The sequence below is a fragment of the Vipera ursinii genome, assembly GCF_947247035.1.
Source record: "Vipera ursinii genome assembly, chromosome: 3".
NCBI lineage: Eukaryota > Metazoa > Chordata > Lepidosauria > Squamata > Viperidae > Vipera > Vipera ursinii.
In genome coordinates this window covers 147248594-147320682 of record NC_139516.1, presented here as the reverse complement: position 1 = coordinate 147320682, position 72089 = coordinate 147248594, and the positions used below count along the sequence as shown (strand labels likewise).

The window sequence follows — 72089 nt, the reverse complement described above, 5'->3', positions numbered from 1 at the left end:
GATGTGATACAGTATTATGGCATCTCTTTTTTTTCTAAAACTCAAATTTTGTTAATTTCCACTTGATATCATATGTCTCAGCATTATATTCCTTATTATGGAGAGGTCTTAGCTGTTTTACAGTTTCTTGCAATCTTGATGAAAAAAAGTTGAATAAAAACTTTGGAGGAAAAATATATAGATTATTGAAACTTCTAATTGCTGTGATACAAAGATGCAGAATTTAACTGAGATATATTTATCACAACAGCTATTATTTTTATTTTTTTATTTATGCTGCTCTGTTTTTCCCAGCAGGAGCTTTATTCAACATAAAACAATAAAAACTGATGACACTTATTGCCGTTTTTAGTAAATAATTTGACTCTTTTCTAAATTATGTCTATACTCCCAAATACAGTGTTTCCCAAGATTAAAAAATGGAAATCAAAAATGGTAACACAATTTATCAAATTGTCCTTGCTTCAAATTAACAAATAAATAGAGATAAAAGCTAATCATAAATTCTCAGTCATCCAGACAATGTTAGAAAAGAAGTACATTTTGAAAGGGGAAGTCATTACCATAACATAATCAATCTTTTTTAGAACCCACTAAACAGTTTGCAGACAAAATAAATCTAGCTCTCGTTAGAAAACTGCAAGAGGCCACATAAGACAAGATAAATAAGAAACTCCAACAATGGTATCCTATTTATCAAGCCAAGACCTAAATTGGTGCAAGATTGAAACTAGTCTTAACTCTACAATATAGAACTGCCTTGGCTTGCTGCCACCTAGGGACCAAAAAAAGTAATGTAGTGTCTCTTGAAACTTTTCTTATGTGTTCACACTGCTGTAAGTTCATGTATTAATATCTTCTAGAAACTTTCACAGGGACCTGGGGAGCTTTTAAAAGCAGAAATTAAAACATCAGAATAATAAACTACCATGGGGATGGGATTTGAGATATGAAATGAAAGTTTGGAAGAAATGTTTTGGAACTTGCATAAACCCAGAGTCATTTTGTTGTGCTGTTCATCACAGCAACTCCACCCTTCTTTTTTTCGATTTCAGCTGCCTTAAGAACTGTACTTACTAGCTCTAATGGGCTGGCCATGTGTTTATCTTTCCAATACTAAAGAATGAGCCCTTTAACTATAAGTAAGATACAGAGAATCTACTTTCTTTGTTCAGATGTCAGCTGCCAAGCAATAGGACTATAATTGAAAAGAATGTAAACATTTCAATTCTTGCCTCAAAATCAAGAGCTCGCATGTCAGAGCTTTCTTCCCAAATGGAACAGTTATAGGACTCTTACAAAAATAAATTCAAATGATTTATGTATTTAATTGATTTTAATAGTCACCTATCTCAACAAGTGATTCTGGATGGCAAGCCATATAAAAATAAAAATAAGAACACATACTGTACAGCAAGTACAAACATTAACATACATTGCAAATGAGGAAGTAACACAGTCCGCAATTACTAACTGAGCTATCTCATTGCATCTCTAACAACACCGCCCTAATAAGTAGTTCATTAATAATAGGAGATTAACCTGTTCTTGCACAATGTACATCATGCTATACTTTATTAAAAAGAAAAGAAGTGGAGATAATTGGATAATTTCAACACATTTGCTAAGTCAGCAGTTTTAAAACACATGAGCAATATTTGGTTTTGCACACACACTCTGGGTATTTTGAAATTTGTATGACCTGAGGACACCTAATCATTGTTTTTCTGCTTCAAACTGAAAATGAATTATGAACTTTATATGCTTTATGACAATAGAATAGAATAGAACAGAACAGAACAGAACAGAACAGAACAGAACAGAACAGAACAGAACAGAACAGAATAGAATAGAATAGAATAGAATAGAATAGAATAGAATAGAATAGAATAGAATAGAATAGAACCTTGGAGATCTTCTAGTCTAAAAACTTCCAGTGTTGGAGCATTCACAACTTCTGGAGGCAAGTTGTCCCACTGGTTAATTGTTCTATCAGGACATTTCTTCTCAGTTCTAGGTTGCTTCTCTCCTTGATTAGTTTCCATCCATTGCTTCTTGCACTGCCTTCAGGTGCTTTGGAGAATAGGTTGATTCGTTCTTCTTTATGGCAACCCCTGAGATATTGGAATACTGCTATCATGTCACCCTTTGTCCTTCTCTTCATTAAACTAGACATACCCAATTCCAGCAACTGTTCTTTATATGTTTTAGCCTCCAGTCCCCTAATCATCTTTATTGCTCTTCTCTGCACTCTTTCTAGTGTCTCAACATCTTTTTTACATCGTCGTGAGCAAAACTGGATGGAGTATTCCAAGTGTGGCCTTACCAAGGAGTTATAAAGTGGTATTAACACTTCACGTGATCTTGATTCTATCCCTCTGTTAATGCAGCCTAGCACTGTGTTGGCTTTTTTGGCAGTTGCAGCACACTGCTGGCTCATATTTAAGTGATTGTCCATGAGGACTCCAAGATCCCTCTCAGAGTTACTACTGAATGAGGTACCACCTATACTGTACCTGTCTATTTGGTTTTTCTTGCCTAAATATAGAACCTTACTTTTTCATCATTAAATTTCATTTTGTTAGATAGTGCCCAATGTTCAAGTCTGTCAAGATCCTTCTGCATCTTAAGCCTATCTTCTGGAGTTCTGTCTGTTCCTCCCAGCTTGGTGTCTTGAAGACCATGGTATAAATGTTTTAAATAAACATGCATACTTATGTAAATATATATTTATATTACTACAATAGCAATGGTAGGCAGTTGGACCAAGCAAGGTAAATTTCTTTTTAATACCTTGAATTATAATTGCATAGGTCACTGAGAGTGTACAGTAGCTTAGAACTTTTAAACATTCAAGCTTTCATCTTGTCATTATGATATGTGCAACACATAATTATGCTACTTGTAATTGTTCTATTCCTTTACTCAACACATTAATCCTCCCTTATGTCTATGCAACATTTCCTTTTACTACCTGGATTAAACATGCAACAATTCATATTAACATACCAGATCCACTTGCAGAAATGTATGCATATGTATATTTTGCTGCAAAAATTACAAACAATAATTATATCTTAATTGCTGTTATTTAAAATTGGATTTTTAGGATTTGATTTAATCTACAGTTTTCCCAAAATACCATGCTTAACCAATCTTCTTCCTTATATATCAATACCAATAGTAGACGATTCCTTGCAACTGAGCATCTTTTTTTAGATGGATGGCCAGATTGCTGGCTGTAAATCTTTTGGGGCTGGCACTGCTGAGAAAGACAAACCTGCGATTTCCTATGGTAGGCAGTGGGGCGAAGAGCAGGGCTGCATACACCGTACATGTCTCCTTCCTTTTCACTCGTAAGCTCATGTACAGTCCCTTTTCTTTCAATAGCACACACAGATACAGGTAGTCCTCAAATTGAGGACTACCACAATTGAGCCCAAAATGTATGTTGCTAAGTGCAACATTTGTTAAGTGAGTTTTGTCCCATTTTACGACTTTTCTTGCCACAGTTGTTAAGAGAATCAGTGCAGCTGTTAAATTGATAACCCAGTTGTTAAGTGAATCTGGCTTCCCCATTGACTTTGCTTGTCAGAAGGTCACAGAAGGTGATCACATCACCCTGGGGACACCTGCAACCATCATCAGTGTGAGTCAGTTGTCAAGCATCCCAATATAAATCACATGACCCTGGGGATGCTGCAAAGGTCATAAGTGTGCAAAATGGTCACTTTTTCAGTGCTGTTGTAACTTTGAATGGTCACTAAGTGAACTGTTGTAAGTTGAGGACTACCAGTATATCTTTTAGCCCTATCAACAGCCCACAATAGCAAATCATCAAAAGGCTAAAATTATTCTTATCGAGATTGATTATAAGAACAGAAACCTGCAAGACTGATTGTGTAGTTCCTCCACCTTCTCCTCCTCCTCCTCCCCCCTCTAATAGCTCAGTGAATTAGAGTAGAGGTCCCCAACCTTTTGGGCACCAGGGACCGGTTCCATGGAAAAAGATTTTTCCGTGGACTGGAGAGTGCGTGGTTTTGTGTGCTGCCTGCACCCCACGGAGGGGGCTTTGCTTGTTTGTGCAGACCGGTTGCTGGCATGCCATGGCCTGGTAACAGTCCACAGACCGGAGTTTGGGGATCCCTGAATTAGAGAGGTGTCTGCATGAGCTGTTTCTAGATGTTATCTGGCTGATCTAGGCTTTAGCCCCCTTGACCAAGGCAACAACTTCTGCTTATCTCCATCAAGCTCATCTTCCTTATTCTGTGCAGCAGTTTCCCTTTACAAGGACATAATTTTCCCCCTTGGTAGTTATTCACAACTCCCATTGAAACAGTCCCATGGTTTCTCCAGATTGACCTGCTAATCTCAAACTCTTTCACATCTAGTGGAGATGTGCGTATTTACCGGTGTGGAACTCACGAGGTGTCTTCAGCCAATCACTGTTGAAGCCAAGCTAGCGGTAGCTGATCATTGGGAAGGCTTTTTCTGTTTTATCCAAGTTCAGCAATCATTGGGTGCACTGCCTCCATAGCGTCAATACTCCTCGAATTAACATGCCTGCAGAAAAGAGAAGCAGATACATTTTAACATCACAGAGCAAGGAAGAGAACAAACCCATGGTGTTTCCACATGTCTTTTTGTGCACGTGTATCTGGTAGTTTGGATGCAATGAGTGCAGGGGAAAATCCATTTCAAAATGATTAACCCATGAACAAAGAAGCTTCAAAACTCTTCTGTTCACTATGGCACTAAGATCCAACTTGCAACATAGGAAGGAAGTGTCCTAATAAGAGCCTTGGTGGAGCAGTGGGCTAATGCCTCCTTAAGTAACACCAGCTGCCTGCAATTAGTGCAGGTTCGCATCCCACCAGGCTCAAGGTTGACTCAGCCTTCCATCCTTCCGAGGTAGGTAAAATGAGGACCCAGATTGTTGGGGGCAATTAAGCTGACTTTGTAATAATGCCGCTTGGGGTGTGTGTGAAAGCCCTAACAAGCAGGCATATACATAGAATGAAGGCTACTGCTAAGCTTGTAAGCCGCCCTGAGTCTTCGGAGAAGGGCGGGATATAAATGGAATTAAAATTAAAAATAAATAAAAATAAATAAAATAATAAGTCCCGTTGAACTGTTATTATTTTCAGCAATTCTTTCCCCCTCGTTGGATTGAATGAAATCATAACCCAGAGGTAGGCAGTAGAAGTATGGCAGTAGTCTCTCCAATGGGAAAGCAATGCACCCAATCACAGGATGACATTTGAAGAACATGTTTTGTCCATGTCTGAGAAATTCCAAGACTTTTTCCCTTTATACACATAGTCCTCAATTGGCAACATTTAGTAACCGTTCCAAGTTACAATGGCACTAAAACAAGCGGTGTATGACCATTTTTCACACTTACAACACCGCCGCCGTGGTCATGTGATCAAAATTTGGACGCTTGGCAACTGACTCATATTATGACGGTTGCAGTGTCTTTTGTGATCAGCTTTTGAGACCTTCTGACAAGCAAAATCAATTGGGAAGCCGGATTCGCTTAACAGGCCATGTTACAAAACCCAACAACAGCGGTGATTCACTTAACAACCGTGGCAAGAAAGGTTGCAAAATGGGGCAAAACTCACTTATAACAACAAAAAACCTGGGCTCAATTATGGTTGTAAGTACCTCAACCATAACTCACACGCATCGTTCCTCTTTTGTATAAAGACACATACACACATGTCCCAGGTAGTGGCACTGTTTTCTCTCACAGAGGTACTAGTTTCAAGGCAGGATGATATGGAGCTTTTGTTCTTGTCTTTACCGGGTTTGTTTTTTTAATTTGTTGTTTGCTGCCCAGACAACAGCCATACAAATCAAAACAAATCTATAATCCTTCTCCTGCTCATTCCCAAAGACACATTTTCCCCTCATGGAGACATACTCTCTCCTCTTTGTGCCCTTGAAAATCTACTGTCCACAATAGGCTCTTAGGAAATGTTCTCCAGGTTGCCACTGGTTTTCCTGCCTCTATAATTCCAGCTTGAAATGTGTGCAGAGAATATTACTCTCTAGGCACACTTTAAGAATGACCCTCTTAGCACAACGGATAATGCATCTTCTACTTCTCACTAAGTTAAAACCAGCATTTGCTGATCTTGAAAACTCAAGTAAGGTCTAACCTGTTTACTACTTGGAAGAGAGGGAAGTAGCAGATTCTAGGCTACAGTCAGAAGTAAAAGAAAATCCTGAAAAAGATGAAAGTAAAGCTCTCTCGTATTATGGTCAAGAAAAGTATACTGCATAAAAATGTCCATCAAGTTATCAGAGGAGTTGGGCCCAAAAGAGACTTTACTTTTGAAATTTAGGGACAAACCGCCATGTGGGATGCATTTTAGGCAAGTTTTTAAACAATTAGCATGTTGAGATGGGTTTTTTTAAAATCCAGTCTACCCAGTTTTCATTTTATGAGTAATCATGTTATTCCCCCCCACCACATCCCTCAAAATTACTTCATTTAATCTTTCCAAATAGGTTATGCGCCATATGCATGGAGTATAGATTATTCAAAGTATTCTTTCATTTTTTAGTCTCATATACAATATTCCTGTTGTACTTAACTTTAAATCCATTTTAATTTGAAATAAGTCTATTTTTTCAGTTTATATCATTTTCACATAGGGTTTCATCTGCTGTTTGGCTTTCTTTTTAATCCCACTTAGAATTCTTAATTTTGTTTGCTGATTTTTCTGAGGTTAAGCTCTAGTTTCTGTCACTCTTCTGTCACACAAATTAAAGAAGCTTCTTGCATTATATGACATATGGTATGTACTTCAGGAAAATGGTTTAGATATAATGTTTTGAACAGATTAGTCTTACAGTCTCTAAATGCTTTGATTAGTCTAAAAGTCTCTAACTCTGGACCATTATGGTTACCAACAATGTGCTGAGATTTAATGGTACAGGTAGTCCTTGACTTACGACCACAACAGAGCCCAAATTTTATGTTGCTAAACAAGAGATTTGTTAAGTGAGTTTGGCCCCATTTTACGAGTTTTCTTTACACAATTGTTTAAGTGAATCATTGTAGCTGTTAAATTAGTCACATGGTTGTTAAGTGAATCTGGTTTGCCCATTGACTTGGCTTGTTAGAAAGTTGCAGAAGATGATCACATGATCACAGGGCACTGCAATCGTCGTCATTGTGAGTCAGTTGCCAACTGTCTGAATTTTGATTGTGTGACTTTGCGGGTCAGAAGGTCACAAAATGTGATCATGTGACCCAGGGACACCGTGACTGTCACAAATATGAACCAGTCCGAATTTTAATCATGTGACCATCGGAATGCTGCGACGGTCGTTAAGTGTGCGAAATGGCCGCAGGCCACTTTTTTCAGTGATGTTGTAACTTTGAATGGTCGCTAAATGAACTGTTGTAAGTCAAGGACTACCTGTGTATGAGAATGACCTTGGGAGACAGGAGGAAGAACCGAAAACCTGATGGTAGTCATCCAATTGGCAGGTGAGTCCACAGAGGGAAGGGTGGGGTTTAGCAAACACTTCAGAAGGGACCCTCTCTAATTTCTTGGACCATCCAGGTGAGGCGAAGAGATGTACTTTCAGACTTCCAAAATTTTATTCATGTAACGTTAACGAAAAGATTAGAGCTAGTAGTTCTTCCGCGTGTGCTTCTTGTCTGGACTACCTTGTCAGGCTGACGTGAGCTTTAAAAACGATTATATTTTCCCCACCGCAGAGATAGAATTGGGCTTTCTGTAAACCTCCTGAGAAAACGCTGCCCTTTTCACCCTCCCTGTTAGACTTTCCCCTCCCTCTAGCCTTGTTTGTACAATGTTCTGCCAGTGCTGGATACTGGAGCATAGTATTGACCTATATAGTCAGCCAGTCTAATTAGTAACAGGATTATATCAGGCAGTTGTTTTATTTGGCTGAAATCTTTATGCGTTGCCCAGCCTGTCTCCATAGCTGCTACAGCTGCTTCTCACACTGTTTTGGCCTATTCCGTGCCTGATGCATTGGTGGTGAAACTGAGTTGTTTTTTTCATGAAGTTTCTTTCCATTTTCATGAAACACAACTTCCTTAAAAAAAAAACCAGAAGAACTTCTGCACCATTATTACAGAGTATTTTCCATGCACTGTCCCCATCTTTATGCTTCCATCCCTACTCTTCTGTTAAAATTGAGGAAAATAAATACACTGGAGAGAAGGCACCTGAGATACAGTTTGATCAAAGGAACGCATAGGCAGGGAAATTTGGCTGCCTCCTTAACCCCCCAAAACCTTTCATCTTGAGGCAGAGGCTGGTCTCATCCCAGTACAGGCATCTGGATTCCTCTTTCATTGTGGAACTTGAGGTTCCTGGGGAAGGCAGACTGGGACAGTCTTTTCAGAATACATCAAAAGGCGAAGCGTACAGGGAGGAGTCAGTGTTGGGGATTCTCCCAGTTTTTCTGTAAATTCTGTCAGTTTGCTGTTCCTGTATCTCCAGGCTGTGCAGATTTGGATGGGAAGCAACCGTCTCCAACTCAATCCTATCAAAACTGGTGGCTGTGGATGTCAGGGGCTCCTAGATCTGGGGATAGTCCATTTTTACCCTTGGATGGGATGGAGCTTCTCCCCTCAAGAATGGTGCAATCTGGGGGTCTTCCGGGACTCCCTCCTCAATACGCAGGAGGTGGCCATGGGCCGGAAGGTCTTTGCACAGCTTCATCCAGTACACCAATTGTGCCTTTTCTTAGATCCTACTAAGACAGAGGGACTATCTCCCATAATGTCATCCTGGCCCATTTGATCCAACAGGGTTTGCACACTTCAGGTTCTTTCAATCAATGTCAGCTCTGCAAGGTAAACCAAGAGTAAGAAGGCAAAATGCCAGATAGGTTAGGGCTATTTTTTTATTATTACAGCTATAAAACCGTGCAAATCTAAATGTGCTTTTCCCCTCCCTCATTTACATCTTCATGTGAACTAAGGAAAGCTTGTCCGAGATGTTTGGTGAAATTTGTTTTTTGGAACAGGTTCAAGCTGATACTGTCTGATTATTGCCTGGGTTGCCGCTGTTCCCTTGAGGCTATTCCCTATGCCCTCTACGTTCAAGTAGTGTCTTCTCTCAAGACCCCGCAAGTGTGCTTTCTCTGTTGCAGTCTGGCTGTGAAATGAGATGCCCCCCAAAGTCCTGGTGGCTGAGATCCAATTGAGATCTGGGATGCCCCTAATGGCCTGACTCTTCTCCCAGGCATTGTTCTAGGATGATTGGAATAGCATAACATAGCATAGCATAGCATAGCATAATATGAATTAGCCTATTTCCTAGAGTGTATACTCTCAAAGCAAAACATTTTTTATTTAGTTTTCCGGCTTTCGTGAACTTTCACATTATCTGGATATTGCTGTCCCAAGGCAAAGGTTATACCACCCAGGGATTCTCAAAGGTGACACTATAAACCATGCTGACCTGGCCAATCTAATTATTTGCTTTCCAGTACCACAGATGTAATCTAAATATTTCAGTAGTATGCATTCCTATGTGCCAAAGTCTCTGCTGAGATCATCTGGTCAAAGGCACCCACAGTTTTGACCACCTGCGCTTTAATGAAATAAAATCTTTATTACGATCATAGACTCAGTTTAGACGCACAAATAGCCAGTTCCTTTCAAAACTAGTAGGAATAGTGACACACAAATGAAAGGAGACGGGAGGCAGAGGCATTGGATGGCCACCATGACACACTTAAGAAAGGTCTACCACTACTACAGATGACTCTGAGTCAGGGAGCTCCTCAGACTTCAAAATGGCTGGTGACTAGGTATCAAAGCCCCACCCGTTTTACATGTGTGTAGCATGTACAAGACATGTTAAAAGGGGAGGAGCTTTAATTTCCCTTTTGAAGCCAGTGACGGTCAGTGAAGATATCCTTGCTCTGAAAGGAGGTGCCAATTTGTTCACTCAACTTCATTCCTAGAACTTTTTATTTGCTTATAAAACTGACTTTCTGCCCTAAGAATAATACATGACAATGATTTCCAGCCTCTTCATAGGAGAACACCATAAAGGCTTTACAAGTCATGCTTTTTAAGGCTCTTTGTTATACTAGCCTAGAAATATATCAGTGTTTCTATTGAGCTTGAGTCTAATACATTTGTGGATTATCACGCCAAAGCAGATGTTCCCATATAGCAAAAGCTAGATACAACCCTTTTGACAAGAAAATTGGTTTCCTAACAAGAGTCATGTCTTAAACTGAAACCAAACCTTTCACTCTGAAGGCAGCTTCTCACTTAGAGGAAGGGAATGGTATTGTTGCTGTAGCAAAATATGCCACATGTTTCCCAGGAAAGATTAAAACGCGTTTTATGCAGCCCATAGGCTAAAATAGCCACCCAGCTGTCTACTGTTATTAGAATCTTACGATCCTCAATATAAATCTAGAGATAGCAATGGAGAATGTATTTCTAACATCTATGATTATCAATGGTAGGTCATAAGCAAAGATTCTGTATCCCCACTGTGTTGCGTGACTGCTATGGCAAAATCCAAGCCAACATAATATAGTTGCAGTTCTTTGCTAAAAAAAAACCCAGCAAAGACAACAATAAAATACCTAGGAAAACAAACAAACACCTATGTTGTAATTCTGCCACGTATTTCACATTCTTAATAACTCGAATCTTAGGTTGTACTGTTATTTATTTATGATTATTTATTCATTGCATTTGTAGACCTCCTTTTTTTCGGACTGCTCAATCCTGCTTACAAGGAGATCAATTTTATCAACACCATAATAACCATGTGAGATGAGTTGGTGAGACAAAATCAATGATCTAAAGGCAGCCAATGAATTTCTTGGTCAAGTAGTAAAGTAAATCTGGAACTTTTCACTTCCAGACCTTATTTTCCAAGCATGAGCTTGCTTGTTTTGGCCATTCTTCATTCCTTTCCTGTCTTCATTACCTATTCAGAGAAGATACCAACAAATGCACAATAGTGCCTGAGCCATTATGTGGTGCTTTCCAAATCAGCACAAATATTGCTTTAGATACAACAGGAAAGTTAGACAGACAACAGTGTTCTTCCAAGTACTGATTGTCATGGTTTGGAAAAGTATTAATGATTCTATCTAGAAAAATTCACTTAATTTTTACAAGTCTGCCAGAGGGAAGTTGAAAAACTAAATAATGGTGTAGAAAGGTGCAAAGGAGAAGCCTAAAATGAATAAAAAATCTATCATAAATCCCATGAATTTATTATATAGTCTCTATTTTTTTTAAAAAACACACAACAACAACAAGGTTCTATAATGGAAACTGTATCTTTTAATTCCAGACAGGGAAAGGAATGAATTATTTAGAATCCATTTCAGTCTATGTTTCCACAGGACTTGGGACAAAAGAGGTTTGGTAAATCTAATTACACTTTCTAGAACACAGATTGTGAGGGTTGTATCCAATGAATCCACTATTTTATGACAGATTGTGTTCTAACAGTGGAATAGATTCTCTTAACCTGTCATTGCTCCCAGTTATCACTAAACTAGGTTACTGCAATGCATTTTACATTGGTTTACCTTTGAAAAAAGGTGAAAAGAGCAGCCAACAGAATGCTGATCTTGGCCAATAAATTTAAATGTACGTGCCAGTAACACAACTTTCCTTTTTTAAAAAATAAGTTTTTGGGAAGAAAGGAGCTTAAGATGAATCATGACCATCTCCATTCCATCTAAGCTGGTGCATAGACATAGCTATGGTCCACTTCTATCTTATCTTTCTCAGATCTCCCTTTAAAAGGTGCTGCTATCCATTTTCTGTCACAGCAAAGTCAATGGTACATTGATTACACTGTTGATACTGTAAAACCTTGACCAGTATCAGATATTAATTTTTCATCACAGTGTACTGGTGGCAAGGCTGGTGATTTCAAGAGCAGTAATTTTCACAGAAATTTTTTTTCCTCCCCTTGCAACCGCTAAATGTGGGGAATAAAAAGCATTTCAGTCTCTGCCTCTTTTGGATAATTAAAACAAAGAACAAAACTGTTTCCATTATGATATATGTGCCATCTGAAATGTTGGAATGACTCTGCCAAGTAGCTACCACAGTAACAGTTCAACTAGAACAGACATGTCAAACACAAGGCCCAGGGGCCAGATCCGGCCCGTGAAGTGGTTTCATGCGGCCCGCAAAGCCATCCTGGAAACAGTGAGGGAACGGCCCCCACTGCCTTGGCCCTGGCCCAGAGACCCTCCTCCTGCCAGAGACCCTCACATCTGTCCCACTCCTGCCCAGGTCCCCATAGGCACCCTTGATGCGAATGATGTAGAGCTGGCCATGCCCACCCAGTAGGCCATATGCACTCTAGCCACGCCCACCCAGTAGGCCACGCCCACCTAGGCCATACCCACCCGGCCCCCTGAGGGCAACCGCAATGCTGATGCCGCCCTCAATGAAATTGAGTTTGACACCCCTGAACTAGAAGATTTTGAGCAGGATATCTCCAACCATTTGAGTAGGAGGATGGTGACAGAAAAGCCCTCTTGATTCAGGGCCCATCTTTTAATGAGCAGGTCAAAAGCCTGAGTACTGTTCCATAACCCTCCTCCTCATTCTTCATGAACTCAGGAGACTTCTAGCTATTCAGTCCTATGTCTGACATAGCAGCCTCACTATAGACTGTAAAAGATAATCCTCCCATAGCTGAACTATTGAGTTCTTTGTTCTCATCAATGCCAATTTTAAAGCAGAACCATTATAAATGTACCGGGAAACACTATAAACTTGATTTATAGTGATCATTGTTGGGTTTGTTGTTGGCTTTCAATAGATAGGCCACAGCTGTTTGATGTAAACCATGGGCTGTTTGAAGCAGGGGTGAAGCTCTTCTATCTCAAGTCCTTGGAAACTGTCAAAATTTCCAGTTTGGAAAGAATAAGAAATTTTGTAATGATATTCTGAGTTTTGGACCAGCAACTTTTAGGTTATGAGACAGCATTTATGTGACTGTGGTACTGTAACAGTCAGGATAAAGGTGGGTCAAAATGCCCTAAGAAAAAAGGATAGTAATAAAAGGATTGTTTTAATAAAACGCCTTTTGTTGTTCTTGCGTGTTTCTGATGCCTTAAATGTACTGTACACATAATAATTTAATGTCACTTTGTAGGCATGTATTTCATTTTAATTTCTTGAATTTATATGCACAACAACTCCAAAAAGACTCTGTGTGTGTGTGTGTGTGTGTGTGTGTGTGTGTGTGTGTGTGTGTGTGAAAAAGAGAGAGAGATTTATTGTTGTCTGCATATATGGAAAAGCAGGATAGAAACAATATTGATGTTTTTTAAATTTAGCATTGGAGAGAACTCCTGAGAATTGACAACCAAGGAAAGAAACAAATGGATTATGGAACAAATTAGTCCTAGCAAACTGCTCAAAATATAGCTTAGGTAATTAGCATTGGCTAGAACCAGGATTGGCTACATGATGTTCAAATATCCACAATATCGAAGGTTATTCCTTGTCTGACATTCCAACTACTAAGCTCCAGTAGTGGCTTCAGAAATATTTTTCAGGCCAATCTCCTTCCCTCCCTCCCTGTGACAGACAACTATGTAAACAACAGGCAGTCCTCCAGATTACAAAATCTATTTCTAATTCTGTCAGTCAAATATTTGTCTTAGTATATAGCATATATTTTACCTTTCAGTGCATAAAAAACACTTAAGAAACTTCCAAATACACAAAAACATGTTAAACATAATAATACAGTATAAAATAATAATAAAAATAATTACATACAGTAGTGTACTGAAGAGGGAAACTATGTGTGTGTACAAGTAGTCCTTGATATACAATCATAATGAAGCCTGCCCTGAAAATTAAAATTAAATTATAACTAAATTTTATGACCTTTTTTACATAACATGAATGCCATGTCTTAAACAAATGCCATGATGGACATCGTAGCAAGTCAGGCGCAGGAAGACAGGGTTCTGTCTTTCGTGTTCAATTTTGCCCCATTAGGGACCCAGGAAAGGGTTGAAGGTCACCCTGTAGAGGCAACGAGCAAAGAGGGGATCCTCGTTGATCGCGGGAGGGCGGCAAGCGCTAACAGGTCTACCCAGTCCGTCTGCCGAAATGAAACATAGCTCCGTAGAAAACCTTACATCTGGCACGTCGTCAATTCTGGTGGCCCCGCATGAAGAGTGACATCGAGGAGTATGTACGGCGGTGCCATGTTTGTGCTACTACAAAACCCCAAGTTGGGAAGCCTTTGGGGTTGTTGCAGCAGGTAGCCGACCCGACTCGGCCATGGCAAGACATCGCCATGGACTTCGTTGTGGACCTCCCAGAGAGCAAGGGTCACACTGTTATTTGGACAGTGGTCGACCTATTTTCCAAGCAGGCACACTTTGTTCCGTGTAAGGGGTTGCCATCAGCTCGTCGGCTAGCTTGGCTGTTTCTCACGCAAGTATACCGACTGCATGGAGTGCCGCGGCGTGTGATTTCAGACAGAGGGGTGCAGTTCACCGCTCGGTTTTGGAGAGAGTTCCTGCGTCATATCGGCTCATCGCAGGGGCTGAGTACGGCCTATCACCCCAGCACCAACGGGGCCGCAGAACGAGCCAACGCTGCCGTTGAACGCTATCTACGGAGCTATGTTTCATTTCGGCAGACGGACTGGGTAGACCTGTTAGCGCTTGCTGAAGTGGCATACAATAATGCGGTTCATAGTAGTACTGGCTTCTCTCCATATCGGGTGGTTACCGGTCACGAATTTGTCCCCTTCGCTGAGTGCCTCCAGGAGGAGGGGTCTTCATGCTCACCGCAGGACTGGATGCGTCAAATCACGGCCGCCTGGGGGGCGGCAAAGGAAGCACTGGATCGGTCCGCCGTGGCGACCAAAGCACAGGCGGACAAGAAACGAAAACCCTTTGTTATACCGCGGGTGGGGGACCTGGTTTACTTGTCCACCAAGTACTTACGGTTACAGGTCCCGTGCCGTAAGCTAGGACCCAAATACCTTGGCCCGTTCCGGGTGGTGCAGGTGGTAAATCCAGTGACGGTGCGACTGCGGTTGCCAAAGTTCTTGGGTAAGGTCCACCCGGTGTTCCATAGTAGCCTGCTGAAACCTGCTCCGGCGGCTACTGCAGCGGCAGGGGAGGGGGGTCCCAGACTGGTTCACGCTGATCAGTATGAGGTGCAGGAGGTGTTGGACTCCAGGGTGCGGAGGGGCGCCATACAGTATCTCCTTCGGTGGAAGGGGTACCTGGTGGAGGAGGCAACGTGGGTGTCGCGAGAAGATGTCCATGCTCCGCGTTTGGTCCGGGCATTCCACCGTGCCCACCCTGACAGACCGGGAGGTAGGGGACAAGGGGGGGTATGCGGAGTGAATGATTCTTTAACCTTGTTCTCTACATCTGCAGGAGGACCCTTGTTAGGGGGGCGGCATGTCGGGCTTGGCATGCCCGACATTCGGAGGGGCCGCGGAGCAACCCACCCGGCCCCGAAAACCACCGCCGGCGCCCGCGGAGTGCCCCGCCAGGCCCCGAAATAACCGCTGGCGCCCACGTCTTCCTAGAAGGCCGGGACAGTGCTCGGCCGTCGCCTCCCCTCAGCAACCGCCCGCCCAACGTCCGGAGAAGCCGAAAAGCACCCTACCGGCCTCCAGGGACTCCCGGCAGCCTCTTCCTGACTCTTCCTCCCTCGGTGGTGCCCAGAACGGAGAGCAGCGACGTCGAGGCACTGACTGCAGCCTCTCAGCCTGGGCCCCGCTTGCCAGCATGTTCCACAGCGCCGCGCCGCTCTCGCCGGCTCCCGGAAGCAACCAGCGAGTCGGGAGGGAGCACGGCTGGCGTGCGAGGCCATGGAGCGGCCAGCTGGCTTTCGGGGGCTGGAGGGGAGGGCGAGAATGCCATTGCGGCTTGACAGCCTCCGAGGCCGACCAGAGGGCCAGGGAGCGACTCTGCGGTGGGGGCGGCCGGTGGACACCCAGCGCTCAAGCGGCAGGACAAGGACGGGTGCCAGGAGGGCTCAGGGGGTGGTGGAGACTGCCGGCGAGTTAGGGAGGGGCTCGGGACGCAGCTCACGGCGGACTGGAGAGATGAGGGGGGAAATGAAATTATGCGGAGCTCTGGGGGAAAGGAGGGTGGTTTGAGCTGGGGGGTGGCTTGCCGGCTGCAATGGTGGTGGGGCGGGTGCCAAAGGGTGGACACTGTAGGGGGTGGTAGTTAAGTAAGGTGTGGGCGTGGTGGAATAATTAAGGGTGTGGTGGAGGGTGTTGGCTTTGCCGGCTATTTAGCAGCGTTGATTGTGCTGTAGAATCAACGCTGACTTCGTCTGTCTTCGAGCAACTGTTTATGAGGCTAATAAACGTGGCTTAGGAGAACCAGCTCCCGTTCCGGATTCATTTTTTTGGTGACTCGTCGGACGGGGTCTGAAAGTTTTGCTGAATACCAGAAGTAAATGAACTGCAGTCAAGAGACCACAGGATGCTGCAAAGGGCATACAAGCATCTGTGTTGCTGAGTGGCCAAGGTTCAGTCATGTGACCACAGAGGGGCCCAACCATCAGACCTTTGAATCCAGGTCCTAAGTAGTCCAAAGATAAATCTGTCATAACATCAATCTGTCTAAGACTACCTCTTTAAAAAAAAGAAATCATTCTTAAAGCAGTTTAGGTAGAAGAAAAAAGATCATGATTCAAGGTTAAAGCTTACTGTTGTTCCATCAGTGTCTTGTCTACTAGAAAGTATTCATGAAGTTAACATTATGATAACATTAATAACTAGATGATGCAGAAGAAGGCGATGGAGAGATGACTACTGTTGAAGATGATGGGCCTGGTGTTGGAATGGGAGAGTTTACTACTGCAGTCAATTTCCTGAAGTAGACATCAAGAAAGATTTGTTCAGAGCTTTTCTTTTGCTCATCATTAATGGTCCTGTCACTGAGGCCCTCGGTAACTGTATGATGACTAGGGTGAACCTCTCTCTGTATTAGGATCTTGCTCCTCTAACTTTGCTATCCCTGCTTCAAACAGACGAAGGGCTTCAACTAATTCTTTTATCAAAAACGTTTTCAGTTCTGGAGTTTTAGGTCCCCGTCTTTTTCCTCAAATGCTATCACATGGTGCACAATTTGCTCCACCCTTCTTTCCTATCTGACTGCTTTACTTCAACCGAAGAATCAGCAATATTTTTGAAGGCATCATAGATAGTATAGTTCCTCTAGAACTCCCTTAAGCTCATTGCATCATCCTGTGTAGTCATAACTGCTTACGAGAAGGTCCGCTGTAAATGATAAGTCTTAAAGTGGAAGGTATGATTTCCTGATCCATTGGTTGAAATGCAGTATTATGGGGTAAAAATATGACCTTTTCATTGGGCTGAAGGTCATCTAAAGTGCTTGGGTGTCTGGGTGTGTTGTCAAGGTGAATCGTGAAAGGAATTTTGTTGGCTAAGCAATAACATTCAATAGTAGGGACAAAATGGTTCAAAGATGGCAATTATAACCCAAACTTTTGCATTTGCCTTCCAAATAACATGAAGAGATGCCATAATGATAGGATAAAGTGCTCTTGGTTTTAGAGATTAATACACAAGCAAAGGCTTGACTTTGAAATTCCCAGATAGGTTACCTCCTAGTAATAACATTAGCATATCTTTAGTACCTTGTGCACTTTTTTCTTTTTTTTTCAAAATTTCAGACATTTTCCCGCCAAAACAAGCCAGTCTCATATACATTAAATATTTGATCTGGCTAATAATCTCTCTCAATGATTTTTTTCAACATTTCAGGAAAATCATGTACAGCACTTACATTGACATTCTCTGTTTCAGCTTGCATGTTAATATAATATAAATTTGTCCTCACTTTGAAGCAATTAAACCAACTCCTTCATTCTTTATCATAATCACCTTTGCTTGCTGCGTGTGCAGCTTTTAAATCATTGAAAAGGCTTTGAGCCTTTTCTTACAATACAGTAAAGCTAAAAGGCATATTAAACTGATTTTGACTGTCTAACCAAATTATCAATAGCCTTTCCATTTCAGTGATTAAACGACTGCATTGCTTTAAAAAAATTGTAGTTTTCATCAGGGTAGGGCCTTTCACACGCTCCATTATTCTCACTTTACCTTTAAACTATAGCTAACACTTTTCCAGTGATTGATGATATTGCTTTATTCTACTTTACTTTATTTTCAAACATAATCATTTCCCCTTTTTTGATCCATAACCAGGCCTTGCGTTGGATTTGCTCTCTGGAGTCACGGTTACAAGGATACATAAGAGAAAAAATTAAGCCATATACAAACTTACACATTCAATAGTGGGGCAATAAGCTGACTTTGTAATAATGCCGCTTGGGGGGCGCGCGAAAGCCCTAATAAGCAGGCATATACATAGAATGAAGGCTATTGCTAAGCACATTGATTTGTGCTTTCAATTGTAAGCCGCCCTGAGTCTTCGGAGAAGGGCGGGATATAAATGGGATAAAACAATATAAAAAAATAATTTGATTTAAAATGGTGGACTGCATTCTCCTTCTTCAAGCTGATGAACCCTGGAAGCTGCACAACCTTACAAAGTAGTGTGTGCATTCGTTATTATGAACCATTATACTTAACTCATTTTTTTAATATATAAGAGGCTTTATAGCAGTCTGTTTGTAAGTAGGAGTTGTCCTTAAGCCAGAAATTCTTAACCAGGGGACTGCCTGTATTTGAAATATAAACATAATGATATGTGTAGGATATGTATCAACCACTTTCATCTGCAGTGTAAATTTAATCCTCAGTTATACATAGGATTAATTCAAGGATTGTTGAAATAATGCATGCAAAGGGCTTTCAGCACTTCAAAAGTTATATAAAAACGAAGGGCTGTAATACTGGATGGATGATATACCACATATGCAACACTTATTTCTTTTTTTTTTCTAAAAGAAAAGTGCCAAAATGAAATGAACTATTTTCTTATCATAAGGGTGCAGGTTCAAATATGTTTGCATTGCTAATTTCTTGCGACCTTTTCACCTCAAAACAAGGAAGAAAACATGAGAAACAGTTTGCTAAACACATCCTTTCATTCTAGTGAGGGAGAACCACATTGCCCTTTACAAATGCAGCATCACCTTATAACTGATGCTAATTATCTGATCAGATGGCAAACACAAACGCTGCTCAGTTCCATATGAAATGTGTTAGTCTCAAAAGAGGAGGACGTGGGAGGAAAGCCCTCTTTTTTCAAGCTGATTTACAGCTCCTGGGAAACTCCACTTGCTTTTCAATTGAAGGCAAGCCTTCTGCAGCTAAGCAATAAATTCACCGAAGAAAAGAAGAAAATACAATCTTAATTGGCAGCATTTGGGAAAATTGCTTGTTTCACAGCCGAAATGATTTCTTCTGATAAGGAGAAAGAAGTCTAAGCGATATAAAACATTATACATAATTTAGCCATCCGATGAGCTGTGTATGTAACAATATCAATTTTAGTGAGGGCACAATGGATTCTTGATTAATCACAGCTCCTTCCATGGATAGGTAACTCAGCCTGAAATTCTATATTTGTTCCTCCCCCACACACACACCCGTTTGCTTTTATTGGAAGGGTGACAAAAAAAACACCAGAAGCTGTATTTCCTTTCACTGGCTAGCAGCTCCCTAATTCTGCAACCCTGTGCAATACATATGCTGTCATCATGAAGAATCGAAACATAAGCCGTCAAAGCAAAGCTTCATGGAAAGAATGCACAATTACATCTGGATGACCACAAAAGTATGTCTGTCTGTCTGTCTGTCTGTCTGTCTGTCTGTCTGTCTGTCTGTCTGTCTCTCTCTCTCTCTCTCTCTCTCTCTCTCTCTCTGTGTGTGTGTGTGTGTGTGTGTGTGTGTGTGCATTTGCATCTTTTTTTTATTATTTGATTCTGGCAAACGCCTCTAGAATGATTTTTCTTTGCACACTCATTTGATGGCACCCTTCCAAGCTAATTTGTGAACCTTGTTTCACACCATTTTCAAAGTAGGTCATATGTAGTAATCTCAGCTGCGGAGAGATACCCTATCAGCAGCAGTCACTAGAGGATACAGGGAGGACAGCAGGCCCAGCCAATCACAGGGAAGGTTGGTCTAAGGAGCACGAGAGCTGTGCAATGGCACAAGGCCATTCACCTCAGGGTGTGTGCCTTGTTCAAACAGCTGACAGACATGCTCCCACAGAGCTGGCTTCACTCTCTGCCATTAACCGCTCTCCAAGGGCCAACCAGTTCTTTGGAAGGGACCAGCGGCATGGCTTAAATATTAACCTTAATGAAAATACAGAATAAGGAGAAATCTAACCTTTACTCAGAGGAGCCAGACTCAGCTAATGCTGATGTGTAGGATTTCCACAAGAAGAGTTTACTACAGCCTCTAGCATATTGCCTCATTACAAAACTCACTCAAGTATTCCTCATTTCTTTAAAATGTTTGTACATATTGTGCCTTGAAACAAAGAACACTGAGTTACTCTTTCAAAATTGCAAAATTTGCTGCATTGTGGGGAGGATTTAATCTCAATTGAAAAATCAATTTTGGCAGGGATGTTTGATGTGTGTGTGTGTGTGTGTGTGTGTGTGTGTATTGTATATATATATTGTTAGCAATCCAAAAAAATTTACACAAATATGAGCTGTCACTACTGTGACCACTGCCTGTGGATGGCCTTCGGTTAGGCTGAACCAGGAAATAAAGATTTGTCCCATGTTTGGGGCCTAGCAAGGTCATCTAAATAGTTAACAAACATTTAACATATTATAAGCCTTCTTTTAGGCTAGTACATCTATGTTGTCATATGTTCGATATTATAGATTTCTCTATGTGGTTAAGTAGACGTGATTTCACTTGCTTCATGTTAATTATTAGTCTCTGCTGGGCAGCTAACTTTATTTATTGTGCTGCAATGTTTAATTGCTTCACTTTTCTTGATTGGATGACTTCCATGTATGCCATATTGAAATACTGGCCTTATAAACTGGGAATGAAGAGATTTATAATCTAACATAGATAAACAAAATCAGTACAGAAAATTGCTTAAGGGCTTAGTTCTCATAGATTTGGAGAGTATGCATACATCCATGGGCCAACTGAGAAGAGAGGGATAAAAAAAAAAGAAACCCCACCCCTTAATATTTGTTAACACACACAAACACACACAAACGTGTTTGCCTGCTTGTAGTGCTCTTCTTCTTAGGGTGAGCAACATTATGTAGAGCACAGAAAAAAAAGTGTTGATGGGAGAAGTGATCAAACTGTGTGTGGGGGTGTGTATTCAGTGTTAGTAATTTTTTAAAAAAATCATCATTATTAAATGGCAAAAAACGTAATTTTATCTATAAAAATGGCAACCCGTCAAATCTAGTATTAGGTAAATAGATCAATAAATAACTTCTTAGTGCCTGTTTTTGTCTAATATCTTTTACTCATGCTCCAGGAGCACAAAGGCTATTATAATTCCTGCCCCTGTAAAAAGAAAGTTGCTGGCTTGAAACCTGATAGAATTTTTAAAATTACATCTTACTTTAAAACAAAACAAAGAGCCCTCCTTTAATACTGCTTGTATTGTTTCATTGTTTTCCCAGTCACCTGAGGTGTTTTATTCCAACTCCCAAGGAGACTTTATATAATGATCCTACTGGGTTCAAATTACAACTTTGTATTTGCAAGGCAAGAATGAACCACTGTGCTATTATAGCACTCATTGCTACATTGACTACATTATAGGGATGTTTTGTTTTTTTCCTATAAGGTAGTCAAACAGTTGTTGGCATTAGCCTGCTATAAACCAAAAGTCATGATCCAAAACAGACAAGAGTGTTTAAGGCAACATATCATAGAAACGGATATTTCAGAAGTAGAACAGAAAAATGTGCCCTGGTGAGTGGGGGATTAATAAAGGGCAATGTTGCCCATTTCTGCTCTCCAAAAATGCTTATTCTGGTGACAAAATACTTGGATAAATCCAGAGTCTACATTCCCCATTCAATCTTCGACAATACATGAATATTATGTATGCTGTAACATGCTAAATATATAAACAGATGCTGAGGCAGTATTTTAAAAAATAAAATTCCATTTAAAACCCTCTTACAATCTTGAAACATTGTATTCCTATGCCAGACAAATATTTCTGCCAGTCCCATAAGGAGAAAAGTTTATTTTAGTAGATGGTACAAGGAACAGTTCTAATCTTAATGGACTGGAACTGGTGACAGTAATTAATATTAGACTGGAGGAACTTTTAAAGCCAATGAGGTCTTTACTTTTTCTTTGGAAACACGCAATCTATATAATGTAGAAGCAGAATGTTTTCCAACTCAATAGAGCAGGGGTGTGAAACTGCCGGCCCATGGGCCGGACATGTCACAACAAAACCCCACCCTCCCCATTGCTGGCTATGGGGGAAAAGTTCCAATACGTCACATGACATCACGTGACATCTCAAGTTTGACATGTCTGCAATAGAGCATTGGAAAGAAATTATTTTAAGAGAATGATAACTGTCCATCCAGCTGTTTGTCTCACAGCACAATTCTTTGAAAATGACAAAACAGGACTAGCTTGGATGTGGAAAGAAAAACTGGCACAAAAAAACCCGAGTTTAAAAATGGGACAGATCAGGCTGGGGCCTATGGAGAAAAAAAGAGAATTCTGAAAAATTCTGCCAGTGGATCTGTGTGGGAGATTCAATTTGGAAGTGGCTAGAATGTTGCTGACTCCTCCATTCTAAGCCTCCCTTCATTCTGGCTGTGTAGCCCAGTGGAGTATAAACAGGCTGAGTAGTGTTTTCCCTCTACACACAAACACACAGAGAAACAACATAAAAGAAACACCTTTCAACATCAATCAGAACAGAGCTGAAGGGACCTTGAAAGTCTTCTAGTCCAACCCCATGCTCAACCAGGAGACCCTATACCATCTCAGACGAGCTGACTGTCCAGTCTTTTCTTAACAACTTCCACTGATGAAGCACCTACAGCTTCTGCAGGCAAACTGTTCCATTGGTTAGGAAGTTTTCTTCTTAATTCCAGGTTGCTTTTCTCCTTGATTAGTTGACCACCTCCTCTTTGTGACAACCTCTCAAATATTGGAATACTGCTATTGTGTCCTCTCTAGTCCTTCTTTTCTCTAGAGTAGCCAAACCCAAATCCTGCAACCATTCTTCACGTATTTTAGTTTCCAGGCCTTTAATCGTCTTACAGTAGTTGCTCTTCTTTGCACTTTTTCCAAAGTCTTAGCATCTTTTTTTTAATGTGGTGACCAAAACTGGATGCAGTATTCTAGGTGTGGCCTTACTAAGGCTTTATAAAGTGGTACTAATACTTCATGTGATTTTGATTCTATGCCTCGGCTTAGAATATCCCAGATAATTCTGTTGGTAAAGGCTTGGCAAGAATTCCAGAAGTCAATGGAATGTTGGGGGGAAAATGTACAACGGAGTTGAAGTTTTGCCCATATGTAGGTCCATGAGCATGGTTGCTCTCCAAAAACCAGACAAAATTTGATCAATTCTACTTCATCAGAATTTGTCATTTCTGAGCCACTTCTGAGTGTGATATTGCATAAGAAATGCAGCTATACAAATCTTGTACGTAAATAGAAGTGAAGTGGGTGGAGAAGCCTGCCAAAGAAAGTTTGAATTTAAAAATAACTGGATCAGACTACGCTTGGGGGAGGGGGGGATCCCCCTGTCCAATTCTCAGTGCTTCCCTATGAGAGTGGAGAGCTGGAGAGCTGCATGGAATGTTGGTAACTGCACCATTCCAAGCGCCCTTCTGCCCTTCCTGTCATGTGATCCAGAGCAGAGAATATGCAGCTGGCCTCATGCTTCCTATTGTTCATATACACTCAACTTACTTTAGGCATTGTCCCACCTAAGATCAGGAAAGAGGTAGAAGCAGATGGCGAGAGAACAAAGGAAGAGAATGACCCCAGACATCCTCTGCCTGACAAACCTACCAACTCAGATCTAGGAAAAGCTTTATGGCAAGAACACACATTCTTGAGGGTATGCAAGAACAAAATTGAATGAAAAGATGGAAGAAGTGACCACTGAGCAAGAAATAACATTAAAGCAGGATATGGTTGAAGGGAAGGATACCTCCCTTATACTACTTGGAGGATCCTGAATAGGTTGAGGATTGGAATGCCTAAATGTAAAGAACAACTCAACTTATATGGTTGTAAGGACTACCTGCATTCCAGAGAAGAAATCACAAACTGCAAATATGAGAAGTAGAATACTATTTTGGCCCAGCCAAGGGACAAAGGAAGGCCTGCTTTGCTTCAGTAAGGTTTTCATCTTTTTATGCTACGTAACTGTGAAATTATTTCACGAAACGAGTGAGAAACAAGTGTAAAAGCAAATAAAAGGATAAAGGGATAAGGAAGTCATTATGCAAACAACTTTTAGTATTACAGAAATGTTAATTATTCACCTTCCATAGAGCAAATGAATGCGTAAAATATTTCCAGAGAATGAGTAAGCACATGATTAAGAAAGTGAATTTGGTAAATTATGTAATTAGTCATTTTGGCAAGAATGACCAAAAATAGGATTATACCAGTCTGCACAGTCAGATCATGGATAGTAATTGATGAATGATATTATGACTATATTGAACCTCAAAAATCATGAAAGAACAAAGCCAATTAGATATATATTTGGAATCTAACATAATTAAGTTACTAACTACATGGAGCTTGTTGATTGATTGAGAATATAAACCAATCAATTTTATAAAATGGTTGCCAAATTTTTTTAAAAAAATCTATTAAATACATTAATTAGTTTAGTTACAACCCTGATGTTTTCCCCAAAGATTTAGGTGTAGAAATTCTATCTTGCTAGTATATGTGTGTGTGTTGTATTAAAATATAGTAAAATATATACAGTAGCCCTGTGATGCATAAGCTTCAATGATGTGGTCCAGTTTGAGAAAATTTGTACCATTTCAGTTTTATTGACTGGACTAACAGGATTGATTTTCCTTTTATCTGGCAGATTAAACACCTGAATAAAAATGGGCTTTAGCATGGTTTACATATATAATGGCCAGATGGATAATGGTGACAAATAACAACAGATTAAAAACACCTTATCTTTTTTTGTTAATGTAGGACTGGAAACCTATGATCAGCAAGCCATGAATTTAACTGCAAATTAAATTAAAACAAACTTTCCTTGTAGATCTAACTCATCATTTTGTTCACTATAAAGAGAAGCTGAAACAGCCAATATTACTTTGTTCTCATTATGCACAAAGATGTGGAACAGAAAGTGAAGACATCCAGTGTAACCACTTTTACTGTGTACAATATAATAATACCATGCCCAAATTTAAAGAATGGGTTTTGGATAATTTTTTTAGAAATACTCATACTGAAGCTATGGAAGGAAATCACACTTCCCAATATACTGTAGCTCCAATTCCATATAAAGGATCTGGAACACAATGGGCTCCATTGTTGTTGTTAGCTGCGAAGTTGTGACCGACCCATCGCGACCCCATGGACAATGTTCCTCCAGTCCTCTACTATCTTCTGGAGTCCATTTAGGCTCACGCTTACTGCTTCAGTGACTCCATCCAGCCACCTCATTCTCTGTCATCCCTTTCTTCTCTTGCCCTCAACCTTTCCCAGCATTAGGCTCTTCTCCAGTGAGTCCTTCCTTCTCATTAGGTGGTCAAAGTATTTGAGTTTCAACTTCAGGATCTGGCCTTCTAAAGAGCAGTCAGGGTTGATCTCCTCCAAGGGACTCGCAGGAGTCTTCTCCAGCACCATAGTTCAAAGGCTTCAATTCTTTGGCACTCAGCCTTTCTTATGGTCCAACTTTCACAGCCATATATTGCAACTGGGAAGACTATAGCCTTGACTACACGCACTTTTGTTGGCAGGGGGGTGTCTCTGCTTTTTAGTGTGCTTTCTAGATTTGCCATGGCTTTCCTCCCCAGGAGTAAGCGTCTTTTAATTTCTTGGCTGCAGTCCCCATCTGCGGTGATCTTGGAGCCCAGGAAAATAAAATCTGTCACTACCTCCATTTCTTCCCCATCTATTTGCCTGGAATTGAGAGGGCCAGATGCCATGATCTTAGTTTTCTTAATGTTTAGTTTCAACTCAACTTTTGCACTTTCCTTCTTCACCTGCAACAAGAGGCTCTTTAGTTCCTCTTCACTTTCTGCTATTAGAATGGTATCATCTGCATATCTTAGGTTGTTGATATTTCTTCCGGCAATCTTAATTCCAACTTTTGATTCATCTAGCCCTGCCTTTCTCATGATGTGCTCTGCATATAAGTTAAACAGGCAGGGTGACAGTATACAGCCTTGCTGGACTCCTTTCCCAATTTTGGAACCAATCAGTGGTTCCGTGTCCAGTTCTCACTGTTGCTTCTTGACCCGCATATAGGTTTCTCAAGAGACAAATGAGATGGTCTGGTACTCCCATCTCTTTAAGAACTTGCCACAGTTTTTGTGATCCACACAATCAAAGGCTTTAGCATAGTCAATGAAGCAGAAGTAGATGTTTTTCTGGAACTCCCTAGCTTTCTCCATGATCCAGCATATGTTGGCAATTTGATCTCTAGTTCCTCTGCCTCTTCAAAATCCTGCCTGTACTTCTGGTAGTTCTCGATCCACATACTGCTGGAGTCTAGCTTGTAGGATTTTAAACATAACTTTACTAGCATGTGAAATGAGTGCAATGGTGTGATAGTTTGAACATTCTTTGGCACTGCCTTTCTTTGGAATTGGAATGTAAACTGATCTTTTCCAATCCTGTGGCCACTCTTGAGTTTTCCTAATTTGCTGGCAAATTGAGTGTAGCACTTTTACTGCATCATCTTTTACGATTTTGAATAGCTCAGCTGGGATACTGTCACCTCCACTAGCTTTGTTGTTGCTCAGCTTTTCTAAGGCCCACTTCACTTCACATTCTAGGATGTCTGGCTCGAGGTCAGTGACCACCTCATTGTGATTATCAGGGACGTTAAGCTCATTCTTGTATAGTTCTTCTGTGTAATTTTGCCACCTCTTCTTAATCTCTTCTGCCTCTGATAGGTCCCTGCCATTTTGGTCCTTTATCATGCCCATTTTTGCATTAAACGTTCCCTTCATCTCTCCAATTTTCTTGAAGAGATCTCTAGTCCTCCCTATTCTATTGTTTTCTTCTATTTCTTTGCACTGTTCATTTAAGAAGGCATCTCTTTGAGCTATTCTCTGGAATTCTGCATTCAATTGGGTGTATCTTTCTTTTTCTCCCTTGCCTTTTGCTTTCCTCCTTTCCTCAGCTATTTGCAAAGCTTCCTCAGACAGCCATTTTGCTTTCTTCCATTTCTTTTTCTCTGGGATGGTTTTAGTTGCTACTACTTGTACAATGTTGCGAACCTCCGTCCAAAATTCTTCAGGCACTCTGTCTATCAGATCTAATTCCTTAAATATATTTGTCACCTCTACTGTATATTCATCAGGGATATGATTTAGTTCATACCTGAGTGTCCTAGTGCTTTTCCCTACTTTCTTCAGTTTAAGCCTAAATATTGCAACGAGAAGCTCATGGTCTGAGCCACAGTCAGCTCCTGGTCTTGTTTTTACTGACTGTATAGAGCTTCTCCATCTTTGGCTGCAGAGCATATAGTCAATCTGATTTCTGTGTTGACCGTCTGGTGATGTCCATGTGTAGAGCCGTCTCTTGAGTTGTTGGAAAAGAGTGTTTGCTATCACCATCGTATTCTCTTGGCAAAATTCTATCAGCCTGTACCCTGCTTCATTTTGTACTCCAAGGCCAAACTTGCCTGTTATTCCGGTTATCTTTTGGCTTCCTACTTTAGCATTCCAATCCCCCATGATGATAAGGACATCATTTTTTGGTGTTAGTTCTATAAGGTGCTGCAGGGCTTCATAGAACTGGTCAACTGGTCTCTACGCATCTGTATAAATTTGTAAATACACTTAGTATTGCCTTTTTAAAGAAATTAAAGTTAAATTTGCCAGCAGTTATTAATATTACATAATATTATAAACAGAGACAAGCCTGGGTACTCTGGATGTGATAACCTGTTCCATTTTATTTTTGTAGCTATTTCTGCCCACCCACATATTTGTACCACAGTTTTAGGACGCTGATCTGCAAAAAATAGATATGCAATTCTTGTGAAGCAGATGGAAGCCTCTACTCCTCATTACATGCATATTATTATCCACTATTGTATACGGTGCCATTTATTCAAAAGCACAAGCTGTAGTTTGCATTTATTTGATTGAAGAACATGTTTCCCATGCAAAGTCACAGAGAGAAAAGCATACTAACAATCATCATTAAACTGATAGATTATATGAACACGTAAGATGCAGTGCTAAATGGCAGAAACAGAAGTATTTTCAGAGCATGTGACACGAATAAAAAAATGGGTGAAGTTTCAATTGCAGATCTTGGCTATCATCTCGACTTTTTCATCCATCTCTGTAGACATCACTGGGCAGAACAAAGAGCATAATAAAGAGCAAACTACAGATCAGAGTCTTTGTCTTTGGGAAGACATAACAAAAGTTTTTTGAGACTAAGTCTAGTAATTTCGGGTCTGGATGGGGTCTGGATGGGGAGAAACAGGCTTCGTCTCAATCCCGCCAAGACCGAGTGGCTGTGCGTATCGGCGTCCCGGGTTAACCATGTTATTCCACCTCTAATGATGGGGGGTGAGGTGTTACCCCCCGTTGATAGGGCTCGCAACTTGGGCGTCCTCCTGGATTCACGGCTCAATTTTGAAGATCACATAGGAGCCGTGACCAGGGGGGCTTTTGCACAGGTTCGCCTGGTGCGCCAGTTGCGTCCCTATCTGGACCGGGACGCCCTACGCACAGTCACTCATGCGCTTGTGACCTCCCGTTTGGACTACTGTAACGCTCTCTACATGGGGCTGCCCTTGAAGACCACTCGGAGGCTTCAACTGGTGCAGAATGCGGCCGCGCGAGTTGTAATGGGGGTTTCCCGATACTCCCATGTAACACCTCTACTCCGCGAGCTGCATTGGCTTCCGGTTGCCCTCCGGGTGAAATTCAAGGTGCTGGTTATCACCTATAAAGCCCTACATGGCCTGGGTCCGGGATATTTGAGGGAACACTTGCTGCCGGCATCAAACGCCCTTCGCCCAGTGCGCTCCCACAGGGAGGGTCTGCTCAGGGTTCCGCCGGTGAGAGATTGCCGGCGGGTGACACCCAGGGATAGGGCCTTCTCAGTGGGAGCGCCTGCCCTCTGGAACCAGCTGCCGGTGGAGCTGAGGACTGCCCCCGACCTCCGATCATTCCGCCGGGGCCTGAAGACCTGGCTTTTTCAGCTCTCGGGCCCAGACTGAGGAAGAATTTTTAATTTGGGGTTTTTTAACTGACTACAGGGTTAATTTAATACTTTTTAATTTGTTCTTAATTTTTGTATTTTGGATTTTTAATTCCCTGTAAACCGCCCTGAGTCCTCAGGGAATAGGGCGGTATATAAATATAACTAAATAAATAAAAATAAATAAATTTGAGAAATTGAAAGATGTAAATGTACTTACAGGTAGTCCTCGACTTACGACCACAATTGAGCCAAAGTTTTTTTTGTTGCTAAGTAAAACATTAAAGTGAATTTTGCCCCATTTTATGACCTTTCATGCCACAGCTGCGAAGTGAATCACTGCAGACGTTAAATTAGTAAGGCGGTTGTTAAGTGAATCTGGCTTCCCTATTGTCTTTGCTTGTCAGCTCACAAAAGGTGATCACATGACGCTGGGACACTGCAACCATCATAAATATGAATCAGTTGTCAAGCATCCAAATTTTGATCAAGTGACTATGGGGATATGGCAATGGTCGTAACTGTGAAAAATGGTCATAAGTCATTTTTTTCAGTGCTTTGTAACTCTGAATGGTCACTAAATGAACTGTGGTAAGACGAGGACTACCTGTACTGGAAATACACAATTTTGTCAAGCATTCCTTCTCTGCAGCCAGAAGAACTCAGCAGTATATGCATCCAGAAGGCAGCAAGAGAGGCAACTAAATGGTATCAGAGGTATTTACATCTTTGAGACACTTCTGTTGATAAGAAATGCAGGCTTCTACTCACTTTGTGAGTAAAGGGGATAGACCTTAGGTCTCATCTAGTGCTTAGATGAAATAACACCAGGCCTAGGAATAGCTTTATAATGCTATTTGTCACTCGTGTAAAATGACACACTGGCAGATCTGTCTATAAATAGAAAGCAGATAATCAAACACAGTACGGAGCTTAAACAAAGGGATCTGAAACACCTAAAGGTCCATCAACCCATACACATTTTTTTTTTACTGTAAATGCAGTTTTCAAAAGCTTCAAAAGCAGCTTTGGGGAAGGATTATCCATTTCATAGTTTTAACCGATGCACTGATTTTGGAAACAGGAACAAGTTGGATCTTTCCTATGGTCCATATTGTGTAGTGGGTCCGACGCAAGAGAGACGCCAGCCGGTGTGTGAGTTCAGCTCTTTATTGGAAGGGGAAGTGAACTGAGGAATGAGGGCTACCTGGCCTCCTTATATACCTGGCCAGGTAAGCTAACAGCCAATGGGGTTGGCCCTAGGTTTCCCGCCGAAACTGTCCAGGCCAACGCCCCCTGAGGGCTGTTGCTATGCAGATGCCTGCATACATAACACCCCTCCCCCCTTAGAGAAGACCCACATAACAACAACAACATGCAACTACTATAACTATGAGTATATATATATAAAAAAACAGTGATGTCCTTGTGTGAGGGTCACTTGCACACATAGTCCGACAGGTAGGCTGGTGTCCTGTGTGGACGGGTGGATCGTCTGGGTGTGCTTGGCCCCTGGGCTTGGACCGTGGGTTCCTGAGGCCTTTGTGCAGGGCTGCAAGGAGCTGGCATCAGGAAGTCCTCCTCCTCTGGTCCCTGCCCTGTGACGTCCTCAGCTGTGTTGACCCCTCCTGGAGTGTGGTCCTCCTGTTGATTGTGTGCGTTGAGTTCAGGGACGTGTGTGATGCGCTCAGGGGCGTGTGTGACATGCTCAGGGACTCTTCCTCTGAGCTGATCGATGTGTTGCCTTATGCGTCTGTCCCCCTCCACCCCTACAATGTACGAAAGGGGTCCTGTTTTCCCGACCACTGTCCCCGGAACCCAAGGATGTCCAGCCCCATAGTTCCTTGCCCAGACCAGGTCCCCCAGGTTGAGGACCCTGTGTGTGGATGATGATGGCAATGGTGATGGTAGTGATGCTGGTGGTGATGGTGATGATGGTGATGTTGCCCTACCGGTTTCGGCTGCTACCCGGTCTGGGTGTAGGCGGTCCAGCTTGGTGATGAGGCGCCGTCCCCATCGCAGTTCTGCTGGGCTCTTGCCGGTAGCCACGCATGGTGTTGTGTGTTGGGCTAGTAAAAATTTGGCCAGTCTGTGGTGCCAGTCCCCGCTGATGATGCGCCGGAGTGCGTCTTTGGTCGTCCTTACCATCCGTTCGGCCTGCCCGTTGGTAGATGGATGGAAAGGCGCGGAGGTGGCGTGCCTAATCCAGTCGCCTTCAAGAACGCCTGGAAATCAGCAGCAGTAAACTGAGGCCCATTATCAGATACAATTACGTCGGGGAGGCCGTGTGTGGCAAAGAGAGCTCTGAGCACCTGGATTGTCCTCCCCGAGGTCATGTTGGGGACAGGGACTACCTCTAACCACTTGGAGTGACTGTCTACCACTACTAAAAATAGTTGACCCTGGAATGGCCCCACATAGTCAATGTGAATGCAGGACCATGGCGTGTGTGTGGCCTCCCACTGGTGTACTGGTGCATGTGGCACTTCTGGCCTGGATCTCTGGCACGTATAACAGGCCTTGACCCGATCCTCAACCTCCTTGTCCAACCCGGGCCACCAGAGGTAGCTCCTAGCCAGTGCCTTCATCCTGACCACCCCCGGGTGCCCTTCGTGTAAGGAGTCCAATACCCTGGTGCGTAGTGCGGGTGGAATGATGACCCTGCTACCCCAAAGGAGGCACCCTTTGTGTGTGGAGATTTCATCGCGTCTAATGAAATAGGCCTGAAACTCTGGTCCCGGGGATTTGTCCTGCCACCCTGTGCAAACCCATGAGTGCACCCTGCCCATGATGTTGTCTGTGGCTGTGTGGCTGGCAATGTCCTTGGCAAGAACTGGGCACTCGGGTAGTTCCTGCAGGGCTAGGATCTGTGTGGCTGGTGCTGGGTCTGGGTCGTGTGTGTCTAGGGGGAGCCTACTTAGACCGTCTGCGTGGCCCATCTCCTTCCCTGGCTTGTGTACCAGCTTGCAATTGTATGCTGCAAGGAAGATGGACCACCGGAGCATCCTGGGGGACAGAATCTGGGGGGTTTGCCTGTCTGTGGTGAACAGGCCCAGGAGTGGTTTGTGGTCCGTGAAGACAGTGAACTCCCTGCCATATAAGTAATCGTGGAATTTCTTGATTCCTGCCACGATTGCCAGGGCTTCTTTGTCTATTTGGGTGTAGTTTCTTTCTGCTCCAGACAGTGTCCTAGAATAGTATGCTATGGGGACTTGTGCCCCGTTGGGCTCAAGGTGGCTTAGGACAGCGCCCACACCATAAGGGGATGCATCGCAGGCGATACAAATGGGCTTGGACTCGATGAAATGGGTTACTGTGGACTTGTCCGACAGCAATGCCTTCAGGGCCTTGAAGCTCTGATCATGGGTGGCCGTCCAGGCCCATGCTGCCTGTTTGTCTAGCAGCCTGTGGAGCGGTTCAGCGATGGCTGCCTTGTGTGGGAGGAATGTATGGTAGAAATTCAGCAGACCCAGGAATGCCTGAAGCTCTGCTTTGTTCTTGGGTTTGGGTGCTAGTTTGATGGCCCTCACCTTGGATTCTGTGGGGTGGATTCCCCTGGCGTCTACTCTGAACCCCAAAAATTCTGTGGAAGGAACGCCTATGCTGCATTTTTCCTTTTTGAGTTTGAGCCCAGCTGTGCGCAGCCTTGCCAGCACTTCCCTAAGCCTCCCTGCCAGTTCCTCTGCTGATGCTCCTGCGATCAGGATGTCATCAAAATAGGGGCAGACTCCTGGAATGCCCTTGAGTGTCTTTTCCATAACCTCCTGGAAAATGCCGGGAGCAACGCTGACTCCAAACTGCAGCCTGTTCACCCGGAACGCCCCCCTATGGGTTACTATGGTTTGGATGTCAGCTGTTTCCCTAGTGACTGTGAGTTGCTGGTACGCCTGTGCAAGATCGAGCCTTGCAAAAATGGCGCCGCCTTGGAGGGAAGCGAGAACGTGGTTGACCGCGGGAACCGGGTAAGTGTGCGGGTTTAGGGCACGGTTCACTGAGCACTTATAGTCGGCGCAGATCCTTATTTCCCCGTTGGATTTGAGGGGGGTCACGATGGGGGTTTCCCACTCCCCTCCATCTACAGGCTCTAAGATTCCCTGGGCCACCAACTTGTCTAGTTCGCGCTCAATTTTGTGTTTGAGCGCAAACGGGACTCGCCGCGGCCGGACCCTAACGGGGGAGACGTTTGAGTTAAGCTTGAACGATATGGGGGCCCCGGTGTACTTGCCTAATGACCCGTCGAAGACGTCGGCGAACTCCCGGCAAACGGCCTCAACGGAGTCCCCCTGGATCCGATGGATCCCGGATACTGAGATTCCCAGGGCCTCAAACCAGTCCAGCCCAACCAGGCTGGCTCTGCGGCCCTCTACCACTACAACGTCCAGGTGCACTTCGCGACCCTTAAACCCCACTGAAATGGTGGCCTCCCCCTTCACCTTGACCGGCGAATTCTGAAAATCGGTCAGGGTTAATTTAGTAGGCCGTAATTTAATCCGTTGCTTGCTCCGGCTAATTATGTGGTTAAGGGTCTCGTCCGAAATAATCGAGACCGCTGATCCGGAGTCAAGCTCCATGCTGCAAGGGACACCTTGCAAACAGATTGTTAATCTAATTTTGGGTTTGAGCAGCCGGCGGCTACCCGTGTGGTTAATGGCCAGCCGGCTCTCGACATAGCCAATTTTTGTTTTGGTGGGGGCCCCAGTACCTTCGAACGGCGGTTCCTCTGGCTGCAGCTCGTGGATCTCCTCTCGGGGGCGGCGGCTACGGCAGATGGCGGCTATGTGGCCTGTTTTCTTGCAGGCCCGGCACGTGGCGGACCGGAACTTGCAGAGGCTGCGCATGTGGTTCCCACCACACCCTGCGCACCTCTGGGGAACGGCAGTGTTGCTGGGAGGCCTGGGCCTGTCTGGGCGTCTGGCTCGCTGGTCGGGGGTTGACTTCCGCAGGAGGAGGTCGATGCTCAGGTCGTCCTCCTCTGTGGCCCCTTGCCGGTGGACGCTGGTTGCCTGGTTGCCGGGCCGGGTTCCCTGGCAGGCTTGGACGGCCCCGCAGGCCGCTTCGTGGGCTAGGATGGCGTCCTTGGCTTCCTGGAGAGAGACCTCCTCTCTTTCGAACAGGCGCTCCTGCAACCGCCTGTCGCGTAGGCCGCAAATCAGCCGGTCCCGTAGTCGCTCCTCCAAATTTGTGAACCTGCAAGCGACGGCAGCTTCCCGTAGGGCGGCGAGGAAGTCGGCGCCGGTCTCGTCGGGGCGCTGGTCCCTTTTCTCAAATTGTGACCGTGCGGCCACCTTGGAGCGCCGGGGCCTGAAATGTGCGTTGAGCCTGGCCACAAGGTCTCGGTACGCGACGGTGTTGATGGCCTCCTGGGGGAACAGGTTCGCGGTGACTTCCAGCAGCGCTGGTCCCCCAAGGCAGAGCAGGGCGGCCGCCTTTGCACCGTCCTCCGATATCTGATTGAACCGCATGTACAGTTCAACGTGAGCCAGGTAACGGGTCCAGGTTTCGGGGCGGCGGGTCTCGAATTCACGGGGTTGTCCGGCTCTAGCCATGGCGGCAGTTGGTTGTGGATGTGGCGCTTGGCGTTGCCGGTTCGGCTGGCGGTCGTGGGGGGAAGAAGGAAAAATGCCTTTCCCTTCAGCTCGCGGAGCGTTTCCCCAGTGACTTCAGCTCTTGGTCGGCAGCAATCCCACCTTCGTTGCCACTATTGTGTAGTGGGTCCGATGCAAGAGAGATGCCAGCCAGTGTGTGAGTTCAGCTCTTTATTGGAAGGGGAAGTGAACTGAGGAATGAGGGCTACCTGGCCTCCTTATATACCTGGCCAGGTAAGCTAACAGCCAATGGGGTTGGCCCTAGGTTTCCCGCCGAAACTGTCCAGGCCAACGCCCCCTGAGGGCTGTTGCTATGCAGATGCCTGCATACATAACAGTCCATCTCAGTGTTTTTCTGCTAAAACCTTTTTAAGACTAGCATGCTGGTGATGGGCAACTCTGTCCCTGAAGCTGTGGCTGGGCTGCTTTTAGGCAAGGCTTTTCTTTAACAATAGCTCCACTTTGCAGAATTTTATAGTAGTGTGGTAAGTAGATGCTATTTTGCTCCACTTATAACCTCCCCCATTGCTTCTTTCATCTCCCCCTCCATCTCTCTCAACCCCTTCCTGTTGAAGAAAATTATTTGGAGGGGGAAATGGAAATGCCATGAAATGAGTTTGCATTTTCAGCCCTGCTCTGCTAATCACAAAGCCCACCGTTCCCAGCAGACTGGCACAGCTTTGAAGTTTAATCTGCAGCGACAATAGAGTTTCTCTGAGTTTCTTCCTACTGCTGAGTCAAAGTGATCCCCATCCACCCTTGAGTTGGCAAAAAAGGGATGATTTGTGCTGCTGCCTTATCCTGCTTTTGCTTCATCTGTGTTGTCTCCCTGCCACATGGTGCAGTTGTGATTATGTGTGGCTGATGATAAGCTGCCCTCTTCTCCAGAACATCACTAGCAGAAGGAGAAAACTGTCACCAATGAGATACATCTTTCTGCTGACGTCAGTTTGACAGGTCTAGGCTATCTTCCTATGCTCCTCCTCCAGTATCCTATTTCGTTGAAGCTCAAGTTAAATGGATTTTTTAAAAAAAACATCAGAGTCACAAGAGAGATGAATCACAAGCAATGCATAATGGCCACTTTTCTCCCTTTCCTTTCCTTCCTTTTGTCAATGCCGCTAACATCGGATGTTTTTGCTTTGACAATAGACGGAGATGCAACCATTTTCTTCTTATGTTTTAGAGTTGGAGTTAGAGGATGCTGGGGGGAGGAATGTGCATGAGAGTTTAGCTAGACATAACAATACTGAACTTAGTGTGAGAACCAAGGTTATTGAAATAAGAGATGATAAGAATTGGTGGGCTGGAGAACTGGAGGGGAAGCCTGCATTTCAAACTAATTGGAGAATGTGATTTATGGCTGTTAATTGAAGGAGGGAATTGTGCTTTGATACTATGTGCTCAGAGGAGGGGAACTCAGTTTTTGGCTTCAACACGGCTTCCGGTGTCATGACACCTTTATGACATCACCAAATGCCTTTTTCTAGAGTCTTTTATGTTCTGTTCAGAAGACAGCGGGGGGGGGGGAAGTTGATTGGTCCCATTTTTCAGTTTCTCTGTTGTACTAGTATAATGTTTTAAGCCCCAGAAAGTACTAGGGGCTTCGTGACTTTTCACACTTCCAGTTCCAACTCTTTAGGCAGATAACAGAATGTTGTAGACAAAGCAGAATGGGGACAGGAAGGGAGCATGCAGCGATTCTGCATGCAGGCAGAAATTGTATTTACAGTCCTACCCTCTACTGGTGACCTGACTTCATTTTCAATATAAGTGGTGAAGCATAATATACCTCATGTGGTTGACAATAAGGCTGTTGCCAAAGAGTAAAAACACAACATTATCATTGCAACAAATAAGGATGACCTAAGCCTGTCTTACTAACCCTGAGAACCACATGAAGACAACAACTTAGGGCAATGCTTTGGGGCACATTTGTACTCTCCTCTTTGTCCAAGGCAAATCTTGTTCTTTATAGCTACTTTGCTTCTTTGGTTAATCTGAGGAGCCCATCATAATACTTTAAACCTTGTTATCTAAAGAACCTAAAAAACTCTTCTTACTCTAAACACACTTCCTCCTTAAACATATTTATAACGTTTTTAGGGGGGAAAGCAGGTTTGGAATACGTGTAAAAGTTGTACTTTTGCTTCTGACTGAATCAGCAGGAAAATCTGTTTCTTTTTAAAGCTTCATAAATATAACAAAACCCACTGAGAATAGAGTCTCAGGGAAAAAAATTAATGTCTCTTTGAAAGAAAGTGTTCTCAATCACTGTAATTATGTCATGTAAGGTGTTTTCTTTTTAAGCCTAAATTTTAAATGTACAAGCACAGCTTCCAAGAATCCCGGGGGATGGCAAATTGGCATCCACTGGAGAGATAGATTTTAAAGAAACAGATGTAGTTCAGATTGGTATGTGTACTAGGTTGATAATAAGTTATTGCTACATATTGTTTAAAAGAGAACATAAATTATATTCAGTTTTAATGATGAAAATGCTTGACTGTCATGAATGGGTAGGGGAGCTTTACAACCTTAAAACAAAAATAAAAAAGCTGAATCTCTGGACCATTTCTTAACTGTATTTAAGAAACACAAAACATTGGTGAAATAGAAGTATACTGGTACAGAAAGAGTCCCATAGAGTTTACTCTTAATGGGCAGTTAAAATAAATTGCTTCCTTGTATTCAACAATTGAGAAGATGATTTCAAAATGGCAGGCATGATCTGAAGCCTTGTTGGTTTTTAACATGTGTTGTACACATCTCACACATGGTAAAATGAGCAGGGCTTCAATCATCCTGATATATCTGCCATGTTGAAGTCAATAACTGATACTGCAGAGCATGGGTGTCAAACCCGTGATGTCACATGATGTGTCGTGATGTTTCATGACTTTTTTCCCATTGCCAGCAATGGGGTGGGCATGGTTTTGGCATGATACATCCGGCCCGCAGGCTGGCAGTTTGACACCCCTGCTTAGAGGTTTCTGGAAGCAAAGAAGCAATCAATCAAAGAAGCAATCAATCTCTTCAGTTCACACAAGTTCCAGTTCCCCTTATTTATCTTGTCCAACCTAGTGGATGAAATTGCCTATGATCAAACATGAGTGGTTTATACCCAAACTCTACAAGTTTGCTTTAACATCTTAAATGGGACATTATTTCAGTGATGTGACCCATAAAATGAAGAAGACAGCTCCCCTTCAGTCATCATTAATAAAGAACTCCAAATAATGAAAAGGGAGGAAAATTAGATAAGCTTACATACTCTTGATGTCCTACAAAAAGAGGAACAATCCTTGCCTCTCCAGGACTCTTCTGGCATAGATAGAGCAATATTAACCCTAGATATCTAGCTATCTCAGTGAGAAAAAGAAAATTACAAGTGTTAAATTCATGGTAAAACTTCAGGCAATCCCTAAATAAGTGGAATCAGATTTACAGCTCAGGAAATTGGGATCCATAAAGAACCTATAATTATGAAAGGCTCAGCTATTAAGTTTGATGAAGATTCGGAAGCATTAAAGAGAAGTATTATTTCTTACGAAATCAGAACGCAGACTTTTGAAGAAAAGTCATGACAAACGTATTACAAATCTGCAAGCTGAATGACTAAAAGTTCAAGAGCAGTTCATCGGAAGCAACTTAAACATAAGTTTGATTCTGCCTTTGGATGTGGACTAACAGAACCCTTTGTTAATTAAATGGAAGACTGTATTAAAAAATATCTCATTGCCAGTTGCTTATAGATTAAGAGTAAGAGACAATCCTTCACTAAAATCTGCCCCTATAATCGTCACATTTCTGATGTCTAGCACCTTCTATAACTTTTAAGACAAATTTGAAAATGAAATTTATCCAGACTTTCCTTCACAATTTTTAAGTTTAAGAAGAGACTTTGGTTTTTGCCTGCACAACAGCAAGGAACAAAAATGTTAAATACTTTTCTGTATCCAGCAATTTTCTGCCTTTCCTTTGGAGAAGAGTTCAAAAGATGTACAGGTCCATCTGCTGCTATGGAATTTTTAGAGGCTTTTTGCTAATCTAATAAATAAAATGCTTTCTTCCTTTTTCACTTTCCTTGAACAGTTGTTGCTAGTATATGACTATATTCTAGAAGTGTTTTATTCCCAGAATTAGAGGGGAAACAATGGGTGAGGGGGGGGCAGTACCTTAGATTAAAATGGAGTTTTAAAATAGTTATTTTCTTTCTTCATCTTCTTTTTTATTGTTAGTAGATATTTACAGTAGATATTTTCCTTTGTATCACATTATTACATTTTTTAAAATTTTGATTCATATCCTTTACTTAAATGTTCTTTTCTCTGAGTAAACTTGCTATTTATTCAGTTTACTGGAGTACAAGATGGCTATTAACATTTTAAAATTGATTTTGAGAAGTATTTCATCTACACAGGGGTACTGACAGTAATTAATAAAATTTGAAGAGACTTTTTTTTAAAAAAATATAAATTTGTAACAAGTTGGGAAAAGTATAACCAATTATAATTATGATCCCACATCACTCCTTTATACTCATTCATCCTAAAAGAAGAGATAGCTGAGCCTCCAGGAACTTTTGTTCAAGCTCTCAGTGCCACCAAGGACTCAACAGCCCCCTCCTCGCATAACCTGCCTACAATGGCCTCCTCCATCAAACACTGTCAGTAGGCTGGCCAGGGGTCGTCCTATTTTATTCAACCCCAATCCCTCTCCTGGTTCTCATCCAAGGAAAACAACTCACCCTAAACATGGGACACTCCCACCATTTTGGCCTCAGCTTGGGACCCAGAAATGCAATGGCGTTTGGAAAGGAACCATGACACCTCCAAGGAATCTGCCCTAAACTATCATTGGCCCTCCCAATCCAGCCCATCCTAACCTTCAAACAGTCTTCTGAGTCCTTTGCAGAGTCCCAGCCAGCCTCTCAATCCACAAAGCCCATGAAAAGCAACGCACCACACCACCATCTGGAGGGGCAGGTTGATCTGTTGCACTGAGTCTCCCAAGAAACAAAGCATTGGCACTGAATGACATCACAAAGCCACAGCTAGGCAATGTCGCAAGTCACAATGGGGCAACTTTAATCTTGGCACCAGTAACAAGCTCACTGCCAAGGTCCAGGTTAGACTAACCAATAAGCAGGGTTGCCTCTTATAAAAGACAGAGTATATATCTGAAACATGTACTAATAAAACAGTAATGCCCATATACTTTAATAGGCTCTGTAGTAAATTGCTGTCCTTGAAAATACAGAAAGAGTCCTTACCTGGAGACAGAGAAACAATAAAGCATGAACTGCTCCAATGCCTGTTGTTATAGAGACATTCATACTAGCTTCATCTTACAACTAATGCATAAATATCCAGGTCGTACAGGACAATTTTACATCTCCCTGCTGCTCTCAGATATTAACCTTGCTACAACATATAATGTTGTCGGGATCTGCACAGCAAGTCTTAAATTTTAAATTTTTAAAATTTAAATTTTTTATCAGGTGCGCCATAAACTAGTCTTAATGAGTATCTAATTTGGTCATTTTAGAAAGTTTTGGGTTGTGTTGTGATACATTTAATCTGTATATTAACCTTCATGCTTTCCTACACCCATCTAATGCTCATACCCCTTCTTTAAGATTACTTTTAGACATTTTTTGTACATATAGCTTTGCTTATTTTTTAACTTTTTATTATTTTTAAACCTTGTGGTATTTTAAAGCTTTTTAATTGACTGTATTCCTCTCTCCTTATGCTGGGCTTTGACCATAATAAAGATTTGAGTGACTGACTGATCTGTGGCACCTTAAGATCTTTTAGAGATGCAGCCCTTTATATTCAATGAACAATTCAATTGTATATGGAAAAATATATAAATTAAAATATCAAATGACGATTGGCATTATTTGCATACCTGAACTATGGAACCAAGAATTATTCAGACTTCAAAAATCACCGGACCAAGGCTTTAAGAAATGAATAACTTACTTCTTATGGTTAAGAATGAAGTCAATTGATCAGAAATATTATGTTCTGTCTGTTGGGCTCCTGTTTAAAAAAGATGGGACATCAGGTTTTTTGCACAGGCCCTATCCAGTCATAGCTTTGTTTTGGTTTCAAATTGTAACATATATTAATACAATTTTGGGGAAAAAATAAGGAAATAATGCAGTAAAATAATAAAATAAATAATAATAATAAAATAAAAGTCCACCAGTCAGGACTGTACACCATCCAGAAAGAGGACAGGGGGATCTAATGAGTGTCAAAGCCACTGTCCTGGAAGAAATCCAAAGCACCCAGAGGTTCATCCATAAAATGGTACTCAAAGATAAGCTGCTGAGAGAATGCATGACATGGGATGAAGATCAAGCAAAGGAAGTGCCATCGCAAGACCCTGCATGGGATCTACATCAACAGATAGCTGAGGTGGCAGAGACTGGGAAATCCTGTCAATGACTGGAAAAGACTGGACTAAAACAGAGGTGCCCAAAAGGAACCCTGGTTCCATAGAGAGAGGTTTTTCTGTGGACTGGAGTTTGTGGTTTTGTGTACTGCCTGCATCCCACGGATGGGACTTCTTTGCTTGTTTGTGTGGACTGGTTGCTGGCATGCCGTGGCTCAGTACCAGTCCATGAACTGGGGTTGGGGACCTCTGGACTAAAAGACAGTTCTGGGGCACTGATCATAGCAGCAGCAGAATATGTAATAAGCATCAGATTTATAGAAACGGGGTCTACCACATACAATTATGTGTGTTTGTTTCTAACTTTCTAACTTATCAGAAAATAAGCTGTCATTTTTAATGGTGGTAATTGTAGTCAGAAGTGATACTGGGAGCTATAAGGAAGGAGTCTGGGGGCCAAATGAGATCCAGGGGCCACAGGTTGCTTATTGTGTTCTAAAGACTCAGAGCAGCATTTATATCTCACAATAATCTAATTTCTTAAAAGCTACTGGATGCATTTATTATCTCACAAATGTTTTTTTTTTGTTCTCTAATAGTTCAAATAATGGGAAACATAAGTTCCATTTGTTTACTTTTACTACAAAAGACTATGTCTTGAAGATATATTTAATTTAAAGCTACTTGATGCAAACTTATAGAGATTTATATTGTGTTAATTTATGAAACACAGTACAGAAGGCTGAGAATGATTTGCATCCCATTTCTTCCCACAATTTGCTGAAATATTCATTTCCAGGTTTTCCCACCCTTTATTCCCATATTTTCTTTAGCAATGCCACAGATGTTTGGGCAGCTTGTGCTAGAAGAGACTGTTTTACCAGAAGTATATTTGTACATTTTATGGAATGTATTGTAGGTAATCTGCATGCCAATTTACATGACTGGCTGTTCATTAATACAATTAATGGCCTCTATGAATATTTATTCCTATTCAAGTTGAAGAATTGCTATGCATTACATCACTACAGCTTTGATGCAGCTGTTCAGTCAGAAAAACCACACTTTGTCAACTGCATAAGCTTCACCAATAATACAGTTGTTGCCAATGATGGATGATGAAAGTAAATAAACCTCTAGATTTTATTTAATCATGACTTGATTTATGGCTACTATCTTCAGCTCCACAATATGCTTTAGAAGAGATAATCAATCATGTACAAAAGCTGTTAATATTGTTAAAAATGTATCAACAACAATTTTAATGCACTGTGTACCTGAATACTCAAATTGATAATTTCTTGTAGTTCTTCATATCTCTAGAATATTCACAGGAATGGAAAATTATTACATCATTTCTAGACCACCAGTATAATTTGACCGTAATGGTGGTCTTTGTGTGGTCATTTGTACAAATGCATATATGGGTCCTTTGATGCAGAAAGGAAGTTTAAGATTTGTAGTAGTGCTTAAAGGCTCCAGAAGTTGCTAAAGAGACATAGTTCCCACCTTCCTACTTGGTTCCTAAGTATGAATATATAAATCAATCAATAGCAGATTATAGTGATATAATAGAAGGTCAGATCTCGGCTCTAAGTTACCAACTGAAGAACAATAGTTACAGCTAAGCAACCTACTTTCTGTATGATCACAATTTACCAGAGGTAAATTATCTTTATTATCTATCTTTAAAATGAATTTCTTGCTTCTTCTTTCTTGCCTTGAATGTGTAGGGCCTGTTCTGTGTTTTCAAAACACTCCAATGTAGTCTCTGGTTCTTTATTTCTAGCATACTCAGCTTTTAGCACGTATGGAAATATGTTTTTATACTGGATAGTTTTTATTCTTTCAATCTGGTTTTAGCTGGGGCTCCCCTCCGGGCTTGGCTCCTGAGGGAGCAGCAGATGCTCTTCTGCCAAATAGTTTCTTAGTCTGAAGCAAGAAAAAGTCAAAGGGAGCACTCTGCCCACCTCCATGCTGGCTTGGAGAACAGTTGCAAGACATGGGGGGGCATGGTGGAAGACATGGGGGGGCACGGTGCTCCTGAAGTCTGATGGCTCCCTTCTCCCCATCTTCTTTAAGCACAGTCATGTCATCCCCTGCCGCCTAGAGGAGGCGAGGAAGACAAACTGTTTCTTCCATGGGAGAACAACATTTTCACCTCTTCCTATAAATAGAGCTCTTCTTGTTGCCCTTACAGACCCTTTTCCCACCACGGGAGAGTCCTTACTGGCAGATTTCTTCAGGAATTCCAGGACCTTGGAAGAATGGCAGGTCACAGATGTGGAGAAGGAGCACTGACTGAATGGTGGAGAATGGAAGGATCTATATTCTTTGCAGTCATCTGGTTGTTAGAACTCTCTCTGAGATGGCCATTGAGGCCATTTGGAGGTTTATCTGCGCCCTCAAGGTCACCTGAATTGTGTAAATGAGTATGGAGCTTTCTTGGAACTGCTGAAAGGACTGGGTTGTACACCGGAGGTAGGTGGTGTTGTATCCCACCTCCCTCTGTTGAAAGACATTTGTTCAATTTTAATGTAGATGGCCTCTTTGATCCCTCTTTCAAATCTATAGTCCTCTCTGTCCAGAATGTGGACTTTAATGTCTTCAAAAGAGTGGCCTTTGAAGCTTCTTGGATGTGATGACTCCCTCAGACGTTTCCCCAGATACCTCTTTAGATGCCAGCTCAGGGGAGGATGAACCAGTTCCTGGAATATTAGGAGCTGAGTTGATTGATGGCTCCAAGCAGCTGTCTGTGAGGGATTTGGCTGAAGCACAGCTGCAGCAGAACAGTCCTGAGGCTTCAGGTGAGGAAAGCATGCAGTTGTAGCTGGTCAGTGATGAGGAAGAGGATCTGCCTTCTACACCTGATCCAAGAATATGTAGGGCAGAGAAAAGGCAGGAGCAGAAAAGGTCAGCCAGATTACTCACAAGGAGAAAGCCTCGGCCTTCTTGAGGGGCTGCACTGGAAGCTGGCTATTTAGCATAGCAGAGTGATGGAGGTGATGCTGGGAACAATGTGTTTGTTTCCTAGCTGTGTCTTTTCTGGTTGTGTGATTCCTGCCTCACTTTGGATTGACACCATGCCTTGACTTGGATCGTGCCTTGGAAAATCTGGAGTCTTCTTGCCTTGTGAACTCTCTTGTGTTGTGGATTTAAGTTTGCCTGGTGGATTTATTTTGATTGAGAAACTTTCAAGTACCTTGTGGACTCTTTGGTCATTGCTCTGTGGACTAGCATTGGTCTGCTTGTGGCTGGACTTAATTGGGACAGTTCTGAGTCTTTGGTGAAGGGAATTGCTGGAGAATATTAATAAACTTACTAAGCCACAGTTATGTTTGTGTGTGAATAAGTGGGACAGCACACTGGATGAGAAGCAAAACATCTTCAGAGAAAAACAAAGAAAGTCCAGTTGTTGTTTTTTCATCCTATATTAAATTTCTAAGGATAGTCTAAATCACTGATCTGACTCTTAAGGCTTTGCCATTAGACTTCAAATGATGTAGTGGCATACATTTCTGCCAACTTAAAGGACTGGTAAATAGCACGCTAACTTGACCATGAGGAAAAGCCCAAATGTCATACTGAATTTCAGCATTAGCAAAAATTACTATGAGAGTATGGGATCTGCAATGGATTGATTTCACACAAATTAACAAAGGAAATCAGCAAAGAGAGGCATGCAAGATGAAGATAGAACATACTTTCTTGTTAACTAATTCTGAACACAATGTGTGAACCACACATAAAACAGAATGGAAATGGCATTTATAAAAATGTGAGATTAAGCTACAGCATTTTGAGACATGTGGCATGCCTTTCGTGTCACACATTTCCTTCCCCCCATTGAGGCATGTCACAACCCAGAGAACAAATCGCAGCCAAAACCCAAACTATTATTCTGTCCTTTGCTAAATTGAGACATATGTCAAAAAGCAAAGCTTCAATTCTAATATTATAAGACTATTTAAACTTTCTTGGCCAATATATGTAACCAAAAGAATCTAGAAACCACGAATGGCCCAATATGTGCCTTGAGATATAACTGGCAGCTAGAACTCCTAATTAACAGCTTCTATCTTCCAAAAGGTCAAATGGCAATAACCTTCTGATCTAGTAGCAAGATGCAACATTTTAGTTTTAAAATAGGATGTCTTTGGGGGATTTTTCCCCCCTGCGTATTAATAGAACGCCATCTGTGTGGGGTGGCAGTGACTGCATTTCACCCGTTACAACTCTAGCACCAGATGGAAACTGGGTCAGTGTGGTAGAGCTGCATTTTGTACCGATTAGAGGGTTTTACAAAAGATTAGGCAATGGCAAAAATGACACATGGCAAACAAAATAATTTGATATAGCTAGAAGCCTCATGGCAGCAACACTAGGCTCAAACCAGGCAAACAGATCCTGATCAGCAGTACAGCCAATCAGCTGAAATGTTCGGAAACCAACCCACAAGCTTGGAGAACGAATCTTCATCTTCATCTTACACCCGAGCTACAGATATTCGCCACTACTGCAAACAGCTGATTTGGTTTATCATGCTTTCACTTGACCACAACCTCACTTTTACTGTTCAGATGGTTGAAGGAAGTTTCTCCCCTCCATCTGGGGCAGGAATACACAACTACAGCCCCTTTATGACCTGTGGACTTCAACTCCCAGAATTCCTGAGCCAGCATAGCAGTCTGGGAGTTGAGGCCCACAAGTCATTAAGGGCCATTGTTGCCTACCCCTGCTCTGCAGAATAGCAAGGAAACAATAAGCTAGATTTCAAAATACCTATGGTGACATTCTATGAAAAATGACCTTCTGTCTGTTTCCTGTGAGAATATTCCATCATGTTCTTTCCCCTCTCTCTTCCCTTCCATCCTCTGCTATATCCTTCAGCTTCACTTGCCTCCTGGGTCCCAGCTGAAAATGCTGAGGATTTTGCACTTTTCCTTTTTAAGTTCAAAATTACACAGTTCCACCACCCTGAAAAATATGCTCAGTTAACCTCATGGAAAATAAGTAATTTCCAAATTTCCAAAATATGCAAGGGAGTCACAATTTGTTGTTAGTACAGGAAAGAAAGAAACAGCTGCTGGCACATTGAAACAGAGAAGCAAGCTCAGTGGTCTCTCTCATTTCCATCAATGCAGTTGCATCAAGGTATTGAAATTGCCCTAGTTGGTAAGGGCTTAGGCCTAGACCAGTGATGGCAAACCTTAGAGACTGAGTACCCAAAAATTGTCCCGCCCCCGCTCCGCCCACCACTCAGCCAGATTCACTCAAAAACTGTGTTACTAACTTAACAACTGCAGTGATTCACTTAACAACTGGGGCTAGAAAGGTCGTAAAATGGGGCAAAATTTACTTGACAACTATCATGTTTAGCAACAGAAATGTTGGGCTCAATTGTGGTCGTAAGTCGAGGACTACTTATAGACACTTCAACTTGTTTACAAGGGGATGGAAACAAAAGCCCTCTGCTTGGAGGTTGTTAGAGAAAAAAACTTTCCAGTGTGCTTATTTTAGCCCTGAGAGAGGCAATCTGGTCATCCAAGTAAGCCTCAAAGGCTCACCTCTAGCCCAGGGAAAGAAATAAGGTTAGCTTAAGCCAATGAATGAGGCAATCAGAAAATTTGAATACCTCTCAGGTTAACTTGGTGATCAGCATAAAAGTGCTGCCTATTGATTTATTGTAAGATAGCCAAATCTAGAAGTTTGGAGAAGAGAAGAGAAGAGAAGAGAAGAGAAGAGAAGAGAAGAGAAGAGAAGAGAAGAGAAGAGAAGAGAAGAGAAGAGAAGAGAAGAGAAGAGAAAGATTCTCCTAAACATTGTACCAATCTAGTTTTAAGTGCACCTTAAAACTTGCATTCTTTTCTCTTATCCACTTTTGCTGCCTGGATATACTTTCGGTTTCTCTCTCTCTCTCTCTCTCTCTCTCTCTCTCTCTCTCTCTCTCTCTCTCTCTCTCTCTCTCTCTCTCTCTCTCTCTCTCTCTCACACACACACACACACACACACACACACACACACAGACAGACACACACACACTATATGTACTCCCAGATTTTTTTCACAACCCCATCAAAATGGGCGGCTTCAGAAAGTTATCAGATTCCCAACTGGCCTTAAAAAGGTGATCTGCTTTGTCTGCTTTCTCCCGAAAATAAAGACCGTAGGTTTTTGTTGTTGCTCTAAGAAAAGTAACATTGGCATTTTGAATTTTTATTTTCCTGCTTCTGTCTCCTGTTAGCTGCTTTTTCTCTTTGAATCAACTAAATTTTTGCTTGTCACCTATGTAACTGAACTTCCTCCCTGAAGTTAGGCCTTTTCCCTCACGGGGCTTATCTCGCCAACATTTGTACAGTATTCTCAGTTCACATTGCACATTTGTTTTATTTATTTGTTCAATTGTCTACTTTCTTAAGACAAAAGTAATAGCATTAATAAAGTTAGATCTAAGATGTGATCTGGCTTTGGGCTCCATGGGGGATGGAGTTAAAAAGTCAAGTTGGAGCCATGACCACACAATCAAGGCCCCAATCAATATGGAGTTGTTTTGCCATTACCTTCTTTAAGATAATTGTGACTAAATTGGTTATTCTTAATATTTGTTTTATACTGTGTCAGGCTGCTAGAAGACAATATAGAAGGAGCCTTGGTGGAGCAGTGGGCTAATGCCTCCTTAAGTAACACCAGCTGCCTGCAATTAGTGCAGGTTCGAGTCCCACCAGGCTCAAGGTTGACTCAGCTTTCCATCCTTCCGAGGTAGGTAAAATGAGGACCCAGATTGTTGGGGGCAATTAAGCTGACTTTGTAATAATGCCGCTTGGGGGGGGTGAAAGCCCTAATAAGCAGGCATATACATAGAATGAAGGCTACTGCTAAGTTTGTAAGCCGCCCTGAGTCTTCGGAGAAGGGCGGGATATAAATGGAATTAAAATAAATAAAATAAATAAATAAATAAATAAATATATTTAGCCTTGTATTTCAATGCTCACTGAATAGCTGATACCTGTTTCTCATATTGCAAAAACCATTTACATCAAAATGGCCTACTTGACTTCACTGGCCCTCTTCTGGAAGAACTAACTGGTCGCAAGTATTGCTGTTTACATAAGAACAATACATATTCAAAATGCATTAGGCAGATAGAAAGACAGATTCAGATGATCGTTCTGTTTCTTTTCTTGTCCAAACTGTATTAAAAGGGGTTTAATCAACTCAGCTCAAAATACACGCTATTGATTCAGTTTGCCTACAAATCCAAAGCATAAATCCTCATGTTTGGATGTCACAAAGTAGGTTAGCCAAATGGATTAACATATAATCAAAATGCAAATGTAATATTTTTCCTCTCAAGCCACATACTGGTAAAGTAATTCCCTTTAACCCGTATACATTTTAATTGAGTTTTAAGTGAGGAGGAAAAAGTAAAATTTGTCCCCTATGTACTAAAACCATGGCCTCTTATGCTTAATATTAATTTGATCAATATTTTAAAATAATTTTCTGCTTGTTCAATAGAGTCAGAACTCTAGAAAGTCAGGCTATACGTACTTACAAAACCAGCCTTAGTAGAAGACACATCATCCTGATTCTAAGGGACAACATCATAGTTAGAATATTTTTTAAATTTGTTTGTGACACAACTTTCATCTCCAGACAATGAAACAAAGTTAGACCTACATCAGCAAATTTGCAGCTCCATTTTTTTTCCAAATTAATCTGTCCCAGTGTGCATTCTTCAGATGTACTAGGTGACCAGAATTCCCAGATTTATAATAGTTAAGACTGTTCATTAAGAATATGAAAAAAGTCTATTTTCCCTATTAAATGGTTTTTCTTGCACAATCACAAACTTTTATACCAAGGACAAGTGCCAGAATCTCCGACCTAGAACATATGAGATAAAGATACCACTGAGAGCATTTCCCTTACTAATTGCCTCATGACTGGGATTACTTTTCTGGGATTTTTTTTCTCTTCCCCTTCCTGTTCCCATCCTCCTATTCCTTTTCTATCTTGTTCTCTTTCTTCTTGTGTGTGTGGTAGTGATGACTTTGTACATCAGCATTTCATATTGGAATGACACTTCCCACTAAACAAGCCAATGAACTTCATACATCCTAGAAGAGGGGAGGAAAGGAGTTTTCTGAGGAAATTTTTGAGTATGCTTGATCTCTGTGGTTTCTTCTTTTTAGAAGTAATATAAAGCAATTTCAATATTATGAGGAACTGTTGTGTGTAAAGCCATATATAAAACAGTATCTGATCTGATCTCATCCTTAATTCACATTGGTAAAGTAAAGACAGGGTTGCAATCATTTCCAAGTTGTTATGCAAATGTATATGGGTATTTTTAAATATGTTTTTTTACCTCCTTTAACGCTGTAATTTAAGCATTTTTAGAAATTAGAGAGACCCCTTGAAAAACATGTTTCAGTCTCCTGGCAGGAGGGGGTTCATTTGCCCTGGGCTTCAAAATGAAAGGCAGGGGCTCACCTTTACATTCTTGAGAACTTATTTAATTTAAAAGATTTATATTATGTGTCACTTTTTGTGCCTTGCATTATTTTTGTATGTTATTTAGCCATCACTTATGCTGGATGTGACAACCATAGGATCCATTTCATGATAAGGTGGCTTCTGAGCACTAATCATTCATAATATGTAGTGATAAAGAATGAATAAGTATTGGATGTATGCTTCTTTAATAGTAATTTGATTAAAATTACAGTTATGAGAATAAAAACTAACACAACAATAAAAAGAAAAGAAAGAAAAAAACAAGAATAAAGGAAAAGAAAAGACATATATAAAGAAATTACTTCCCTCTTCACCACAACCACAATTTTAGTAACATCACCTTCTCTTAAAATACAATGATCTCTTCTTCCCTTATCCCATTTCTTATTTATAAACAAATCCTTAAAGGCTCCTAATTTTAGTTCTGATGTCAGAAAAAGTTCATTAACCCTGTTTAAACCTTGATCAAATAAGCCGACTTTATATTCCTTTCTTTTGCTTTTAGTAATCTTAAGCTTTAGACTCTTCAGAAAATATCCTCAGACTTGATTACTTTTCATTTTTTCTTTATCTCTTCTCAGAAAGTTCTTCAAAGCTTTAACAAGACTGTTTTGTAAATCCACCACAGGAAAATTATCCAGGTCAGTCTTTTATGTTGTTATTTGTATATTCCTTATATAAACCATTATTAAAACATCAGCTGGTTCCTTTCTGCGTTCAGTGTAACATCTTTTTCCCTGTCATTCATGTACTCTGTCATTTTTAAATCTAGTTTCAGATGAGTCTCAGTGTTGTCCAGTAAAATTTGTTCTTTCATAATGTCTTTTAAACATTGTATGTTTATAGAGGCAGACATCTTAGAACTAACTTCTGAATCCATTATTCAAAAATATATTTCAATATGTCTAATGTTAAAATATTTTGCTTCATTTTGTATCTGTGAGTCAAATTTAAATATTCTTTTTCTTTAATAGCAGTCTTTAGTTCCATCTAGTTCCCTCTACTCTCCAATTTTTAAACTTTTACATTATTATTTTTTAAAGAATTCAGAACAAAAAGACTTTCACATGGGATGGTTTCTGTATAATTAATTCTAAACTCTTGTTTCAAATTTACCTGTAACTTTCCAAAATCAAAGTTCTAATCACCCTTTTGCTGTTTATTTAAAAAACTTTTGTTTTGGACTTCCGGGTGGCAAGGCTCTGTTGCTGGCAGCCATTTAGGCTGTCAGCCCCGTCGTTCCATAGAACCGCCAAAAACAGTGCCGATCAGCTGTTTTGGCCGCTCGGAAGCCTGCTCCTCGGGAGAAGAGGAGGGGGTGAGCGCCCAGGCAGGGGTAGAGCTCTCCCAGACTGCCAGAGTTGAAACTCTGGTGGTTGAAGGATTGAGCCCCCCCCCCAAAGCCTGAGTCTGCTCCGGACCTCGGGACGCCTCTGCTCCAGGGCTTTGGAGCAGAGCAGGATGCAGCAACCATCCCTGCCAGTGAGAGTGAACTTTGGATTACTTGGATGCAGGCAGAGCTGTACAGGATAATTATGTCAGAGCAAGTATATGATCTTTAACTCAGTGGATTTTGTGGAGACTTTTAAAAGTGAAAGTGCGCAACAGAATTGAGTGGGCGAAAATGGCTGCCAAATCATCTAAAGTTCCCAGAAGCATGGGGGCTTCCCCGGTGCAGCAATCTTCGTTACAGACCTTAATGCCCCCCCCTGTACCTGCGCCTGCACCAGCTTTGACAGTAAAAGATTTGCAGGATGTTTTGCAAGAGGCTTTGAAAAAGCAATCCCAACAATTAGCTGAACTTATAGAGGAGAAGCTTACAGAAATGAGGGCAGACATCTTACTTGCATTTCAAGGCATGGCCGTTTGTATTGAACGTTTGGATGAGAGAGTGGAAGAACTTAGCCAAAATAATATCAGATTAGATGCTAAAATGATGGATGCTGAAACTGTGATGGATAAGATTGATGATGATTTAACCTTGGTGCAGTACCGCGAGATGGAGTTCACCGTGAGAATCAGAGGTTTAAAAGAGGATTCTAAGGAAAATTTGAAAAAAAATAGTTTCAGAAGCCCTTGAAGATATTATGGTGGATATAGATAAAATATTTTGTGTTAATTCATGGATTGCAAGACAAAGGAAATTACCTAGAGATGTGGTGGTTTATTTTACAAAGAGAGCAATTAGAAATGAGGTTATTCAAGCTTTTTATAATAGTAAATTCGCAATTGCAGAGCAAGAAGTTTTAATTTTAAGAGATCCCTCCAAGAATTTTAAGGAGAAGGAAGGAGTTTGCTTTTCTGGCAGAAGAATTAAGAAGACGGGAGATTCAGTTCAGATGGGAGATTCCAGTGGGTATGGTGGTGATGTATGCAGGCACGAGACATCGTCTTCTTACAGTGTTAAAGGGACGTGATTTCTATGCTAATATTTTAAAGGCAGTCCCTATACCATTTTTTGAATCTAAAAAGAAGAATGGTGAAGGAGAGCATCAACCACAAAGTGAGAGCACACAAGGTTGTAAAAAACAGATGAAGGAATTTTTTAAAATTAATATGCATAAAGGTACTTCTATTGAGATGGTTTGGGATGCAGGTAAAGCTTATATGAGAGGTGTATTAATATATTTGAACAATAAACATAGACGTAAATTGGAATTTAGGAGGAAAGAATTAGAGGATGAAATTAAGGAAAAAGAAAAGTCTTTAATTCTGAATCCATCTGATGGGAAGATCAAAGAGGTAATTACTTTATTAAGGGGTCAGTTTGATAAGTTAATGGCAGATCAAGTGGCAACTAACTTACGGTATGTTAGACATAACACTTTTTGTAATGCTAATAAACCAGGTAGATGGTTAGCTTACTTGTTAAGGAAGAAGCAAAGGGCTTCTAATATAGATAGAATAGAGCATAAGGGCAAAGTAGTGTACCAGCAGAGTCTTATTAAAAAGACTTTTGTTGATTTTTATTCTAAGTTGTATGCTAGAGATAAGATTAGAGATGTAGATATAGATGATTATTTGACAAAAGCTAATATTCCTGTTCTTACCCTAGAAGAAAAGGAAGGGATGAATCAATTGATAACTGATGAAGAAATTTTTTTAGCAATCAAACAATTAAAAGTGGGTAAAGCGCCGGGTACTGACGGTTTGACTGCCGTGTACTATAAAAACTTACGGTTAGAAATGGTGGAACCTTTAAGGGAATTGTTTAAGACAATTCAAATGGGAGGAGGGGTACCTCCATCCTGGAAGACTGCTTTTATTTCCTTGATTCCGAAGGAAGATCAGGATGTCACCCAAGCTAAAAAATTATAGGCCAATATCGCTTTTCAATACTGATTATAAGATATTTGCAAAAATCTTAGCTAATAGATTAATGAGGGTAATACAACAAGTGATTCATGGTGATCAAACTGGATTTATAAGTGGTAGACAAATGAAGAATAATGTGAGACATATTGTAGATTTATTGGAATTTTTGGAAAGAAACAATCAGATCCCCGCAGCGTTGATCTTTTTGGATGCTGAAAAAGCCTTTGATCAATTGGATTGGCAATTTTTGATCAAAGTATTAGAGAAAATGGAATTTGGGGACAAATTTTTACAACCAATTAGGGCAATATATCAAAAGCAAACAGCCCGTATAATAGTTAATAATAGTTTGACTGAACTATGTAATATTGAAAAGGGTACAAGGCAGGGGTGCCCGTTGTCACCTCTATTATTTGTTTTAACATTAGAAATATTACTGATTAAAATATGTGACTTGGAAAAAATTAGGGGAATTCAAATAAGAGACCAGGATTATAGATTGAGGGCATTTGCAGATGACCTGGTTGTTACAGTAACTCAGCCAGATTATTCAGTTGTAGAATTGATGGAGATAATAATGCTATATGGGAAAGTTTCTGGATTTAAGATCAATATACAAAAAACTAAAATATTGTCTAAAAATATGACAGTATCAGAAAAGGCTGTTTTAGAAGAGCTAACGGGATTTGAAATAGTTAAAAAGATTAAATATTTGGGGATATATCTGTCAGCCTCAAATGTGAAGTTATATAAAAATAATTATGAAATGTTATGGGGAAAAATACAAAAAGAATTAGATAGTTGGAAAAAATTACAATTATCTTTATTGGGAAGAATTGCAGCAGTGAAAATGAATGTTTTGCCAAAATTTTTATTTTTATTTCAAATGATTCCTATACTTAAAAAGGATTTAAATTTGGAGGAATGGCAAAAAGGAATTAATAAATTTGTTTGGGCAGGGAAAAAGCCACGAGTTAAATTTAAGATAATGCAAGATACGCGTGAAAGAGGTGGTCTTAAAATGCCTAATTTTAAATTATATTATGAGGCTGCTGCTTTGTCAATGATAAGTGACTGGTTTAATTTAACACAAGGGAGATTATTAAATCTTGAGGGTCATGATTTGTTATTTGGTTGGCATGCATATTTATTGTATGATAAGAAGGTGGATAATGTGTTTAAGATACATATTTTAAGGTATGCTCTGTTGCGAGTTTGGAAAAAGTATAGACATAAGTTAAATTATAAGATACCCATTTGGGCAATACCTAAACATGCAATAGAAAATATAAATGTGGGATTTAAACATGATGAGACTACATATAAGGAAATCTTAAGTTTAGAGAGGAATGTATGGCAATTAAAGCCATATAATATTTTAAAAGAAGAAAAGATTGTACAAACTTGGTTTCAGTATGGGCAATTACAGGCTAATGGAAAGAGGACCAGAAAGTTGGTTTTTTGATGACTGATGAAAATTTGGTAAAACAAATTAGAGATCAAGGTCAAGCACATATAAAAAGGCTATATAATGCATTGATAGAAATTGATTCAGAAACGGAACTTGTTAAAGATTGTATGATAAAGTGGGCTCAGAATTTTCAAGAAGTTATAACAATGGATACTTGGGAAAAGATCTGGGTTAGAAATGTAAATTTTACACAGGCCCAAAATTTAAGAGAGAATTTTTACAAAATGTTTTATAGGTGGCACTTAGATCCTAAAAAATTAGCAAGTATGTATCCGAACTGCCAGCCCAAATGTTGGAGGTGTGGTTGTGAGGATGCAACGTATTTTCATATATAGTGGCCTTGTAAAAAGGTTAAAGCTTTTTGGATTAAAATTTGGTGGAATATGCAAAAGATATTTAAGAAAAGGATAAAGTTTTCTCCGCAATTGTTTTTATTGGGTATTATTACAGATACTACTGTTATAGATACTAAGTTGATGTTGAATTTAATTATGGCAGCGAGACTTTTAGTAGCGCAATATTGGAAGAAGGAAGAACTACCAACTATAGAAGAGTGGACTTTAAAAGTTTCTAACTTGGCAGAAATGGCAAAGATTTCAGCGTATTTGAAAGACCAATCGCAACAGAGATACATTGTGGAATGGAGGAGATGGATTGAATATATTCAGAATAAATATGGGACTAAAAAGTTTCATTTAGCATTTGAACAGTAGTGGATCTATATGATGTATAATTAGTTAGTAGTTATTTTATTAATATTTTGATGATGGAGAGTTAAAGTGCGACAGAATTTAATGTTTTATTGTTATTAGCATATTTTAGATTATGCTTGTTTGTATTTTTATACCCTGTATTCAGCTCTGGGAAGTCGGGGAGGGGGGAGGGGAGGGGAGGGAGGGATTGGGGAGAGGGGAGGGGGAGGAGGAGGGGTTTTGTATTCAAAAATGTATTGTAAAACTTTTCAATAAAAAAAACTTTTGTTTTAAAAAAAGTCCAAATTTGTATTTAAAATTTCTTTCACTAAGGATTGAAGGAAACTCACCTGGTGTTTTCAGACTTGCTGATCCAAAGGTTTGTATTAACTGGAAAGCAGTTAACAAGCAATTTCTGAAAGTGATTAGAAAATGAAGTATGTGAACTTAGTGTCTCTTCAAAGGCACCAACTATGGTCTGAATAAGATGGTTATGCTCTTGTCCCCCAGATCTCTAAACTCACCTGAGATCACTATCTTGTGGTCTCTTTATGAAGAACAATTGTCTGAAATACTTGTGGGCAATCTCAAGTCCTGACCTTGTCCAGAGAGGAAGTATCAAAGAGCTGGTTTACTTGTCAGCTCTTCATTTCATTTTGATCATTGGCTCCACTTTTCACAGAGCCATCTTCAGTCCACCATTTTTTCCCATGGGCACAAAGTTTGTGATATCGTCTGAAGATATTGTGGTCATTCATATATAGTATAAACACTGCACTCCCTTTCTCTGTTCTACTACCATATGCAGTCCAGAGCATTTAAAGAAGATTTTTCTTCTTATCTTGGCATGACAAGAGTGCCAATCATGTATTTGAAACTATGTACATTCAGATATTTCTTGCTGGTGTTCCAATACTATAAAATGACTGTCAGAGCCTCCTTGGATGTGTATGCAGCACCATATCTTGTTTCTTACAACAAATTATTAAGGCAACACATGACTCAGTCCACCACAAAGGAAGTGGTCTAGTGATAATCATACAAGCTCTCATTATCAGTACAATAACATTATCATACCCTTTACACAACAAAAAGCTTATTCAGGGAGGGGAAATGACATGAATAGTTGCCTAGTAACTTTACAAACATTCTTTATCACTTCTGAAGTACAGTTGGGAAGATGTGACTAACTCTCTGCTACTCAACAGTAGAATCCTCTCTTTGCCTTCATTAGTGGACTCATGCCAACATGTAAGCACCTGACCCTATCAAAAGAGGTTCCATGGCATCCTGAAATTGTCTCATTTCAAGCTGAACTTATGTGCTAGAGACTTAATAACACTTATTCACAACTGGACAAGGGAACCAAAAACATTAGAAATCAGAAACATTATTGTTCTAGGAATGAGGCTAAAATTGGGTGAAAAGACGCATGGAAAAACATGCCTCTTTGTGGGCTATGACTGACAGAACAATTGTTTCCTACTCTTCATGTAATCTTCATTCCAATGTTTCTTTCCATAACTGATGTTTCAAAGGGTATCCTAACATCCTAGCGGAAGATGGTGACTGTAACTCTACATTTGAAATCCTGCCCTTTCCATGATGCATGGAAAGAAGGAGTGGGCTTCAGTTACATGGCTGTGACAATCAACTTGAGACTCCTGGACATTCTTGTCTTCTAATAAAAAAAATAAGAAGCTGGACAATTTATTTTGCTATAAAAGCAGCCCAAAAGCCATAAGGTGGTGTTATTAAACCTGTTCCCCCATTTATGTTTGTGATATGAAACAAAGTGTGTATTAAAATCCAACAAGTACTGTAATAATCCTGTTGGGTGCTTTGATTTGTGCTTTCTCCATTACACTTTTTTTTTCATTATGTACATGGGAGACTTGTAAATGCTCTAATATTCTATCTTTGGAAGATGAAGCTGACAGTCCCAAAGCACTGTGGGTCTTTTATTGCCTGCCTACTTGATAGTTTTCAAACAGACAGCATGTAACTTTCAAATGTTATCTGCATGAATAATTTGAAATACAAGCCTTTTGTACCCTTTTAATAGCATTTTTTAAAACTGACAGTTCTAAAATTTTATGATTATGGAGGAAAAAAGTACTTTCCTGAACTGCCTAGGCTCTGTGTCTGACAAATAAGATAACAAACAAAGAAATACAATAATATTTTATTCCTCTCAGCCTTGCGATTATTTAATATTAGTCAAGCAGAATATTGGTGGCTATCTAAAGTATACAAAACTCAGTTGTTGATGTTAATATTTTGAAACATTCTGCAATACACAGTGTGCCTTTAAACCTTTAAGCTTTCAGATAAATTAATCCCTTTTGAATAAACATTTCACACTGATGATTTGCATTGTATGTTTTTCAGCATGTAATATTTCAAGAACAGTTCTGTTTTAATAAAAGTTTATCCATCCTTGAAACTCACTACACATGTCACTGATTATTTAATATTCTATGTAATTTGAGATTACATGGAATATTATGCCCTCATACGAATATAATAATCCATTTTTAAAGTGCGATAGATTTAATAGTTTATTGTTGTTTGCATAAGGTAGATTATGATTGTTTGTATTTTTATACCCTGCATTTAGCTCTGGGAAGTTGGGGAGGGGGGAGGGGGAAGGGAGGGAGGTGTTGGGGAGGGTTGGGGAGAGGGGAGGGGGTTGGGAGGGGTTTTGTTTTGTTAAAAATAAAATGTATTGTAAAACTTTTCAATAAAAAAATCCATTTTTAAAGCAGGCGGTCCTTTGAATCCTAACCTCTTACACAAATCATCTCGCTCCCTACAAATCCCAAAAAGCATTGCTCTACTCTGAGTCAGAACATGAACTGTTTTCTTGTGATCTTCTGAAAACCATTTGGCTTCCACGTGGTTTGACCAAAGATGAAAAGCAATTAACTTTGGAGTATTCTTTATGAGAGAGAATTGGGAAGCCATACTTTTCTTTCATTCCCATTCTATCTCAGTTAAATAAGGTCAATCAAAATATATGCCTGCAATATGAAGGGATGCCAACTGGGGTCAGTATATGGGTAGATATACAACGCCCACCCCAATATCAATGAGCCCCTAGTTATCAATCAATTAATAATAAGAACTCTGATGAAAAAGTTCCTAGATACATAGAACTTATGAGTGTGTTAAGCTGCACATACAGTGACAAACATTTGCAGACACTCTGACTCCATGATTACAAACCTCTAAGGCTGCCAGATACACACCAGGTGTGATGTAGAAGAATTTCTACCACAAGCTGCCCTGGAAACAAATTTAGGATTCTTACTCTTGCCACCTTTCACACAAAATGCTATTGTCCAGTAAACTCCATTAATGTCCTTCCTCCCAAACTCATTAATTAATTGGTTTAGAGGAAGAATGGGTTGTTGAAAATGGTGTGCAAACCCCAGTTTTTACAGGAAAAAAAGGAACTTTTGTTGCATTTTTTAAAAACTATGGCAGAGAAATTGCATATCAAAGAATGAAAGCAAAATGATTTTTCATTGAATGAGAGTTCTTGAGCAATTGACATTAACAATTATGTTAGTTAGCTGAAGATATGTCGAAAGCCTCCATATGTTGTCAGACATTGGAAACATTCATGAATATGAAATTTTCGACAATGTTTATAATGTGTACAAAAACATCAGACTGAAATACTGCTCTACTAACATAGGCAATAAAACATGATAGTGTAATATCTATCAGGCACATACTTGTCTAAACCTATGCGTTGTCCAGTGCTAACTTATATTCTTTGATATTAATCATAAACCTGGAAAGTCCCTGTAGGCCATCTAGACCAACCATCTGAACACTGCCAAAGTATCAGCAGTGCATAGCTGTGAATTCCCAACTTGTATTCCTGTGAAAGAGATCTTCTAGTATTCTAGAAAAAAGGATCTTCTTCCACTCATCTTCTAGTAAAAGATTCCACCAGCAAACTCTTCTTGCCATCAAGAGATTTCTGCTAAAAAAAAATTATCCAAACTATAACTCACTGTGTTTTCTGTCTCTTCTCGACTAAAGATACTGAATTCTTCTTCAATTTTTTTCTCATAGAACTTGTTTTCTATAGTCCTAGGTGTACTGGATGAAAGTGCTATACTTGAAAAAACATTCACATCTTATGCAACAGCACAGGATAAATATTCTGATAATCAACTATTCTATCATATAGCCCACTGGAAACCAGTTTGCTAACAAGAATATTAGATGAAACTAGGCAATCTATGCTCTATCTATTGGGACATTGTTTCAGAGATATTTCCTTACCTAAACAGAGAATTAGAAGGCACACAGATAAAAGAAAAAGCAGTGGGAGCAGCAAGGATTTCCAACTACCTACTGGCTTCCCCATTGAGTTTCCTTGCGACAATCTGACAAGGAGCATGGATAATCCTTCCTTCCTTCCTTCCTTCCTTCCTTCCTTCCTTCCTTCCTTCCTTCCTTCCTTCTTTCTTTCTTCACTCCCCTTCCTTCCCTTCCCCTCCCTTCCGTTCCCTTCCCTTCCCAGCAGGCAGATAACTAGCTTTTGCTGGATGTGGGAGGAAGTAGGAATTTTGTAGAAGGCTGGGAAACTGCTATGGAACATTGAAAATGAAGCTCGTATGACCACAGCAGCCCAGCAGCACATCAGCACCCAGTAACAATGAAGCAGCCCCAACTTCCTCAAATTTCATTCCTTCAGGAGTCATGAGGTCCCTAATTTTGGACACATCCTGTAAGCTAGCTCATTTGAGATAGCTTGCTTCAAAAGTCGTTGCCCTATGATGCACCATATCATCTAGTTAAAGGTCATGAGGGTTTTAGTACTATATAGATTCCCATTTGCTTTGCTGATACCAACTAAATTGCATTCACAACACTTCCCAAATTTATTAAAGCAGTAACCCAATTAAAAAGAATAGATAAAATCTGCACAACACAAGAATTTGTTCTTGAGAAATCCATGCTAGCTTCTACTAATTGCTGCACTATTTGAAGCTAGCTTAACAATTTGGTGTAGAAGGTTACAAAAGTACTTGGAGTTGCCTAATCAGATATTTTAAATGTCGGGTTTCTCTGAAGTTATCTTCACATGAGTTATTCTATAGCTACTATCATTTTGTTTAAAACAAGATCCCTTTTATTTTGATTTGGGTAGCCAAGAAAATGTTATTATCTGTTTAGATACCACATTACCCAAGAAGTTAGAGAATAATTTGAAACTTATCTCATTGTCTCCTTTTTCCTTACAATGATTGATTTTGGCTTTGCTCTTTGCAATATAGATTCTTTGGCTCTTTTAGACCAATTTGATTTTATCTATGATTGCACTGATGAATGCATTTATTACTTTACCTCTTTGCTTACTGTGATGGTACAGAAAATTCCAGTAAGGAATAGTTGAAGGAATTAGATACACAGAAGTTCCATAGGAGAGGGGTGGGGTGGGAAATGATAGGTTCATTCTCATGAAATACTTAAAAGCCAGAGACACAAAAAGGGCAAATGCCTGCCTGAGCAGGGTAAGGTCTCATTTTTATTATTATGCATATTTTTTCTGTGTAGAAAAAGGAAAATGATAGTAATGCCTCCTTCTGAAATTTTTCTGGAAAAATTACTCGTCAGGGGATGATTGTGAGCGACTTTGCAGGAAAACAGTTTGCTTTTTAAATCCTAACTTTGACATCATCTGGCTCCCTGGGTAGGATTAGTATTGATCCAGTCAATCGTAGTTCAAGAAACCAGAAGCTTTTAACCCAGTTTTGGACTTACATAACAACATGTTATCGGGTGTAACTTAAGAATTGAAACAGTAGAAACTAAGCTGATACTCATCCATTCACAAATTAAGATTTTCTATTTTGGTTTTTATTTCTGATGTTCATCCGTTGAACAGAGGTTTTTTTTTTAAGATCATGTCCTTTGAAAAATTGTGCTTGTAATTCATGCTCAAATCCTATGCTGACAGTTGTATGAAGAAAGCTGTTCATATCTCTGGTACATTTGATACTTGCTGATCCTGGTATTTGTAAAACCTTCGTGGTCAGTTTGACTACAAACATGCTGTCATTTCCCTTTTTCAAACTACATAAAGGGCGGACAAAAACATCTTAGACTTCCCTCAACAAGGAGGAAGTGATGTCATCTCTTCAAACACCAATAAGGAAGAGTTCTTGGTTTTTGATAGGAATTATAGGCCTGATTAACATCTGACTCTTGGTAAGGAAAAAGCAGTACAGTATCAGATACCATAAAGGAAAAGCTTTTCAATGGATAAAATACTCAAAAAAATACCATTTAATTTTCAGAACTGAAAGAGTATAAGGGAGTTTTTGCTACTGTGTTGTAGAAGTGATACGAAGACAGAGATGGAAGCAGTAAAATCCAGGTCCCAGTTTGGAGATGGAGGACTTTTTGAGAGGGGAAGAACAATGCTGAATCTTCAGAGATCAATAAAGTAGAAGCAGTCCTTACTTTGAGCATTTTTGTCTTGAAAATGACAATATCCGTGATCACAACATGAAGGCTTTATGTCCTACAATTAAACTACAGGGTGACTGCTATGCACTGATGACTTAATTATATTAGGCACTAGCAGATACAACTGTGTCATTTTTAGTGTGATACCATTTGATTGCTTAATACCACAGCAGCACTCAGAGCAGTTATGAAATACAGTACTTCCCTTCTTAGAAAAAAATGCTTACTTTTCTAAAAAGTATGTCAAATATTTTTCAACATTTCTCCCCCCCAAAAAAGGGTAACATGTTTACCATTTCTGGATTCTTTTAAGAATAGAACTTTTTTGTGAGGGGGGGAGTGTGTCAGCTCTATTAGTAAACATATAATACCAGTCTATAACAGTGATTTCAATAATGATAGAATCTTCCCAAAGTAAAATAATACTTTCCATGAAGAAATGGATGTTAAAAAGGAATGAAAAGAAAATTCAGGAAGTATGAATTCTATCAAGTAGAATGATAGAATTTCATTATAACCACCAAATGTTTGCTGAAACAATAGAAAGATTCTTGTGATGATGCTGGCGTAAAAAGGCATTTAAAATTTGTTAAGGCTCTGGAAAACCAAGTATATGACTGAAATTTGAAAAAGATGTAGAATTTTTGACACTACTCCAGGTGAAGCAAATTCTCAAGAAATCCTCTTCAATCAATGAGATGAGCTTACCAAGTAAACAGTCATTTCTGGCTAAAGCTCACTAGCAACAGCTGTTAATTCTACTGATAAACAGATTTGTTTTCTGCTTGTCAGTGAGCTCCTGGAACAGATGCAAAACTAAAAAACAGATCACTGAAACATGGAAGTAAACGCGTCAGGTTGAAAAACTGTAGAAGTGGCTTATTGCAATAGTACCTGTAATTCCAAATTGTTTCTTATTGTCTCATATATGGTCTTATCCAGTGCTTTTTTGTAAAAGAATTAGGTGCCGGAACTCACACATGTCATACAACCCGCCTTGCTTACCCTACAAGGTTCCATCCAAAAAAGGTGCCGGAACTCCGTTCTGAGCGTTCTATGAGAAAAAAAGCCCTGGTCTTATCCTTATCCTATAACTATCTTCATAAAAAGGAATGCAATAAATAAATAAGTGTTGATTCAAAATGACCTTTTCCTTTTGGGACCCTGTTAATATTTATAATAAAGGAAGAACTTAAACACAGACTTGCAAGACAGTTGCTTCAGGTGCACTTATCCAGAAATACTTACTGGTATTTTAAAATGCAGTCTTATGGAGACTTACTTACTTACTTACTTACTTACTTACTTACTTACTTACTTACTTACTTACTTAGCAAATAAACTATCAAGAAAAAATGATAGAAAGACAATTACTAGGTGGGCCACTCAAAAATCAAAAACATAGCATAGCGGAGGATCCTTATAGATGTAGGAGTAACACTCTTCTAGAGGAACACACAACCTGTTTTTAAACACATTTAGTGGCCTTTTGAAAAAGTGCTAGACCCTTTTTAAAAAGAGTGCTAGATTCTGCCTGTTATTTGTTGCTGGTTTTGACACCAATGAGCACTTTACAGATTTTCTGTTGCTTCTTTCTGTCAAGGAATTTCACAGCCATACATATTTTCATTTCTTTAGGAGGAGGCTGTCATTTTGCCTACTCCTCACGTTCAGTGTTATTCCTGGGTGCCGTGGGGCACAATCACTTGCTGTCAGCGTCATTATTCTCTTGCAGACTTTATCTATTGGGGATATATGAAGCCTGTGTGAAGGCTTTCTCAAGTTGAGGGAATTGCAAGAGGCACAAATGTGTGTAATCAAATGACATGCAGATGAAATAAATAAGTCAAGCTCAACTAGATGGATATATCATGCTGTTTTCTTGGCAACAACATGTGTTTTGCTTCCCCCAACCCTAACCCTAACCCTAGCCCACACTGTACCCTGGTGACCTATTGGTGGTACTGCATCCAAGCACTCTCCAAGTCTGACCCAACCAGGTAAACCAAGTACTATCATCTAGGTATAGGTGTTTTAGTTACAGTTTATTTAATTATAGACAGATTGAGGCAAAACCTTGATGGTGATTACATTGTCAATAGATTCTTCTGAAATTTTATTGCTTAATACATTCTTTGCCCTGGTCTGTTCATTCTGACTGCTGTTCAGAATCCTTCATCCACTGTTTCTTAGTATATGCTTTAGTCCATGACACTAATTTGATATTTATATATTTACAGGCATTTATGAAATTTACAATAATTTTATACATTTGCATAGACTGTTGAGAACAATGGCTTGTTTAATCACTGAAGTTTATTAATTACAATTGGCTAGGTTTACACAACGTGCTTGCCCTGAACCTGTAGTTTAAAAAATACAGAGGGTAGATTTGTGTCACATGCTAATAAAAATTAAGTCAACCACATTGTTGTCTAGTACAATAACACAGATTATATTTAATGCAACTCCGATATTAGAGTGTAGAGAGAGTTGCAGTCAGAATTTGGCAGTTTCAGCAAATCAGGATTCATTTCAACAAACCTTTTAAAATTTCATTGACTTACTAAGTGCCCATAGTAAAAAAAAATTATGTTAATATACTGTATATATAGATAGTCCTTGACTTACGTCCATTCATATAATGATAGTTTGGAATTACAATGGTACTGAAAAAGTGACTTACAAAATCCCTGTTGTGATCACAATTTGAGTGTTTGGCAACCAGGCCAAATATATATGATTGTTGTAGGATTTTTTAGCCTAATGAAGAGAAGACTTAGTGGTGACACAATAGCTGTCTTCCTATACTTGAAGGGCTGTCAGAAGGAAGAGGGGGTTGATTTATTCTCCATACTACCTGAGGGCAGGACAAGAAGCAATGGGTGGAAGCTGATCAGAAAGAGAACCAACCTGGAAATAAAGAAGAATTTCCAGACAGCGGGAATGATTAATTAATGGAACAGCTTGCCTCCTCTATAGCTGGAGTTTTTTCCAGAAAAGATTGGACAACCATTTATCTAGGATGGTATAAGAACTCCTACCTTGGGTCTAGGTCTAGTACAGGAATAGGCAACTTTGGCTCTTTTATGACTTGTGGACTTCAACTCCCAGAATTCCTGAGCCAGCTGGCTCAGGAATTCTGGGAGTTGAAATCCACGAGTCATAAAAGAGCCAAGGTTGCCTAACCCTGGTCTAGTAGAAGACCTCCAAGGTCCCTTTCTCTCCTATGATTCTATGATTCTAAGAATTTTGCCTGGCTGACATGTCAAATATGCATCAGGAGAGAGGAAGAACCCCAGTGATCCTCACAATTAATATACCATGCTGGGTCGTGTGGGCTGCTTCAGAACATGGTCCTCGAAGCCATGTTCAAAAAACAATCAAACTAACAGATGGATTTGGAACTTAGTATGAAGCATGATCACCTCACATTTCCACCATGCCACCAACCTATGCTTTGGCTCTTATGCAAAAAAATCTCTAGACTGTTGGTCATACACAGCTGGAGGGTCATGGAAGTGATGTAGAGAGCCTGTAAAGCTCTCTATTCCAAGTACTCATAATCTCCCACTCAACCTATAGTACCCTAAGGAAAGAGTTTGCTGGTTTCTTTTTCCTAGTAAAGGTAAAGGTTCCCCCGCACATGCGTACTACTCATTTCCGACTCTAGGGGCTGGTGCTCATCTCCGTTTCAAAGCCGAAGAGCCAGCGCTTGTCCGAGGACGTATCCGTGGTCATGTGGCTGGCATGACTAGACGCCAAAGGCGCACGGAACGCTGTTACCTTCCCACCATAGTGGTCCCTATTTTTCTACTTGCATTTTTACGTGCTTTCAAACTGCTAGGTTGGCAGAAGCTGGGACGAGTAACAGGTGCTCACTCTGTTACGCGGCACTTGGGATTCGACCCACCAAACAGCCGATCTTCTGATCGACAAGCTCAACGTCCTAACCCACTGAGCCACCGCGTCCCTTTCTTTTTCCTAACTTGGGCTTATTTCCAGGTAATAATTAGCTCACAAGAAAAATTAGTGAAAAATAAATAAGTAGATGCATATGATTTTGCAGATTAGTACATCATGGTTAAAATTAGTATTTTATATTCACTATATGCTACTATTTACACAGAGTAAATCTGGTGTTCGTAGGGAAATGCCAAGTGGTAGAGTTCAGAAATATTATTTATTAGATGTGCGAGAAGGATTGGCAGAGCTGGGGATGAGTAAAAAAAGGGATCAGCCTAGAACAGGGGTCAGCAACCTGAAACAGTGAAAGAGCCACTCGGAACTGGTTCCCTCACAAAAGGAAAAACTGGGAGCCGCAAAAAATATGTGCGCATGCGCATACATGCGCGCATGCGCAGAACAGGGTTTGACTGAAGAGTGGAGCCAAGGCGAGATATGCACCTACCCTGCATATTTGAATTGATTGGTTGAACTTTTTTAGTCCCACTTCTTTTTTTTGGGGGGGACTGCACATGGCAGAGGACTGGGAGCTGCAGGAGATGGCTGAAAGAGCCGCATGTGGCTCCGGCCTAGAATCATTACAAAGTCAAAAAGTTCAACCCCCACCCTCTTAACTGCCATTACCCTTATCTAACTATAAACAGGTACTGGCCTTAGTTGAAAAGACTCCTGCCCAAAGGTGTTGAGCAATAATTCAAGTTAAACTGAATCTTCACATGTGGATTTGATCTTTGGTGCCTGACAATAGCACCTACAGATAATGGTTTTGGAAAAGGCTTTCCCTGTTTTTATTAATATAATTAGTTTCTTTAAAAAAAATCTACTGCCATATTGTTGCTCTCTAAGAACATTTCTGATAAGCCAGTAGGGTAATAAGAATTTGGTGAGTTTCTGAATGTTATGCAGATTAAAAATCCCATAGCAGCCTTCATAGCATGCACCGGTCCTCTTTTTAATTCAATGCTCTTTGCATTTAGGAAAGAACTTAAAGTGTAGATCACTTTCTCCATCCCACTCCTTTTCTTAAAAATCAAAGAATCATAAGGCTGGTAGAGAACTTTGGAGGTCTTCTAGTCCAACCTTCTATTTCTAGTCATAAAGCACCCAAACACAAATACAGAATGCTCTATCAGGTCTCCAATGGCCTTAGTTAAATACTGGAATAAAAGGAGTTGTCTATAGAATTTTTTTTAAAATGGTAACCCAATCCATAAAAGAAACTGAGTTAGGAACATTAACCCTCCAAAACAGCTCAAATCTTGGCTTTCTTCCCTGTCTGGGTCATTGTAGTAAAAGATTACACCTCCCTTTGGTGGCAGAGGGCAGAAAGCTCATTTCAGAGAACGGGTCTACCATTATCTGGACAATCTGATTACTAAGCAGCAATGCCTCCATTAAAGCATTGGGTCAACTGAACTTGATACATCTTCCTCTTTGTATTTATTGTATTGCTTCCACCTTATCTTCACACCATCATTTCCCCCCCCTCAGAAAAAAAACCCCTCTACTCTAAACACTAAGTGATTGGATAACAATAGTGAGTTACACTGCAGATATGTCATGTACAGTAGCCACAGCTATGAGTTCCTGGATTTCTCAATTATTTTCTATCACATAGTGATCTTTTCTCCACCAAAGAAGACTTGCCTTTCCTCTCCCATAAGTTACATTAAAAATCAATCAGGAAGTTCTTTCTCCAGAACAGCCATCACTATATGTATCATTGTCTGTTCAGTCATTCATTTGTTCATTCATTCATCCATGCATTCATTCATTAGCCAAATAAACAGAAGGTCTGAAACAAGTTTATTTAAAAAAAATAAGAAATCTCAGTTGAGTGGGACAATATCTCCATCTTCCATTGTCTCTCTTACAGATGATCTTTTTCTTTTGAAGGATCTAAAATCTCCTACAGCGCTATGAGCTACCACACCCCAATGCCTAAAGCATTCGCCAGATTTACAACAATTATCAACTTGCAAACTTTGGACATTTGCGATTCTATTTATATATTGCACTGGCTACCAAATCATCTGGAAATTAACACTTGGAATCATGCTCAAAGCTAATATGCAAAGCTTTTAATCATTAACCTATTGAACCATTTGCCACTCTTTGTACTGAATGCAATTAAGACACAGTGGGGGTTACAGTACTGCTTCTATATATTTGAGTTCAGGAGACAAGGAATTGAACTTTATCTTAGCTCTGAACTCTGACTTAGATGTATACCTTATCTTCTTTTCCCCTGCCTGAATGAGAAATAAAGTGAAAACTTGACAGCCATCAGAACAGCAGGTATGTTTCATCTGAAAGGTAAAATTCCATGTCAGGTTAAAGCAATTAGTTTGATTGTGCCTCTGAAGGTCAGAAGGACAGACATGCAAACAAACTGAAAAAATAAAATCCTCATGTTGAGCTTGACTCCTGGAGACACTGTGGACACATCCATGTAGCTTTCTTGGCAACAGGACAGAACTGGTTTGCTGCTGCCTTAGTTTATCCTATCACCTTGGCTTTCTCTGATAATCTCCTATCTAAGAATTAAGCAAGCCCAGCCCTGCTTAGCTTCCAAGAACAGCCACATTCTTTTACCTACCCAGATACGTTTAATTTATTTTTGTCATATTAAACCCCTGCTGTTGTCTGTTTAGGACATAGGTGAACCTTCTAAATAAAGCATTTTGAACTATTCATTAGAATATTTTTTTAAAAAACAACAACAACAACCCAACAACCCTGTGTTATTTGGCATTTACAAAAAAAATATCTACATCTGCTCCAGTGACTATTTACTTCTCACACTACAGCTTATAAAATCCCAGCAGGCGTAGCTGTGTCCAAACAGTATGTTTTTAAATTATTATTGGCAGAAACCCATGAAATCCAAAGTGCTAACACAGATATCATAAACCACATGTACTGGCAGCTGCTGAAAGAAACAGTATGAACTGACAGACCACCAACAGATCTTGCTCATATAGTAAAGAAGCCTGTTGCCTTCCAGTGTGGTAGAGGACACCCTTACCCTTGAAGTAGAATTGAAATAAAATTGAAGTACAATTCAACTATTGTTCCAACTGGTCTATACCAGGGGTAGGCAACCTCAGCTCTTTTATGACTCATGGACTTCAACTCCCAAAATTCCTGAGTCAGCATAGCATAGCTGACTCAGGAATTCTGGGAGTTGAAGTCCATGAGTCATAAAAGAGCCGAGGTTGCCTACCCTTGGTCTATACTGATGGTGGGAGGTGCCATCTTTCTCTTGGTTTCAGGGGGCAGAATGTCTTGGGCCAGCCTTGGTGGAGTAGATCTAAAAACATACTCAATATTTACTATTTGACCCTGGGCTGACTGGTCTCATTAAGTTATTAACAAGAGCTGGGACTATTTGTCTTGCTTTAAAGACTCTATAGAAGAAAAATAAACATAGCAGAAGTTGACATATGTGGCCCTGGAGTTATTAACCTCTAACTCTCTGGCCTAATTCCTGTTTGATGCTTTTCTTATGCCTTATTTAAGTTCCATATAACATCCACATATACAGTATATATCTCTGTATGTAATATAATATCTTTCCTGAGATGCCATCCCTTCAAGTTACATTTCTATTGTGCTAATACATTCATTATTAAATACACAGTGCACAGCATATTACTGCAGCTTAACTCAATCTATGACCACCGGACTTCAGGGGAATACAATGACTAACATCCCATATAAGGAATAAATGGACATTTTCTTTCTTCTGGGTCCAGCACAATACAGATGGTCACGTCTGTCATCTTGGGTGCTTGTTACAGCTCAACCCCTAATTCCTTCTACTTCTATGGATAGGGGCCCCATCTTTCCTTCTAAGATATAATAAATTTGACACCTCTTTAATGTGTTGAAACTTTTAGTCCCAGTACCTTTGCCGGGCACTTAAATAATGTTGAAGGGAAGATGCTATTGCTTCGATACCTTTTCCTAGCTACACGTTGGTGTGTAGAGAATATAATATTTTCAAACATCCAGATGGACAGATAAATATTATTTCAGTCAAGTTAATAAAACATTTCCCTTTTTCCCCTCCTAGAAATATTTTTTTAGATATTTTTTTTAAGCTGTGAAGTTTTGAAGCCTGGAAAATTGTCTGCAATGCCTCAGAAGCCAGAAGAGATAATCTATGCAGTTTTTGTAGTGAAATCCATTTTTCAAATTGTGAATGTGAAGGCAACTTTGTGGAGATGCACTAACGTACACAGATACGGATTACAGTAGCTTCCAAATGTGAGGTTGGTTTGATGAATCAGATTCAATTCACCATTCCTAATTATTTCTGATGTTATGTGATCACTTTTGAAAGATTATGTGCCATCAATTTGGTTTTGACTCTTAGCAACCACATAGGCTTTTTTTTTCCAAGACAATTTGTCCCCAGATTGATTTTTTTTTACAATGCTACCATATCTACTCTGTAAATGTCTAGGCAATCATTCAGTAGCATCAGAATTGTCCCAAGGTATGATAAATGAATAAACAAACAAACAAACAAACAAATTGGTTAGAATGACACAATCAAAGCTCAGTCTTGGTGGAACATTCAAAAGATTTTTAAGAGAAAGATAAAGTTTTCTCTGCAGTTGTTTTTATTGGGTATTGTTGTAGATTGTGATGTTAAAGAAACTAATTTGATGTTGAATATGATAACAGCAGCATGGTTACTGGTGGGACAATATTGGAAGAAGGATAGTTTGCCTACTATAGAAGAATGGGTGTTTAAAGTTTCGAATCTTGCAGAAATGTCTAAGATTTCTGCTTACTTGAAAGATTATTCACAGGAAAGATATATTTCAGTTTGGAGGAGATGGATAGATTATATTCAGAACAAATATGGGACTAAAAAGTTCCATTTAGCTTATGAGTAGATTTTAGTGGGATATTGTTATTGGTACTTTGTATGTAGTTATGTTAAAGGGGAGTTAAAGCACATTATGAATTTGGTTAATTGTATATTATGCATAATTTTTATTTAGAATATGATTATTATAACTATAATTCTGTATTTAGCTCTGGGAAGTGGGGGGAAGTGGTTTGGGGTGGGGGGGATTTTGGGATATATTGTAAAATTTTGTTTTTGTAAAATTTTAATAAAAAAATTAAAAAAAAGCTCAGTCTGCTTTTCATGTGCATGGCTGACAAGCTTATATATTTTTTCACTATAAGCAAATACTTTTTGTATCTCTTTCTTTTTCTTGAGTTAACCTTTCAGGTTTTGATAACTTAAATCTTGTAGAGCTTTCAGATGATCATAAGAAGACTTGTTTCTAAAGGACTCCAAGTGTTAATCAGAGCTTGTCGTTTATCTAAGCTAATTTTTCCTCCTCTATGATTTTGTCTGGAAACAAAAGTGGTGAGAGACAAGATGACAACAAATGATGGAAAATACTATCTAGAGCAGTGGCCCCTAACCTTTTGGGTACCAGGGACCGGTTCCGTGGTGAAAGATCTTTCTGTAGACCAGAAGGGGCGTGGTTTCACATGCTACCTGCATCCTGCATATGGGGCTTCACTTGTTTGTGTGGCCCAATTTCTGGCATGCCACAGACTGGGGCATGTCCATGGACCGGGGTATAGGGACCCCTGATCTAGACCAACATCAAATTGCATTAATAAGGCCAGGCAATTGTGGGAAATGAATCTCATTTGGAAATATCTTTACACTGAAATTATACATATGACAATATTTTTGAACTCAGTGGGATCTGTGCATAGACAAACAAAGAGTTCTGCTGTAAAATAGACTAAAACACTAAAAACAGATTTGGTATGTGTGTGGGGGGGAGATGTGGAGTTTGTGTGTGGTGCACTTATGTAGTTGATGCTGCTATAGTAGCACCAAAAGATAAACATGTATAGTAGCACCATAAGTTGATGCACTTATGTAGTTGATGCTGCTACAGTAGCACCAAAAGATAAACATGTATCTGTGACATCCAATTTCTTGTAAAGAAATGTCAGCTACACCAGAAATTATTCTAAGGTTTATGGTATTACTTTTATGCATTTTCCTGATTATACTGTTCTCCCAGTGCTATATATATGAGCCTTGGTGGAGCAGTGGGCTGATGCCTCCTTAAGTAACACCAGCTGCCTGCAATTAGTGCAGGTTCGCATCCCACCAGGCTCAAGGTTGACTCAGCCTTCCATCCTTCCGAGGTAGGTAAAATGAGGACCCAGATTGTTGGGGGAAATAAGCTGACTTTGTAATAATGCCGCTTGGGGTGTGTGTGAA

The 72089-nt window shown here is 40.3% G+C and overlaps 1 long non-coding RNA gene across 1 annotated transcript; it reads left to right on the top strand.

The window, feature by feature from the left end:
- Nucleotides 1–19750: 19750 nt before the first annotated feature.
- On the top strand, nt 19751–55225 carry LOC310638801. Its single transcript, XR_014492190.1, has 3 exons — nt 19751–19773; nt 50455–50514; nt 55158–55225. It is a non-coding gene; the product is annotated as an uncharacterized lncRNA (long non-coding RNA).
- Nucleotides 55226–72089: the final 16864 nt, after the last annotated feature.